The sequence below is a fragment of the Miniopterus schreibersii genome (genome assembly GCF_964146895.1).
Source record: "Miniopterus schreibersii genome assembly, contig: HAP1_SCAFFOLD_158, whole genome shotgun sequence".
Classification (NCBI taxonomy): Eukaryota; Metazoa; Chordata; class Mammalia; order Chiroptera; family Miniopteridae; genus Miniopterus; species Miniopterus schreibersii.
The window spans coordinates 23,992-96,080 of NW_027669748.1; the positions used below are offsets into that span (position 1 = coordinate 23,992).

Here is a 72,089-nt window from a genome sequence, read left to right on the forward strand (position 1 = left end):
TATTAGGGCTTCTGGGTTAAGAACGTAAAACGAAGTAGCATCATAGAAATGTCCCTCCTGTTGTCAACCTACAAAATGAAAAAAAATCAACAAAAAGGGAAAAGAGCCAACTTATGCCATAAATACTTAACAGTGGTGGCTAAAATAAAAAAAAATAAATAAAAAACAACAAAAAGACACACAGAGAAAATCCTGGTGGAGTAAGCAGCATGATTCAGCTCATGACCTTTATCCACCCTCAGCAGCAGTATGGAGAAAAGAAAACAAACCAACAACCTCTTGTAGGTTCTCATGGAGGCTCTGCAGTTTGCACAGAAGCATACTGGAGTAATTAGGTAAGTCCTGCAGAAATCATGGGGGAAACCATTAGGAGGAGAGCCACTCGACAACTCTCCAGGCCTCAAAGGGGTGGCCTGACTCGGTGTCAGTGGACTGAGTTGGGAAAATGAGCATAGTAAGCCCACAGGACTGAGACACCCCATGGATGGGTGCAGTGGAGGTTGGAAGCTCCCCAGAAGGAGCTCGGGCTCCAAGTGCCTCTGTAGGTACCACACTCTGCCCTGTCAAACACTCTGCTCAAGTGCAAAGATAGCCCCGAAGAACAAAAAATGTTGGGGGCAGGGGGTGGAATCAGGGGTTGGTCTAAGACTTCTCCCACATAAAATGGGGGTAGCAAGTATTGCCTGGTAGGTAAGCACAGGCTCAGAAGGCATACTGCCTGGGAGACTCTGTATTACCAGTATTATCTATGTCACTTTGGACAAGTTAACCTCTCTGTACCTCAGTTCCCTCATTGTAAAATGTGGATAATAATAGTTATACCTCATAAGATGTTTGTGAGAATTAAATTAACATGCTAAGTGTGTAAAACAATATTTGGCACATAAATGCTTAATAATTATGAGCTATTATCAATAAGACAATTTCTGAGAGAAAGAAAATTATAACCTGCCACACTGTCACTCAAGACATTAGCCATTCATAAACATTAGAGAATTCTGGGATTATAATATACTTTTCCCCGATGGAGGGGACCTCAATAAAAATTAAAAATACCAAGAGATATATTAAAAGAACCAAAGCAGGAATGGTGAAACCTCGGGAGGAAAAAACGTAATTGGTGTGTTTCAGTGAATGCATATAAATATACAAGTAACACCAAATAGCTGAAGGTATCATGCTTTCTGGACTGAATGTAAATGTTATAAAACCTGACAAAGTAAAAATAATATAAACAAACATAATCTGAAGGTAGAAGAGGACCGTAAAAGAATTCATCATTTCATCTTGCACAGCAGGAGTTAACTGACTGACTGAAATCTTGATGCAATAAAGAAATTAAAATTGGTAAAATGACCAAAATACCTTATCAATGTTTCATGATCTTTTTTCTTCTTAATTATAGTTATTTTTTAGAACTAGTACCTCTTGTACACTTGTAGTGAAGAAACATTTGTCTGAAATTCAGCAAAGTCTTCAGTTTCTCTTCAATTAGTTTTTTATCTGTTAAGTTTATATAAAATTAGTTATTTTCTAAAACTGCATGTAAAAGGCAATCCCTTTCTTATAAATTACCTCTGTATGTCTCCATTTCTCTCTCTCTCTTCTGTACATACAAGCATTGTTCAAACAGAGCAATGTTTGAAAAGCTACTTACCAAATGTTAACTTTTGGTAATTTCCAGGTAGTAGGATTTTGAGTGTTAATTATTATCTTGGACTTTAAATTTTTTATATGAGCAGATATCATTTTTATAAACATAAACTTTTACTTCTAAAAAGGCAATGAACTCTGTTAGTACCAATTTCACATATGTCATATATAGCTACAGAGTAATAAAAACTTCATTCTATTGAGTGTGTATGTCAGTCTGTAAAGAATAATTAAAATCCATTCAACATGCTCAACTCACCAGGAAGTGCCGCATTACTGATAAGACTCCGTGAGCAGAGCCAGTTCCTGGCAGACCCGGCGCTGACATCCTCGCAACACAGAATGGCTTGTGTGGCATCGGAATGTGAAATGATAACTGCATCACCTGAGCCAAGAACAAGGGAGGAGCAAAGACACAGAGGCAAGAGAGTAGAACATTATAAATTCTGAAGCAAGAAATTCAATGCAATGAAGACGAATATTAGACAAGCAATTGTCTTTTGTGCTCACATAGTTCATTTCTTCAAGTAGCAAACATTTACCTAAAATTCTTAAGGGGTTATTTCAGAGTCAAATAATTTAGCGTAGCTCAGTTGGTTAGAGTGTCGTCCCAATATGCCGAGGTTGTGGGTTTGATCCCGTTAGAGCACACATGGGATCAAATGAACACGTAAATAAGTGCAATCACAATCAATGTCTCACTCCCCCCATCTCTCTAAAAGTCAATCAATAAATTTTAAAAATTGATATAGAGGCTATTATATAAGAATATAACTTAGAACTAGTATATGAAAAATATCATTTGACCCTTATTTATTTTTGTCCAAATGGAACTAGAACATGAGTTTTAAATAAGCAGATACTAAAATGAGTTATTGAAGTTGCTCTATGATAGCCTGACTAGTGCGGCCTGTGGACAATCACATAAAAGCTTTTGTTTACTTCTCCTTTGGATAAAGGGACTGCAGTAAAAACTCTGACCTTCGAACTCTGCACTTCCACCTGGCGTTCACAGTGAACCACCATGGAGGATGTCAGTTGTTTTCACATACTAGTCTCAACTTTTTCATAAATGCTTCACAGAGATGATGACCAAACAAGCTGAACATCTGAATCACTCAGGAATTGTGGCCCCTTTATTTTTTAAATTCAGAGTCCTGGTCTTGGCCGATAATTACTGGACGTGGAACACATTAATCTGTATTTTTCAAAGACGCTCCTTAGGAGATTATGCTATAGTCAGTAAAAAACTGGTATTAGGGAACCAATGTCTTATACCGCAATGGCTAACTTCTACTAAAACATGTTAATCTTAGAATAGAAGGCAAGGGAAGTCTTTGAGTTTCAAAGAACTGGCTTGAAAGCCCGGTATGAAAGGGAAAGGCTGCCACCTAGACTGATGGAGTATAAAATAAAGTGCCATGTCAGACACAGCAGCGCTCCATCTTGGCGAGGTCAGCCTCACCTAATGGCAGGAGAAGCAGACAAAACTACCATAAATTACTCAGACACATTTGCTGAGAGTATCACAGTTATAGAGCAATAAAGTAAGACTGTAGGTTCATAATGATGAGCCTAATTAATCTGTGAAAGGCTAAAAGAGATATTGTATTATTAGTTTAAAGAAATAAAGAAATACAGGTATCCCCCAAAAATGTATACACACTGGAATAGCTGAGAGCTCAATTTTAAAAATGAAATGCATTTAAAAAAAACACCTCCCTTTATACTTATTCAAAGTGTGTGTATATAGATTTTGGAGGGATACCCTATATATGTATTTTTGAAGGTTTCACCAAAAAACAATGAAAATAAAACTAATATCTGGTGCTCAAAATTTTTTCATGAGTTCAAAAATTCACTTACTTAAATCCGTTCATTCTCTAAATAACAAAATGTGGTGTATCATCTATCTTTTGTATTTTCTGCAAGGCCTAAGGTAGTGTATAGCCTTCTATCAATAAATACTGGTTAAATTACATTTTAGAAGCCAGCTTATTCCTGTCACGACAACAGCTTCCTTTTACTGAAGAACAAATTCAGATCTCCTGCCTTCTATCTAACTGCTCTATTAATTAGCTGTGGTGTTCCATTCAAACGGAAGTATAAAAACAGGCCGATGAAGTGCAGAGTAAAGTACAGCAGCCTGCTTTCGACACCGGGGTGGGCCACAAACAGGTAACTATGGTAAATTCACTCCCGCTGCCTAGGCCTAGGCTTTCTGCATTTGCAACATGAGGATTTGGCACAAGCCGATTTCTATGCTCAGGTTCCCTTACCTGCTCGGCTGCCTGCAAGTGCTGGGCCATGCTAGACGTGAGGACGACCTGGCACAAGCGGAGAGATGGAAGAAGAACCTGATGGTACCGGTCAACCAGAGTTGAGTTGAACACTGGGGGGGTCCCTCATGCCAAACATGCTTCATTCCTTTCCAACAAACAAGAAGAGAGCAACAGTGCAAGGGTTAAGGCACACTCAAACGTCGCTGACCGTCATCTCCATGGTAAACCACCGCAGGTGGCTGGTTAAGGTACGGAGCTACTGATGAGTACTCTGCATCCCATAGAGACACAAAAAGCACAGAAGTTACTTACATTTTGAAAAATCTTAGGAAGAAAATCTGCTTAATTTGAAAAGACAATGCTTGAACTTTCCTAAACATATTCATCCTATTCTAAATGTTCCCTTGGGCCATACAGACTATAAGTAAGAAATGGATAAAAACAAGTCCTTCCAAATTCCCCTCTCCTGTACCCAAAGCCACAAAGGAATCTACATTTGTAGTCCATTTTATTTTATTTTAAAAAATTTTTAAGTTAAAATGTGGTTGTAAAAATCACTTAGCTTTTAAGATTAAGTCTCAGGTCATTCTCTTAGTAAAACTATTACTTACTGTAAATGTTTACATTTGGAGTTTTAGACTAAAGAAATTGGTTGCCTGCTGAAGAGAAGGGAATAATAGAAGCAGAATACGAAAATAAAGGGAAATAAAATAAGAGAAAGGCTTTGCACAGACAAGTGCCATGATCTCAGCAACAAAATGAACTCAATGCTCTTCACATAAGGTAAAAATAATAACTCTCATGTTTAAAACTTTTAAAAGCAATATTAAAAAAATTTTGGAGGTAAAATAGTTCTACAGTTAATCCTGAAACCTCAAATATTCAACTTGACACTGGATTTTTTGAAGAAAATTAGCGAAATTGACCTAAGCATTGTTTGCTATAAGGAGGGCAGGCTATTTGCCTAGCAATGTTGCAGCCACGTAGACAAAAAATAAAACCCATATTCAAACTGAACTGGGAAGTCTGCTAAGAAGCCTGAAACTTAAAATAATTTGATCGGAAGCTTTCAAATTAGCAAGCAGCTGGTAAAATGAGAAGATGAGAAAAATATAAACTGCTATTCCAGTCATCAGGAATACAAAATCCACAACAAATTATAATTTCATGATGGTACTTTAAAACTGAAAACATGTATTTCTACTGAGCAAAACAAAGTTGGGGGGCATTTACTAACAAAATTGTCTCCCATTTCCCTCTTACATCACTGCTCTGAAATGGAAAGCTTTTAGGTCCCGGACCACTTTTACCCTCATTAGCAACTTGCATTCATTAGTAAATGGCAGGGATGTATGACCCCCCAGCCCACCCAAAAGTCATCAAGATAAAAGAGCACTGCTCAGACAGAATTATAAACCAGTAGTAATTACAGATGCTGTAAATCGGTACAACCTACAATTTGGAAAATGATTTGGCACCACATGGCCAAGGTGAATATGCATGTACTCCAGAGGCTGGGGGACATACATAAGGATTTCTTTAAAGTGTCGTTTACTAGAAGAACATCAGAAACAACACAAACAACCTTAGTGACTGGTAAATAGTAAAGGTTTTGGTATCACTATACAATGTAATACCATGTAGCAGTGAGTGAGGAAACAAGAGCCTCACATCCACAAAGGTAAATCTACATGGTGTCCTTTACATCAAAATTCAAAACAAGGAAAAACCAAACAATTCGCTCTTCAGTGATACATACAAAATTGTAAAACAATGAGTAATAAAAATAAGAGACTGATTTACTGCAAAAACCTGGACCATGTCTATCTGGGAGAGGTGGGGATATGAAGATACAGTCAGGAAAGAACACCCAGGAGTGAAAGGGGACTAGCAGCACCTATTTTTTAACCTGGGTCCAGCTAACATGAATATTCTTATCATTATTCTTCACACTGTGTCTATGTGTTTAAATTTCATAATTTAAATTTACAACACTTACATTACTCATATATAAATTTCACAACTGATAAAAGAGCCAGCCAACACAGTACACATTTAAGATAATGAAACTTTATAAAAATTTGAGACTTAACTAAGCTACGACTATATAAAATTCAAAACGACATCATTTGTAAAACTTTAGCTTCACTCTTTTTTTAAATCTATCTACCTATACTCATTAAAGGTTCCCCATCTGTGCTGGGTTCCCAGTGGCAATCCACAGAATGGCAGTGAGTCCTAGACCTCCAACTTAGGGCCACCAACCTAAACTGGAGACTTCATTTTCAACTCTTAGAAAAAACCTTCTGCCAAAGCCTACAGACAAGAAGTAATAAATATTAAATATCAAACTAAAGCAACATTACAAAATCGTACCTAAGGAGGCAGCCCTACAAAAGCACCAAAGGCTGCTTCTTACTTACCCGAACCGCTCCTGTACACAGCACCAGGTTTCCACTGCCTTCCAGGACCAGCATGGTGTCTATCTTCTAAAACAGGGCACAGATTTTATTTTACAGTCTGTGCAATTTACAAAGTGTAACGATTTTCAATTTCTCAAAAAAAGTGATTGCATTTACCTCCACTGGTGCTGCATCCTTTGCCTGTATGTTGGTGAGGGAGCCAAAAATGAGCTGGGTCTTATCATTACTCTCTTCAAAGTTTACACAGCTAAAAATTAAATTGAAAAAAACACCAAATATCGACACATGCAACAACTTGTACTGATCTTAAGGGTATTGTGCTGACTGCAAAAAGCCCATCCTAAAAGGTTTCATACTGTAGCATTCCACTTATATAGCACCTTCAAATGACAAAATTATAGAAATGGAGAATAGATTAGTGGTTGTGAGGAATTAGTGATGGAGTGGGTGTGGTGTATGTGACTATAAAGAAGCGCAAGGGAGATCCTTGAGGAATAAAGTAGTTTTGTACCTTGATTGTGATGCATGCAGAAATCTATACACATGAGAAAACTTCCTGGAATCAATCAATCAATCAATCAATCAATCTCTCTCTGTCTCTCTCTCTCTCTCACACACACACACACACACACACACACGAGTACATGTAAAACTGATAAAACCTGAATAATGTGTGTAGATTGTAATGGTGTCTATTTCCTAGTTTTTCTTATGTACTAAATCATTTGCTAAAGTTATGTAAGATGTTACCTCTGGAGCAAAGAGTGCAGGGTACACAGGACTCTCAACTATGTTGCAATTTCCTCTGATTTATAATTATTTCAAAATAAAATGAAAAATAATTGGGAAAAAACATAAATACATATTTCACCTAAAAAGATGAATAAATGGACAGTAAGAACGTGAGAAGACGTTTAACATCGTAAGTCATTAATGCAATGCACATTAAAACCCCTTCACACCTAGGAGAATGGCTATAACCAGAGACTGACAATATCCAAACTTGTCAAGGAGAAAGAAACTGAAACCCTCAAACGTGGCTGGTGGGAATGTAAAATAGTTCAACCTATTTTGAAATCATCTGGCAATTCATTAAAAAGTTAAAAATGAATTTACCACTGACCCAACCATTCCACTCCTAAGTATCTACCCAAGGACAAAAAAATCATGTATGTCTATACAAAGATTTTAGACCCAAGGTTCATAGCACAGCAACTCACAATGGTCAAAAAGTGGAAACAGACCAAATATCCATCAACTGCTGAGGGATAAACCACACATGGTGCATCTGCACAATGGACGACACACAGAGAGGACTATAGCATTAACACATGTGATGACATGGTGGGTCCTAGCAAACATTATGCTAAGTGAAAGAAGCCAGCCACAAAATGCTACATTTTGTATGATTCTATAAAATGTCCAGGAAAGGCAAATCCACAAAGGCCAAAAGCCCACAAAGCAGATGCCTGAGTTTGGGAATGAGACTGACTGCACATCATGCACAAGGGTTCTTTTTAAGATGAGAGAAATTTTAAAAACTGGATTGTGGTGGCCCTGACCAGTGTGGCTCAGTTGGTTAGAGCATCGTCCCATGAACCAAAAGGTTGCTGGTTCAATTTCCAGTCAGGGCACATGCCCAAATTCCAAACTCGATCCCTAATAGGAGGCATCCAGGAGACAGCAGATCAATGTTCTGCTCTCACATTGATGTTTCTCTTTCTCTCTCACTCTCCCTTCCAGTCTCTCTAAAAAAATCAATAAAATATTTTTTTTAAAAACTTGGACTGTGATGATGGCTGCACTCTTCTGTAAATTTACTAAAAGTTGTTTAATTTTACACTTAAACATCTCAACTTTACAGTATGCATATTATTGCAATAAAGCTGGGAATGAATAAAGGGAGGGAGAGAGAGAGAGAGAGAGGGAGGGAGGGAGGGAGGGAGGGAGCGAGGGAGGATGAGTGAGCAGCCCTACATTTATGCAGAATCAATGGGAATATGCACTTACCTTTAACCGGAGATAGGTCTCTACTAAAAAGCAGAATTTTTGCTCAAAGAGGTCACATGTAATGAACACTTTTGAGGCCTGTGAATTTTTCTCCCTGCAATAGATACATAAATGCAGTAACTGTCAGCACTGGTTCAAAACTCTACCAAGGTAACTATTAGAAGTATTAAAGTATTCTGTAAAAAAACCCTAAAAACTACATGGGCCAAGCAATAACCTTGAAGACCCAAAAACACTTCTAGGATTTCAATTTCATGATGCTGAGATTCCTTTCAGCTATTTGCGTCTGAGTCCACTCCACAGCTTTTGGGGGATGAAAATCACAATAAATTTAATCAACATTAATCCACTTTCCACTTCCATAGTACGAAAGTCACCTGCTGCTCAAGTAACACAGATGTGAATTCCTATCCCTTCAAGGAATCAGACCTTCCCCAGCATGCCCTTCCTATCTCTCCTCTCTCTCAGATTGGGTTCTACTTCCTTACTCTTTGTCAAACCATACCTCTAACTGCCAAAGATGTCTTCCTAGAATGGTGCAGAAAACCAGAAATCTGTAAAATAGGGATCTGCAGTATATTCAACTTACCAATAGGTCTTAAAAGGTTGGAAATTTTTATTTTATATATGAGGACCGAAACAGAGAATCTACTTCAACAGTGTATTCTCACCTCTACTTTTTTCCAAAGCCCCTCTAAGAACATGCATTTGCCTCTGTCTCAGACAAGAGGCTCAGCCCCTGCCTGTCTGATAAATATTGCCTTTTCTCCCCAGGCCAACCTCTCCACCTGTGCTCCTTGCTGGTTCCTTACCCATCGGCCATTTCCTCTCCTCTGTATGTTCAATGCTTTCCCTGCTTTGGGTATGCTCCTTAAAAGCTACTCTCTCATATTCAGATAAAAGTCTTAAAATATGAAGATGGGCTATTAGATGACATGAAGGACTTACTGTTAATTCACTAGGTGTAACAATGGTATTGTGGTTGGGTAAGGAATTGTCCTTACATTTTAGACACACACACGGAGGTACCTAGTCATCAAGACAAACTTTCTGTAAGTTGGTCAGCATAAACAAAGCTCTCCCTTGACCCAAAGACTCTGGCTGGCTGGTTGTGTATCCCCATGGCCATTCAAAGGCAATCTCCTTAAAACAGTACCTATGTGTATGTTCACTTCCTCAGCCCCACTTATTTCCTCCACCCCATTCAACTCTACCACCTTGCTCCCCAAGTGTTCTAGCCAAAGTCACCAGTGAAATCACTGCCCTCCAGGTATGTCTTAAGCCACACTTCACCAGCAACAAGCAATATTGGCACTTTCTTTGTAAAGCCTCTTTTCTTGGGTTCCATGACATTTCTCTCCTGCTGCTTCTCCCACCTGACCTCTCTTGCTTTGCTCTCTGCAACAACTCTCTCTTCTTTTTTTCATCTCCAAAAGTTTAAGTCTCTAAGCCTTCAGTCCCTAGCTCTCTTCTGATTCCACATCACCAGGTTTTAACTATATGGAGGTCACAGACCCACTATGAGATTCTAATGAATGTGAAACTCTATCCTTAGGAAAAGGCCTACACACTACACATATACACAACTACTATGCACAGTTCTAGGGGTTTACCAGACCTTCTGCAACCCCAACCTCATCCACAGGCCCCCAGGAACCTGACCCCTACAAGCAGCCTCCATCCCCAGTAGGGGGCATGCAGGAGGCAGCCTGCCAATCAATGACTCTCACCATTGATGTTTTTCTCTCTCTCTCTCTGAAATCAATAAAAACTTTTTTTTTTTTTTTAAAAAAACACCTTCCTACAGCTCTTATCAAAGGGAACAGCCCTAAAGGGAATCTCTTTCTGAGTATCTCCTCTTTCTCTCGGCACTGGCACAAGCAGCGTGAACACATCTGTGGTTTCCTGAACATTCCAAACACTCCTCCTTCTGAACTTCTGTTCTGATGCCCTCTGACCACTGTGCCTTCTCCATCTTTCCAAAGCCCTACCTGCAGAATAGGGACTGTCTCCTGTGTCACCAACCTTCCATGTCTGAGGACATGGACAGTGACTAATCTGCCTGCTAACCCACAGCCACTAGCACACACACTGAGACTGGCAGAATTAAAAAATGCATAGTTAATGAGAACATAAAGAGAGAAAGGTCACACGGAACAGAGATCTGAACTGTGTTTCCTAAAAGGAACAGCCAACACTCAACTAACATATATTTTTTTTAATGCTTTTTAACTGCCAATAATAAAAAAAATGTTTAATGTATTGTTCAGTCATAGCCAATGTTTTCAAATGATGCTGTTTTGCTGTGCCCACCAAACATCAGAAAATGAGGAAGCATTTTCCAAAGGGAGACTTTTGGTTCTGAATTTCTATAAACCTTGCTGCCTTTTTTGCCCCTGTGTTTTCTCAAAGGTGCTTTCATATCCCTACATTCCTTGGTCTGTATCTGATTCTTGTGAACTCAGCAAAGATTCTTGAGCAGTGCTAGGATTTAAAAGGGGCCTTAAATAGCTGAATATAACATAGCCTCCTACTTGAAGGGGCTTAGGCTTCAGAAAGTATGGATAAAACAAGCACATTATATCTATGGCAGAAATATAAATTATGGAAGACATGAGCATGGCCCAGTGTGGTGTTGGGAATTTGGAACTAAAATGACAGCACACCTATCTGGGAAGATTGCAGAGAACTTTGTGGAGGAAAAAAAAACATTTGAGATGGGCTTTGAATGACAGTGTGTCGTGGCTTGTTAATAAATGCTTAGTGAATGTCTAAAAAAAAAAATGTTACCAAAACCCCAAGTTCCCTACTCTACAGAAATTAGTTGGTTCTCCCTATACCATCAAACACCTCCATCTGAGAGATTATCACTAAGTTAAAAAAATAACAAAAAAAATATATTTTTAAGATCACTTTAATATAATTTATGACCTCTACTGAAAAAGAGGTGACTTCAATACATGTCTATATGTTTTTAAAAGTATTAATAACTGAATATACTAAGAGAGAGTTTAAGCAAAATACCAAGTATGTTCTAAAACTTTTAGCAACATTTTTCTTTGAATATAAAAATATGTACTCCAAACCTTGTATTAGTAATCGCCTCTGTCCATAAATGGTCAATACAAAGTTCAGGGACAATTCGCTCAGTTTCTGGTGCAAGAAGAGAGCTATTTGAATTACCATCTAGAGAACGAGAAATACTGTGTCTCCATGGAGATTGATTGTCTTGAAAGGTTGAAGCTTTGCACCCTGTTGAAAGAGTGGACTCCTAAGGCAGGGGAATGATCACAACTACAAAACAAACAGAGAGAGAGCATCACAGCCAATATAAAAATATTTCTGCAACCAATATTCATCAAACTGCTGCCACTTAGTACAAATGAGATAACCAATTTTATGACAAACGCAGGCAGCCTCCAAATATGACTCCTTGAAAAAGATAACACTACAGACCTGGAAGTCTTACTAATACAACTGGAGTAACAGGTATCTTCCCCATAAGCTACCCAAGGGCAAGCTACAGAAATTTCAAATCCCTCAAATCTAAGAGAAAGTTTCAAAAAGGTTATCTTCTTCTTGGGCTATCTTGGTAAAACTAGGAAACACCCCACACTGGATTCCCACATTGGAGCCACCATGTTGTAGATAGAAGGAGAGCGAGAGTGCAGACGGGGAGAGGAGGTGGAGCGACTCTGACTGGATGTTGGAGTCATTCTGGAAAGGGGAGGTCATGGGGAATCTCCTTTGAAGAGGCTGCTGAGGTTCCCTGTAAGGGAGCTAGTCAGGGCCACATTCTGAGGAGTTCACCCAGGTTCAGAGAATTTTAAAACAGCATTCTCCTCAAGACAAAATGATAAGGGAGAAAAGATAATAATTAGATAAAAAGGGCAATTTCCTTGTGAAAGTTACAGGTAGATTCGAGTTGTTACAGACGCAATCTTTCTTTTTCCCTATTTCACAAAAATATGCCAAGGGTTTCAGTATTAACTACCATTTATCCTTACCTCTGCTTTGACTCTCCGGAGAACCCACACAGAATGCAGACTCTGAACAGTGTCATAGGTCATTACAATGGAGGGGTCAGTGCTGAGATAAACTATTTTCATCGCATGGTCTACAACATATCGCACCCGTGATGAACCAAAAAGACCTTAGAGATAAAATAGAAATGATCAGATTTTGAACAATGGACTTTACAAAACTTTCTTTATAAAAAGACTTCTTGCAATTCCTAAAGATCAAGAGAAACCAGGCCAATGAAGGCACAATATCCACTACTATATTAATTCATTAACCCTGTATTGTTAATATATGTACTTTGGACATCAACTTCTTCAGAATACACTAAAGATGAGAGTGCTACCAGTTTCAATTTCACATACACGCTATTAAAAGGTGAAGATGTGTGCTCATCCACCATCAAATTTATGAGCCATGGGTAAACGATCCACAATTCCAATAACCAACTTATTTACCCATTTCAATAAACTATTCTTCAAATTTTGACTTCCTTTACTGGTTCTCTTCTTCTGTATGAAGTCTGTCCTCTATAATCACCATTCGAACAGTGCTGAATAGTATACCTGTTCCTTCTTTTGTGACTATACACACAAAATAAGGCTTTCCTAGTGAGCTCAGTTTATCCCTCTATAGTACCATGAATTGACTTCTCTCTCCCTATCTGACAACCTCCTAAATGTTCCCCTTCTAGTTAAATTAGAAAATAAAAATATACAATTATTTTATAAAACTAAGTATTTCATTAAAAAGCTTAAAATCACTCATAATCCCACCATCTCAAAATAGCCACTTCTTAGGTCTTTACACAATCAAAATCGATTTGTATTGTTTTATATCCTACTTAACATTATGAATAAGCAATTCCTAAGGTTATTAAATGTTATTCAAAAACATGATCAATAATGGCTACATACAATTCAGTCACAGGTGCTAACATGTTTATTTAGTTTGTCTATAACAGTTAGCAATATAATATAGAATTATCAAACTATTTTCTGTAAAAGACCAAAGAGTGATAACTAGTTTAGGCTTTGTGGACCACATACTGACTCTGCTGCAGAATCTTTTCTGTTGTTTTCTACACCCTTTAAAAAGGCAAAAAACAATCTCAGCTCTTAAGCCTTACAGGCCACGGTTTGCAAGCCCTGACATAGAAGACAAACACCTCTGTGATATTCCAGAATATGTGCTTGGGATAAAGTCCTAAAAGTAAGAGTAAAAACATGAATTTTTTTTAGCTTTCTATCCTTGTTAGCCATGATTATCTATCATATTTGGCCACAATGAAAATTTTAAAATACACATCCAAAAATACCTGCAGCAAATATTGAAAGTTCTGAGCCCTAGGAAATCAGGGTATTATGAGCAGGGAAAATGAAATATTAACATTTACACACTATAGGCCTAAGAATCTATTTCTTCAAAAAAAGTAACAAAGAATTTTAATTTGTCTAAGTATCATTCATTCACTTATGAATCACTGAGGAACAGAGTCTAGCAATTAGAAACCTACCCTCTCAAAAAGAAAACCTCTATACTTTCTACATACTGTTTTTCACAGTCTCTTCTACTTCATTCCTAGAAATCCCTCTTATGCAAGAGATTCTACACATACACACACCCAGGGAATCAATGCAGCCCAGGGAACAGCAGAACCAATGGGGTAATGGGCATAAGGCCGTCTGTTTTTGTAACTTCTCTTAGGAGCACTGTGTCTTTGGAAGCTAAGAGACCAATTTTGTCTCCTATACCTATTTACACAGGAGTGCATTTAAAAAGAAAAAAAAAATTCAAGTCAATAAAGAGGCTGCATGTTTTTAAGGAGTGGTTGAAAAAGGGAAAGGGGCAGGCCTTCTACCTAAACACAGAAAGAAATTAAAATCTGTAAGCAATTTTCTAAAAATATAGCATGACACTGTTAATGAGGCACTGTATGTCCCGCCCCTTCAGTGACCTCATAACTGATTCCAGAGGCAGGAAAACATACCATCAATGAGCACCTACCATTTCTTGTGCTTATAATGCCTACTAAGCCCCGTATCAAAGGTTATACACATTAGCTCATTGAATCCTTCATAAATTCTAAGAGTTGAGTGATAGTATTTCTTCTTTTTTTTTAATCCTCACCCAAGGACCTTTGTCCATTTACTTTTTAGAGTGTGGAAGCAAGGAAGGGGGTAGGGGGAGAGACATCAATATGAGAGACACTGTACCAAACAGGCCAAGACAATGATAGTATTTCTGTAACAGATAATGAAACTAAAGCCAACAAAGCTCTAATGTTTTACTCAAAGCAGCACAAGATGGCAGAACAAGAACTGAGTATTGTTACCTTTAAGCCTTATGCTTGTTCAATTTTGCAACTTGTTGGGAAAAGCTGTAGATGGCTCAGTATCAAGTGAGGAGTAGAACTCAAGAGTGTGCATCACTGAGATGAGGGAAAATGGCATAGGTCTACTTTGGTACCATGGAAATTATCATCATCTCACACTCATAGGGAAGCATTTTCACCTCAAAACCAACACAAAAAAGCCCAAGTAATAATACTGGGAAATGAGTAAACTGGATACCTGGGTGGACCTGAGGTACCTCATGTGCAGAACTGATTCATTCGAACAACAATCCATATCTGGTGGGTCAAACATTTGCAACGTGCCAGGTAAAAGGGTGGGAAAAACAGAAGTAAAGAAAGTTACTCTTTGTAACATGTTTTCAGGAAACAATATAGAACATTAAATGTTCTTCCAATTTAATAAGAGCTTCACAAAATAACATGACCATTAACTATAGCATTTTTAAAAAGTAATTCTAATGAGCAAATGTAAGACAAACTCAAATCTAAGGAAAAATTCAATCTAAATTTCCTGCCAGAGTCAGCATGTATCAGAAACAAAGTGACAATGTGATAAAACTTCAACATTAGCCCTAGGTATGAAAAAGGTGATGAGAAAGAGGAAAAAGACGAATACTGTCATGTGCTTACTATAACCAAACTTATTTCCTATGAATCACTTCAGATGAAAAGAAACCTCAGAAAAGACTTCATAATTCACACCACTAAATTACTTTTTCTGCAAATGGAAAAATGGTAAGCACTAAATCTGCTAAATTTCGTTAGAGAAAAATTACATTCTTGATAAGACATAATACTAGCAAAACTTCTGAAATCAATTAATTCAAGAATATTCTCCAAGCAAACACAAAAACATGGAAACACTCAAGTTTACCTGAAAACGTAAAGAAGCTATGTAATCCTTTCCTTCTATGCTATGCATGTTGATACATGAGTTTATGCATGTTGATACATGAGCTTTGCAATACACATATACATTTTTCTACTTCAGCACTACCTGCAAGAAAGGATATAACAAGGTGTATGCTTTTTCCCCCCTCACAAAATCCCAGCAATCACAAAATACACTTCCCAATAACACAAATTCTTTAATAAGCAATAAAAAATGCTTTGGAAAAACCACTATTATTAGTGGCTACTTATTTTGAACAAACAAACAAAAAAAATGAGATACACATTGGGAATCAAAAACTACAATAAAATTTCAAAAATAAACTTACTGTAGGCTTTTTCAGACTTATCCTGTGATATAATGAAGTAACACCACAATGCCTAAAATTAAAACAAAATTCTTACCTAAGAAATTTGTATATAAATAATAACCTATTAATGAATGATATCTAAATAATAATGACAACTACATAAAATCTGTCTCCTCATCAGCTCAACACATGCACATGGGAACAAAAAAGAGCAAGATTAAATAAAGTTAGACTAATTAATAATAATATAAGGAAAGATAAACTATGTGTGCAATAAATTTTATGAAAAGGGAAGGCTTCTGTGTAGTAGATAAAAATCTACAAATGTGACCTCAAACAGTGGATCAACCTGTATTAGAATGTATGTCTTATATAAAACTAAAGATTATCAGAAGAGCTATTTTATAATCTCCAGACTTACTTAATGGTCTTATCATTCTTAGACATTCCTAGGCTCACTTTAGAAAAATATTTAGAGAAACTAACCTTTCCCTTTCACCTTACAAAATATAAACTGGGGGATGCCATTCACTTTCACTGGCATGCCTGACAAGCAATTACTAGTTATTTCATGGCATTTTATGGTGGGTTTTCAATTGTGGTTAAAGATACATAACATAAAATTTACCATTTTAACCATTTAGGTGTACAAATTCAGTAGCATTAAGTACATTCATGAAGTTGTGCAACCTGTTTGCTATCCATTTCCAGAACTTTTGACTGGCTGAAAATACTAATAAAATAATAAAAGCCTTTTAAACATTGATTCCTCTCTAGAAGAGTTCTGATCAATGATTTAATGGACCACTTTGTCTCATTCCCTGGAGACTCCTCCACCAGGAAGCAGTAACCTTCTCTAGAAGGACAAGCACAGTAAAAGGCAATGCAAATGAGCATCTCACTTTGTTTCTACCAAGTAACAGCAGTCTGACACTGGGTAGTTTACCTAACCCTTCTCAGGGTTACATCTGGTTCCCAGCCATATATAACCAACACCCTTACCTCCTGAGGACCAGATGGCTTATACCATGGAAAGGGATTTGCCCAAAGTAGTTTAGCTGGTTCCATAATCGCCTATGCTATGGTTTACAGACAGAATTAACCTAGTTATTGCTAGAAGTAGGACACTTTGGCCCTGTAGCTTCTTTGAGCATCCATCCTTCAGCATCCTCCAGCTTAGATCAAGGACCCTGAGCTGAAAACCACAGGGAGCAAGTGGTCACCTCCCTGTGAGGAAGGGGTCTGTAACTGGGCCAACTTAAAGTCCACGGGTGCTGGTTGATCCCGAGTTTACAAGAATGAACCCAAAACCTAAAGACCTTCTATGGGCTCTTACTGAAGGCTGTTGCTGTCAATCAGTTTCTAAGACATCCCGACATATTCATTCTTTGGATGAGATACTTGAGGTTCCTGTCCTTCCCCAACAAATCCCCTACTGTCTGGATTGCCCCCTTTCCAATAGTTGCGTAACAAATGACCACAACGAGTGGCTTAAAACATTTACTACCTCACAGTCACCCCGGGTGATACGTCCAGCTTGGTTTTACCTGGTTCTCTGCAGGGGTCTAATACAGCTGAAATACAGGGGTGTCCGGCGGGCTCGTACTGGAGGGTCTATGTCAGAAGCCACCTCCAAGATCCTGAGCTGTGGGCGGGGTTCAGCTCCCGGTCAGAACTGAGGTCGGCACTGCTGGACCTGACGACTGCCCACCTTTCTCGCCATCATGGCCCCTGCATCTAAAAGACAGCTTCAGGGCCCCCTGGCGTGTCACAGATCCTCATGGCATGGAACCCGCTCCCGGGGTGGCACCTCCCAGTGGGTCAGAGCTCTGACCTCCTCTGGAGCCCGCCAGGGAAACCCCGCTTCTGAAGGCCGCCCGGTGGTGGCTCAGGGCCACCCAGGGAACCCCTGTACCTCAAGCTGAACGCATTTGGGACTTTAAGCTTTCAAAACCTTCCGCAGCAGGTTTCTGTGCAGCGCCGCCTCCAGGACGCCCCACCTCAGCTCACGGGTGGGGCAGGCCGCTCCTTCCCGGGGCCGTGATTTCGGCCATGCCCTGTCCTGGCCTTTCCTCCTGGAGCTGCCCAGATGTAACTGTTCTCTCCCTGGGAAGTGCCTGCGTCTCCGGAAGACCCCTGTTCCCTCAGGCCCCACCCTCGGGCTCCCCTGACCCGCGTTCCCCACATTCTCTGAAAGGAGCCACTGAACCAGCAGGTAAGTACACGCGGGACACTTTAGGGACTGTACCTGGGTGGGGTCCTGTGGGTCCGGCTTCAGGACAGAAGCGCCGCTGGGGCCAGGCCGCCAGGGCAAGGCCAGGGCGAAAACGGAACCGCAGGGAGTGGGTCAGAGGTCGCGGGAAGTGGGCCTCCGGAAGTGAGCCTGGCCCCTGGCTCCAGTCAGGAGAGGGCGGGCGAAGGGTACCCCCGAACAGCCAGCCCCCCCAACCCCCGCAAGCCTCCCTCTAGGGTTAGCACTGGGCCTCCTCACAGAAAGCCTCAGGCCCTTTCACACTGCGCCTCCGCTCTGGCCCCTGAGGCGCAGGGAGAAGTGTCTCCGTCTCTGTTCCCCGCCAGCCGGGAAGATCCTGCTCCCTCAGGCTCAGCCCCCGGGCTCCCCTGACCCCGTTCCCCACACACTCAGAAGGGACCCACTGAAGCAGAAGGTACGTACATGCGGGACACCTCGCGGTGTGTACCTGGGTGGAGTCCTGTGGGTCTGGTTTCAAGGCGGAAGCTGCGCCGGCGCCGGAAAAGGGTCAACATGGCGCCACCGGAAGTGGGCCAGGGGTCGCGGGAAGTGGGCCTCCGGAAGGGAGCCTGTGGCGCCCGGGCTGCAGTCAGGCGAGGGAGGGCGTGGAGGCGCTTCCAAACCGCAGCCTCCGCTCTGGGCCAGGAGGGCGGCCAAGCGCTGCTCCTCGATCGTGAGGCCCTTGTAACAGTTGGTTTTTTACAGAAGGGGCCCTTTAAACACCCGGCCCTTTCAGCAGGTAGGCCATTTAAGCACGTGGGCCCCTTAAATGCGGGGCTCTGGAAGCACAGCCTCCCAGCTCCCTGCAGCCCAGCTCGGACTTTTCTCATTTCCTGTGGGCACAGCCGCAGGCTTTCCGAGCCAGGTGTTTGGTGAGTGCCTGTCTCAGGTGAAGGTCTCACAGGTCTGCTGTTCTACCCTTTGCTCTCCAGGCAGCGGCTCAGCAGCTTGGGACTTGGGTGGGTTCTGGGGAGATCTTGCCCCTGCCCCGCAGGCTCCCACGCGGTGTCCTCCCCTCACTCAGGGGCAGGATCCTGGGTGCTGCTGCTGGCCTTTCTCAGGGGACCTTGTTCCCGTTTTAGCAGTGGGTGCGGGGCGGCCTGGGAGCAGGTGAGCTCAGCCGGAGGGGAGCCCCTTGTTATTTGCAATGTGACTTCGGAGGACAACACCCGTGATGGAAACGGGGTTGACACCTTCTTACTGCACCTAACACTCGTTCTGCAGCAGGTCCACCTAGCGAGGCTTTTGAATGCACGTCAGATACGTTGGTTCGGGGCTAAGTTCGCACTAATCGACTCCTTGGCTTTTGCACACAAGTTGAGAAATCCTAGTTGCAGACCTTGCTCTGTGGACCTTTGTATTTCCAGGCACTTCCCCCGTGTCTTCTCCCCACTTTGAGTTCCACAGTTACAGTTGCACAGACCTGAGTGGCATCCTCCCCAAACTCAAGGACGCCCCGGAGCTCAGAGGGGGATCCTATTTGAAAGTACAGTGTTTGCAGATGGCATTAGTTAACACTAATTAGTACTGCATTAGGCACAGTCCTCTGTCACTGCCGTCCTTAAGAGAAGGCCTCCTGGGGACACTTAGACTTGGGGAAGTTTAGGTGCCGGACTTGGCTTTGCTGACAGGGCTGAGAGGCGGAGCCCAGGCTTCTCCGTGTGTTTGTGTGGAGGAGGTCGGTTATTGTCTAAAAGGTTTCTCCCTTGTTAGGCTATCCCCTTCCTGATCCTTTGCTCAGGGAGAGCAGTATTTCTTGGGCCTAGTTTTTTGGCTGTTCCTATGATGAGATTGTGCCTGAACTTACCTGAAACCCAGAGCCCAGTCTGAAACCCGAATGGTGTTAAAGAGCAGTGTTTAGTTCTCATATCTTTTACTGTGTCCTTGTTGTTAGTTTCACACAAGGAACTTGGGCCTGCCCAGGATTTCATGCATATATTTAGAAACTCCTTTTGTCCATTTCCTTCCCTCCATTTCCCCCTTATGCCCTTCAGCACGCAGGTTGATGCTCTTAACTACTGAGCTAAATTGCCAAGGCATGGTACAGAGGTTTTTGTTGTAGTAATTAGTGGGAAGAATAGCATGGAATGTTCTTACTCCATATTTTCATTAGTGGAGTTCTCTGATAGCTTGTTAAAAACATTATATGTATACACTGTGGGACAAAAGTAGACTTACAGTTGTTCATACAGAAAATGATACAATAATAAATAAAAATACAAAAATAAACTTTATGTAATCACAAGTGTAAATGTACTTTTACAGCATCCTGTATGCATGAGTTTTCATCATCATTTTGTTTTTTAATTCTATGGATTTTCTTTGGGCACTTTTGGAATTTTATTAGCTTTGGGGAAGCATATTGACATAGATATGTATATTGATAAAATTTCTCTTTAGTTTTGAGTATTTTCCCCTAATTCAAAAACATATGTGAGCATAGCTGGTTTAAGTCAGTGGTTAGACCCTTGGCCCCAAAACTCAAGGGTTCCGGGTTCGATTCCAGCCAAGGGCACATCCTTCAGTTGCAGGCTTCACTCAGTGCGAGGTGTGTGAGGGAAGCAACCAATTGGTGTGCATCTCTCACATCAATGGTTCACTCTCTCTTTCTGTCTCCTTCCCTCTCTTCCACTCTTTCTAAAAAGAAAGGAAAAGAAATCCTTAGTTGAGCATTTAAAAATACAAAATAGATATATTTATCCCTGTGTTTACTGCAACATTATTTACAATAACAAATATATAGAAGCAACCTAAGTGTCCATTGATAGACAATTGGATAAATAAGATGTGGTACATACACAATAGAATATTATCCATCCACGAAAAAGAATGACATTTTGCTATTTGGAACAAAATAGGTGGTCTTTGAGGGCATGATGCTGAGTGAAATAAGTCAGATAGAGAAAGGCAAATACCGTACGATCTTGCTCATATGGGGAGCCTCAAAAATAAACAACCTCATAGATACAGAGAAGAGATTAGTGGCTGCCAGGGGTGAGGGGTGGTAAAAATGGGGAAGAGGGGGGAAAAGGGAAAAAAGTACAGGGCATTACTGAGCAAGAGCAGAAAAACTTACTATTGGCTAGTGATTTGTGACAAAACCCAAAAACTCTGTCAAAGAAGAAAGACAAACTCAAATGGGGTGTCAGTTACTTATATTCTGAAACTAAGCAGTGGCACCAGAGCCAGACCTCAAGTTCTAAAGGTACCTGCCAGGAAATACATAAGTTATCCCCAGCAGTTTCCCTCCGTCCTAGAGGCAGAGGGCACGTAACCGCCTGAATGAGGGTTCTAAGGAAGGGCCCTGGCAGGGTGATGATTTTTTAAAGGGAACACAGGAAACTTGGATTAACTTCACATCATATAAACTATTGAACCAGTGGGTGTGGGTCTCTGATAGTAATTATCTCTCTCCATAGTCCAATAGCTTGAAAGCTGTAGCATACACACTGGGCCTCATGGAAACCCAGAGAGCCGCCTGTTCCTGCACTGATGGCAGTGTGCCATCCTTTCATTTCTCTAAGGCAGATTCATCCATCTGTGTAGTGTGGGAAGGGCAGGAGAGGAGCAGGGCCCCCAGGTGGGCCCCAGTGGCCACTGACAGTTGACAGTTGGACAAAGTTCTGAGCAGGAAAAACCATGGAACAATTGAACTTGTTCATTTATCTGCTTATCTATCAGGGAGACAAGGCTTCCTGAGCTGTGCTGTGGACGTGACATGGCTCTTTCCATCACACGTATCACTCAGGGGACTCAGCACCAGCTGCCACATCCTCAGCCCGGTGAAGGGAATTTCAGGAGCAATTTAACTGGATGGGGTTGCACGTCACTAGGAGCTCTGTGAGTACAAAGGAACCCCTGTGCTTCACTTTATTTTCTGTGAGAAGTGTTTAGTCTAAAGTGAACACTAACTTTGTTCCTGTAAAAGGACCTGGTATGTGCTTATAAAGGTGACTGTTTCTGAGGCTGTTCTATCTAAGTTTTCATTTCCCAGTCAGCAGGTGAAAAGGAGAATGAAGCTGTGGGTGTTCCTTAAACAATTTGATGCCAGAGGGATTCCTGATCCTGTAAAGTAAGTTGGCTATATGTTCCTTCCAAGTGGGTAACTTGGTAGAAATTCAGTCTTTAGGATCTAGATACCTCATCTTTGCCAAACATGCTCTGATAGCATTTCAGTAATTTGTGGGGAGAGGGCTTTCAATGCTGATTTTATGGCCCCTTAGGCAGTGTGTGAAAACAGCATGTACAGTCTCATGCTAGGGCAGAGAAGTGCCACATGAAAAAGGGATGTAGAGAGATGTTTGCACCACTGTCTGCTGAGAATATTCTCAGCGGGATTAGCAATTTTCATGGCACTGAAACAGCCCAGTTCCCTCCAAAGAGAGGGAAAGCTAAGTTGGAGTCCCGAGGGCCTCTGTGACTCTGCCTTTCTTCTGTAGGTGGGATGGTGACATTGTCATGGCAGCCACTGTAAGCAGATTTAAAAGTTAGGCCTGAAATTCAAACTTGTAGCAAAAATTTTGCAATTTGCACATTACAGAAGATTTCAATCCCTGATATAAAAAGAGCCCTCAAATATTGAAGAGACAATCTAAATTCTAAAATGAGCACACACAGAGACATCTATCTGTAAAGTGGGCACACACACAGACATCTAAGTCTAGGATATAAACAGGAAACTCAAAGGGATATAGGTGGGCACATGGGAAGAGAGTGATGAAGATCCAGATTTGCATAAAATTCAGGGCTCTAGTTCCCCTGGGTGTTTTTATCTCAATCCCCAAGCCCCAGTTTTCCCAATTACAGAATGGGGATTATCATAGTCTCTAACCCAAAGGTTTAATTCAGGTCATTCCCTCCCTTCACCACTGCTGAGGTCACAGGGTGGATGGGACCTCATTCATAAATGATCCTGTTTAGTCATCTCTTGCTGTGGAGCAATATCACCACTAACCTAGTGACAATACACACTCCTGCCTATCTGACAGCCTCTACAGCCAGGAGGAGGGCATGGCATCAGTGGTTCCACTGATTCGTGTCGCACAAGACCATGATTTGGCTGAGAATGTGCTCCCTTCTGAGGTCTACGAGGCAAGGAGAGGCTTCCAATGTCCCTACGGGTGTGGACACAATCCAGTTTCCTGCAGGTGGAGAACTGAGAGTTTGGATTTTTTGCTGGATGGGGCTGCAGGCCACCCTCAGCTCCCAGAGTCCACAGGAAGCTTCATGACTCGTGGGGCTCCCCAATATGGCCACTTGCTACTCCACAGTCCACAAAGGATGGGGCCAGCAACCCAGCAAAATGGGCTCTGCAGGGTTTGTGAGTGAACCTCGTCACTGTGTCAGTGCCATCATGGGGCACATGTGCTTTCCTGCTGGCTTCAGATGTGTTCCTGGGCAGGGTGAATGGGTTCAGGTAACTGGGGTGGGTTCTAAGGTATCTTACCAGGAGCCACCATTGGGGTTGAGTGACAGTGTTTGAGGAGGGTGCGGGCATGAGGTGCCCGTGGACTTTGAAGCTTGAGGAGTAGCTGCCCAGTTGTCATTTGGATGATCTCACTGGGTCTGTCTCTGTCCTGCAGCTGACCCAATGCTCTGAAAGTTGGCAAGTAGAGCAGGGTCCCAGGACAGGAAACACTTACTGAGCTTTCTCCCCAAAGGCCTTGGATGCGATCCCAGTGTCACAGTCCATGGAAGCACTAGGGAGAAGGTGTGTTCTCCTGAGATCTGGGGCTGCATCTTGAATTGTTGGGGGCAGGAGTCCTGTAGCTGGTCAGTACATGGTTTGGGCTTCCTCCAGGTCACACTCTAACGCCCAGAAGAACTGTCCCTGACCCAGGCCTTCATGGACTTCAGCCCTCTGCTTTGTCCACAGATGCATACCCAGGCCCAGTGCAGCCCACTCCAGGTCCCTGGAGCCACCCCAGGGAAGTTCCTGTGCCTTGGAGAGCAATGGGTGAAATATTTCTGCCTCAGCTCCAGGGGCCAGGGATGTCTAGGACATGTCCTCCCAGATGGGTATCCATGTGGCTACAGCTTCTGAGAGGTCCAGATCATTAGTTTTAATAAAAAATAATTGTGGGGCGACAACAAGATGGCAGCTAGGTAACTGCAAAACCCACCGCCTCTCGCAACCACATCAAGATTACAAGTAAAATACAGAACCACCCTCACTCAGAATCTCCTGCTATCTAGCTGAACAGAAGTCCTACAACCAGGGAACTGAAGAAGCATTGAGAACAGTCAGAGGGGGGAGACGCGGGCAGATTGGGGCTGAATCCGGGAGAGGTGCCACAGGCCCACGCAGGATGCCTTGGTTTAAAACCAGGAGGGACAACTCAGTTGTGGAAGTTTCCTGGATGAGTGGGGATCACAGCCCCATGCCAGGTTTCCAGCCTAGGGTTCCAGGGCTGAAAAGAGGAGTCCCACAACTTCGGTCTGTGAAAACCAGGGGGGATTGTGGCTGAGGGAGCAGAGGCTGCGGGAGTCCCAGACAGTTCTTCTTAAGGGGCCTAAACGCTAACTCGGACATGCTCCCTCTGAGCTCCAGTGTCATGCAGAAGCTGGAAAGAAATCTGGGACATTCAGGGAGGAACTAACTTGCCTGGAGCCAGGGGGAGAGGTGGAGGGGCAGCTTGCCCCCAGGCAGAACAGCTGGCAGAGGCCATTGCTCCTTTGGCAAGCCCTCCCCCCACAGAGCCAGCAGGCAGTCAGGCAGGCAAGCACTTCTCTGAATCTCCAGCACCTGACTCACAACTTTGGCCCCACTCTGGTGATTCCCAGAGACCCCACCCCTCCCTACTTGCAAGCTCATCCAAGCCATTTCCAGTGGCTTTTCTATGCAAGTGACCTCTCTAGCCTCATTTTTATGACTTTCTTAAAATCTCTCAAACAAGCAACAGTGGGCCTTTGTGTACCCCATACCTCTCAATAAGTGACCCCAGGCCTGGCACTAGTGGAAGCCTGCACTGGTTCATAGCTTGGACTCTCTTGGACACCTCCAAGCCCAGCACAATAGCAGCCATCTACAGCTTGCTGTGTAGCTCAAGTTGAGTGGCCCTGGTCAAGACACAGGCAGAGGCTAACTTTGCATCTCTCAGGAGGCCCCAGAGACAATATACCTGGTGGTCAGCTTTGACCATGCTACAGTACAACCCTACCACATTTATGAGTGACACATTCAAGGGGTGGACTCGGTGAACACCAAAGCTCCACTGAAGTAAATCCTGCTCTATAGGTGTGTGTTCAGCACACCAGCTCTTCAGCTGTAGCTGCAGATTGTTCTCAAGGCCGATTGGCCTGAGGGTGAATTCCTCCCAGGGACGCCAGTAGCAACCAAGGATCAACTACAGCAGGAAATTGCACAGAGCCCACACAAGAAAGCACCTAGAAGGGCCAGCTTAGGTAGCTGGGGAGGCTAAGCCACTGGACCCTACAGAACACCTACTACACAAAGCCATTCTACCAATTTCGGGGGATATAGCAGCTCTTCCTAAGACATAGAAACAAACACCAGGAAGTAGCTCAAATGGGGAGGAAAGAAAGATGTCGCAAAGGAAAGAAGCGAAGAAATCTCCAGAAAAAGAACTAAATGGAGCCAAGCAAGCTACTAGATACAGGGTTCAAAATAATAGTTAGAAGGATGTTCAAGGATCTTAGTAAGACTATTAAGAAAACCACTGAGATCATCAATGACATAATAAAGAATCAGTCAGAAAGGAAGGCTACACAAAATGAAATGAAGAATAATTTATAGGGAATCAACAGTAGGGTAGAGGACACTGAATATCAAATCAGCAATTTGGAATATGAGAAAGAAAAAACCACCCAACCGGAAGGGCAAAAATGAAGACCATTGACCCTTTCTGCCTGCCTCCCACACCCACCCAAGGCCTTCACCACATATGAAGATAGTCTAAGGAATCTGGGAGAACTTTAAGTAGCCCAACATTCACATTATGGGGAAGTTAGAAGGAGAAGAAAGAGAGCAAGAAATCATATAGCTATTTGTAAAGATAATAACAGAAAACTTCCCTTAACTGGCAAGAATGAAATAGACTTACAAGTCCAGGAAGCACAGAGAGTCCCAAAACGAGGAAACCAAAGAAGCCCATACCAAGACACATGAGGAAAATACTAAAGTTTAAAGACAAAGAGAATGTTAAAAGCAACAAGAAAAAAGTAGTTAGTTACCTACATGGGAGCTCCCATAAGACTGTCACCTGATTTCTTAACAGAAACGTTGCAGGCCAGAAGGGAGTAGCAAGAAATATTCAAAGTGATGAAAAGCAAGAACATACAACCAAAATTACTCTACCCAGCAAAGCTATCATTTAGAGCTGAAGGTCAGATAAAGAGCTTCCAAGATAAGAAAAAGCTAAAGGAGCTCATTACCACCAAAGCAGTATTACATGAAAAGTTAAAGTGTCTTCTTTAAGAAGAAGGCAAGGAACAAAAGAATCTGACAAACAAAATAGACCCAGAGATATTGAAGCATGCAACAGATGTTTATATCTCAGAGGGAAGAGGGAACGTGCTTGGGAGGTGGTAACACATTAATCAAAGAAATTATATGCATATATGCATAACTCATGGACACACAGACAATAATGGGATGAAGGCCTGGGGTGGGGGTGGGAGTGAGGTGTTGGGGTAAATGGGGGGGGATGGGACACATAATACTTTTAACAATGAAGTTAAATTAAGAAATAATAATAATTGTAGCCCAGATGGCACTGCTTAGTGGTAAGCACCGACCTTTGATCCAGGAGATCATGATTCGATCCCCGGTCAGGGCACATGCCCAAGTTGTGGGCTAGATCCTCAGCAGAGGGAGTACAGGAGGCAGCTGATCAATGACTTGCTCTTATCATTGATGTTTCTTGCTCTCTCTCCCTCTCCCTTCCTCTCTCTGTGACCAATAGAAGCATATTTTAAACATAATACTTGGGGTTAAATACATGTAATACAAAACTGATCATCTTAGTCATTTTTAAGTCTACAATTCACTGGTATGCAGTGTATTCAATCTGCTGTGCAGCCATCATGACCCCCACCTGCACAAATCTTTTCATCTTGCAAAATGAAACACTAACTACCCATTCCTTCTCCTCCCATCTTCTGGCAGCCTCCCTTCCACTTTTCATGCCTGGGACTGTGATGCAAATAGGATGCCATGAAAGTAGGATCATCTGTATTTGTCCTTTTGTGGTAAGTTCACTTCCCTTAGCATAGTGTCCTCCAGATGCATGCATTTGGTCCTGGCATCTATCCGAATTCCACTCCTTTTAGGGCTTAGTAATACTGTGGGAGAAAGTAGTTTTAAGGTGGAGAGGGTGAAGGGGCTGCCAGCTGCCTCCCCACTGAACCTGTTTTGGGCTCCTTCCTTGGGGGCTTCGGTTTGCTCCTGCAGGGATTCAGATTCCCATCCAGCAGATAAAGATCCTGGTCTGGGTATTAGGAACAGAGCTCCCGCTCCCCTGGGAGAGGAGGTCCTTGTTCTGGGCCCCCTCACAGCCCTGCAGCTTTCACTCAGCTAGTTTAAATATTAGGAACATGTGTAATTTTAAACAAAAGTTGAATTTCTAGCATCAAAGGGGGTCATTTAAATATCTCTGCCCAGGTCCTTCCATGTGGCAGGAGTAGCTGGTGAAATGGAACCCAAAAGTCTCCTCCTAGCCACTACCTGTTCCATCTGAGCATCCTGGGCAGTGTCTGCTCCCTTTCTTGGTTTCCAGGCCCAGGGCTGGGGCGGGTTCTGTCTTCAGCTCAGTGCTCCTGCCCTCCCCCAAGAAGGCTTGGTTGACCCTGATGACCACCCCCACCCCCACCCAGGGGGTCCCATCTTTCTCCAGAGGTCCTTGGGACCCTGAGAAGTTCTGGCCTCAAACCATGAACAGACACACACAGATCTGTGGTCTGACCCAGCTGTTCACATGGGCGATGTGAAGCCAGGGCAGGAGGGAACGTTTGCAAGGCTTCCAAAGTGTCTCCCATTCATGTATTCATTGTATGTTGAGGAGTGCTTCCTACCTTGGGCCAGGTGCTAGTCCCCACCCTAGGGTGCTTCCAGACACTGGAAGAGGAATGTTCAAACTGATTTATAACATGTAACCACCACCCTTGTGATTTGCCAGGTGTTCCCACCATTAATTCTTAACACTTTCCATAACCTCAGAGAGTGTAAAGATTTTATTATTGCTGAGTTCAGATGGGAAACCGAGGCACAAATAAGACTGCTCTCAAATTTGCATCTGTAAAGTACAAGTATTGACACCTCATAACTGCTATGGACCAGGCTTCTGGGCACGGTTTGGTGGGGTACCTCTGCCTCAAGGTCTCTGTGATTCAGGAGATGGGTTTCAACTGCAGTTCGACTGGGGAGAGATCTCCCAGGATCACTCACCTGGTGTTCATCAGGGTGCAGTTTGGACTGAGAGCCCGGGTTCCTGCCTGTTGGCCTGGACCCTCCGTTGATTCTCTCCTAAGGGGCCTCTACATAGGGCAGCTCAAACCATGGGTGCTTTCTCTCCCTGTTCCAGAGATATGACAGACAGAGACAGAGAGACAGAGAGACACATCCAGAGAGGAAGTGAAATAGAGGCTGAGAGAAAGGAAGGTAACTCAAGGATGAGAGTACAAGAGAAGTGACAGGACCTCACATCCCATCGCCTGGGTTGTGCTGTATGTTGTTCAGAAGCCAGTTACTGAGCCCTCAGCTGATACACAAGGGTGTTCCTACCAAGAGGCTGGAATCACTAGAAGCCACTGTGAAGGCTCCACCACATGAGAGCCTCCGAGTAAGTCATGAGGCACTTGGTCTGATTCTGGGCCTAACAAGAGGCCACTGGAAGGTTTTAAGACAGTGAATGACAATGTCTGAATTTCCTGTCATTTCAGCCTCTTAAAGGAGCAGACTTGAAAGTGAGGCCAAAGTGGGCAGTGACTCCCCCAAAACCACTAGCTAGACCCAAGGCTGTTTGGCGAGGAGTTCCGTTCCATGTCCCCTCATTCATGTCCCTCTTCCACCTCTCCACTTTGCAGCAGATTCATGGGAGACCAGCCCACAGGTATTAAGGACATTATGTCATCCACACCTGATGGTGTCCTTGGGACATGGTGTTTAGCGACATCCTCACTGTGTGGGTTGGGAGACTGGGGAGGCCCTGAGAGGCAAAGAGGCTTCCCCAGGACACGGAACTGGGGGGGAAAGGAGCTGCGAGCTAAGATTTCTCCTCCCAGCCAGGCCCTGGCCCATCCCCAGGGAGCTGTGGGAGGGCTGGGTAGGTGCTGGTGTGCAGGTGTGGACATGACATGTGCGAGGAAGGTGAGTGGTCAGAAGCCCAGAGGGGCTTTGGATGGCTCTGATTGGAGGAAGGGGCCCACGTCACGGAACATTGAGAGGTGACCTCACTTCCTTGGTGACAGGTCCCCAATAGTATGTAGGGCTCTGGTAACCAGGTACCCACATTCTAGAGACAACTGCCTTTCCTACTCACTTGACTGGAGCAGTCAGGAGACTAGGATGTCTCTCTGTTGTTTCCCGTGCTTCCGAGGCTCTGGGCACAAAAATGCCCAGAGTAAGAGATGTTTCTGTTGCTGTAGAAATTGGTGCAAGTGCCACTGCGGACACTCCTCGCCCTCTGGCCTGAGGCACCCTCAGGTAGCCAGGGACAGCCCAGGGCAGGCCCATCCAGGCCAGTCCCCAAGTGGGTTCCCACCTTGGGCCCCACAAATCTTACCCCTCATCCTGGGTATGTGTGTGTTTCGGGGGTGGTGACGGGTGCTCATCCTAAGCAGGAGCAGGTTGTTGGGTGTTAGAAGCCTGGAGGGTCTGTCATGTTCATGGCCCAGGTCATGCCTGACAGGAAGGGAAGCTGAGAGCTGTGGACCAAGCTCCTCTACCCACTTGTTACTTAGGAGTCCTCCAGGGGTAATCATGTTCCCTCCCATCCTGGAGGTCTTTGCAGATGGCACGCTGTGCCTGATCTGGGGAGCAGCTTTTGTGGTAGGCATGTCCCCCACTGGCAGTGCCCTGGGAGGCCCCTCATGCCCCTGGTCTGGGACCGGCCTCTGTCTCTGCAGAGCTTCACGGAGGGTGTCATAGAAGAGCTGGCTGATGGGTTCACTTATGCCATCAACTGGTACCAGGTTCAGGAGCACCAGGCTAGGAAAACCATCCAGTGCCAGTGCTGGTCTGAGGTGAGAGCTGGCCCACACCCAGGGCCTCCAGGTGGCTGGGGTGGGACCAGAACCCAGGCTCAAATCTGGGGCCTCAGTGTTTCCACAGGCCCACTCCCAAAGACATCTCTACCTCCAGCCCTCCCGATCACGTCTCTGGTAGGGTAGAAATTCAGGCTTCACGTATTCCCTGGAGTAGTGGAGAAAATATTCTTCTGTCCTTGCTTTTTGCTCCTTTCATTGTTTAACTGCCTGCCTCAGGGATCCTGGGGAGCAGTCAGCACGACTGTCCTTGGAGACTGTCTCTGAGCCTCACACATCATCACACTGACAGATGCTGTGTATTTAAACAAATGGAAAGGGATGCAGGCACTGCATAGACTTTTCTGCCACTTGTCATCTCAGAGAGCACGGCCAACCAGTGTAGGAGGCCAGGTCAGGAGCTGTGGCCTCACTCACTGCCCTCACATCCCATTAGGAGGGAGTTTTCCTCAGTGACCCAGCCTTTCACTGCTGTTAGACCTTGACGGGATTCAGTTCTTGCTAGTGCAGCAGGGCTGCCAGGAACATCCTCACTGTGTCCACTGTGTTAGTTTGCCAGGGCTGCTGTTACACAGGACCACAGATGGGGCTGGAGGTTCCTGATGCCTCCTGGCTCAGTTCCCGCTCTGTCTTTGCAGAGCTCCGAGGATGACACCATCGAAGTGCTGGACCACGGGCCCCACTACACCACCAACTGGGTCAGGGTGCAGGTGCACCAGGCTGACAACCATGTCCAGTGCTGGTCTGAGGTGAGAGTTGGCCCAGGTTGGTCTCCACATTCAGGACCCCAAGATGACCAGGGAGGGCCTAGAACCCAGACTTACATCTGGGGGTCTCCAGGGCTTTTCCTCCAGAGTGTCCTTAGTCCCATGACAAAAGAATCCGGACCTACACTCCTCCCTCCAGCAACATGGGAGAGTGAAAAATCTCTCCTCACATACTTGTAGGAATATTAGAGAGGGAAAATCTGTAGTTTCATTTGCCAGTAGGCCACAAGCACATTTACATTTGCTGTTTTCTTGTTTGAACTCTCTGCCCGAGTACCCTAGGGAGCAGTCAGCTCCAATGTCCAAGGAGACCTCTGAGCCTCACACATCATGACGGGAGGAACAAAGTATTGGATACCTTTCTCTGCAACTTGTCTTCTCCCAGAGCTCAGCAAAGTTCTGTAGGCCGGCTGGTCAGGAGCCGTCACCTCACTCATCTCCCTATCACCCCATAAAGGTCGTAGTTTTCCTCAGTGACCCAGCCTTTCACTGCTGTAGACCTTGATGTGATTCAGTTCTTCCAAGTGCAGCAGGGCTGAGGGGAGCATCCTCACTGTGTCCTAATGGACTGTATCAGGTTGCCAGGGCTGCTGTGAGATAGAACCACAGAGGGGCTGGAGGGTTCCTGATGCCTCCTGGCTCGGTACCGGGCTCTGTCTCTGTAGGTCTCCAACAAGGACATTGTCAAAAAGATGCTCCATGGGTTCAACTACTCCACCTCCCTAGACCAGGGGAAGGTGCATCAGGCCACAGACACCATCCAGTGCTTGACTCAGGTGAGAACTCACCTCAAAGGTCTCTGCACCCACAACCCCGAAATGACCTGGCAGTGCCCAGAACCCAGACCCAAATGTTGGGACTCCCAGGAGCCCAACCAGTGCTCTCCCTAGAGTGTCCACAGTCCTATGACAAAGGAATCCGGACCTCCACTCCTCCCTCCAGCTACGTGGGAGGCTAGAAAGACACTCCTCACATATTTGTAGGAATATTAAAAAAGAAAAAAACACTGTTTCACTTCATAGTAGACCATGAGCCCATTTGTGTTTTGCTGATTGTGTTGTATAAACTACCTGCCCCAATATCCCATGGAGCAGTCAGCTCCACTGTCCTTGTCCAGTGACGGAGGTCGTTTGTCACAGGGATGCGGCCTTTCAGTGCTGTGGACATCGCCCTAATTCAGGTCAGCTGCCAGGTTGGCAGTGCTGCCGGGAACACTTAAGTGTGTCCCTGTGGACTGTGCTAGGTGCTCGGGCTGCCAGGACACAGGACCACACTGGGTGGTGTGAAGAGCAGACATTCATTTTCTCACAGTTCAAGAGGCTAGAAGTTAGGGCTGAGGACATCAGCAGGGCTGTTTCCCTGAGGGGTCTCTCCTGGGCTTGTCATCAGCCACCTTCTCTCTCTGTCACATGGGCTCCCCTCTGTGCTCCACGTGTCCCCCCTCCTCTTCCAAAGACACTGGTCCTATTGGATTAAGACCCACCCCACTGAACCCACTTAACCTTAACTACGTGCTTAAATTCAGGCATGTTCTGAAGTTCCAAGGGTTCCAAAGTCATGGAATTTGGGGGACATAAGTCAGAGCACCATGTCTACTTTGCCCCACTGGAGATAGATGCCCCCTGCTGGTGGAAGAACATGCACATGTAAAACCTGCCCAGCTGCAGGCCGATTCCAAATCCAAAGGGCTGTGGCAGTGAGGTTGTCAACAGCACTCTGTGATGATGGCTGCTGCCTTGCTCCCAGCTGGCCCAGGGGTTTCTCACTCACTGAAATTTTTATCTATCCCATAACAAGTTGTCCAAGGCCATTGCAGTGCTCCTTTATTGGCAATGGCCTCCCGGGGACTTTGGCTCACCTGGCAGCTTTGCACTGGCCACCTGGATTTGCACCTTCCTGAGTCACCTGCTCAGACTCCTACCTGGTGATCGCCTTTCTCCAGTCTGGGGTCTCCATAATGAGGGTCCCAAAATGCCCCTGAATGTAAAATGAGGAGAAATAAGTGTCTTTTTGGAAGTCAGTGCTTTTCATAGGCCATGTCTAGCGTGTACACTTTCCCCAAACTGGGGGGGACAATATTCCCAGGTGCTTTTTATCCATGTGAGGAGTAGGTAAGTCTCAGCTAGCTGAGTGGGGATGTCACCCAGGGCATTTCTCAGTTCTGACCTGCATGATCTTGGGACAGTTGACATCCCTAAGCCTCTGTGATCTCATCTCTATAATGGGGATGTTTCTTGAGGACTCACAGGGACAATGCTCTTCATACAGCTATTAATGCGCGGAGGTCTGATGTTCCTCAGCTAAAAAAATGAAAACACGCCTAGAAGGTAACAGTTGTATGAAAATCCCCCCACACACCAAACTTAAGTGGTGCTTTGAAAACCTAGAATCTCGTTCAGCCTGGGCACTGCTGTCCCTCCTCTTGCTCACATACCTGATGGGCTGGGACTTCCTGGGGAGCCCCAGAACTCCATCCTACTGGGATTCATGGTGATGTCACTGACTGAATCTCCCTCCTTGTCCCACTCAGTGTGTGGCTGAGTTAACTCTTAACCTACATGAGGCCTGCAGGATGTGGGCCTTCCAGGAAAACATCCTGGAGAAGTTGACGACATCCACGGCACAAGTTTTCCCAGGTGGAAACATCCCCCACTTCTTCAGCTTCATGCCCGTGCACCCGGCCTTCTCCAGAGCCCAGCAGTTCCTGGATGATCTGTTTGCTAGGTAAGCATGTGCCCCGTCTTTGGCAGAGCGGTGATTCTGCCCACTGCTAGCTGTGTGTCTTGAAAATATCACCACATCTGTCTGAGCCTCAGTTTGTTCCTCTGACAAGTGGGGTCATAGAGGATGAACCTCGTAAGGTGCTTGTAGGGACTACTGTGGGAGAAGCCATGGCTGGTCTTACCTGCTGTCAGCTCTGCAGAAAGGGCTGCTGGACATGCTGCAGTTGTTCATGGCAATTTCTTTCCTGTCCCATGAATAGTCCCCTGACTCACCCATCGGCAGCCTGTGGCATCTGAGTTTGGAAAAGCACATAGAAAAGAGCCTGCCAAGCAGTTTGAGATTTTGCCTAGCTGGTCCTTGTCCTGGTCCTTGGTGAAGTCAGATTAGGGACCTCTAGGGGCAGATAGTAGGGGGCCCCGGGCCCACTCAGACATTTGGGATGGTTCTGGTTAGAGTTCATTTACTGGACAATGTGTATTAGGCTCTTACTATCAGCAGGCACTTTTGGAGACACTTAGCCTAACTCAGTGAATGAAGCAGACACAATCCCTGGGCCTTAGTCCAAGTCAGCGAGTCAGACAGTCACACTGCACATCATTCACAGGTCCCGTCCACCATCCGTCAGATCGGATGTCATCAAGGTGTTCACCAGATGTGGAGATAAAGAACCATATTACAAGCAGAGTGACACACCAGAGGAACAAATCAAAAAGTGAGTGGCCCTTGGGTCCAGAAGAAGGAGGCCTCCTGTGTCTATGGGATTGGGGCTTAGGGTGAACAGTCCTGGCAGAGCCCTGATCTTCCACATCAGCTGATTCCCAAGGGAGGGCTGAGGTCTGGAGGCTTCTACTCCAGGAGGACAGGGGTCAAAGAGAACTGTGAATTGGGTCTCAGCTTCCCAAGAACCATAGGCGAGGCTGGAATGAGTTGTCCCGTGGACTCCGATCCCAAACACAGGCCCATCCAGCTCTGCCTGTCCCTCTCCACATGCATCTCTCCTGAGGGCCATGGCCAGGACAGAAGAACACTCTGGTGTGCGTGAGTCGTCAGCCAGATGCCCAGGGGCATGGAGGCCTGAGCTGGCAGTGTACAGGAACTTCAACCCAGCTGTCACTGGGAGGAAGGGACTCACACAGACTCGGTGTTAAACTTGCTTGGTCACCAGGCTGCTACTCTTAGGACAGTCACACAGGGGTTGGAGTAGCAAGGGGCTGGCCCATGAATGGGTGGGAGCAGCCTTAGAGGCTCAGTCCCAAACAACAGTGCCATGGGAGGGCAGTGTGGAAGGAAAAACCAGGACTCTGTCTCTTCTGCCCACCTGACTCTCTGCAGGGCCATAGCTTCTGTGATGGGAACCTGGCCAGACCAGGAGCAATGTTTCGGGCAGCCCCTACATTTTCCTTGGTTGATCCTGAAGCAGGCCTTTGTGCAGGAGAAACACGCTGTATCACACCTGGTGCACAGCACCCAAAGTGACTGTGTAGAGTTGGAGCATCTTGAGCCCACTGAGGCAGAGTTGGAAGGTGAGGGAGCTGCAGTCTGGGAAGATGAACTGGGGGTTGTGGGGTCAGGGTTTCATGGGCTGGAGGACCCTCAAAGGCAGTGGCATCTATCCTGTCTCTGGGAAGACACTGGAAAGTGAGGCATGTGCATGAACCAGTCTCTCTAACCTGCTTCAGAACCACCTCCAGAGCTCCAGAGTACTCAGGAGCCAGAAAAAGGGCCTTCTCCAGGGCTAGAGCCTGGTCCAGCTGTGCCAGTGCTGGAGCCAGTGACACCTCCATCAGCCCCTCCAGACATGGAGCAAGAACCAACCTCAACTTCAGCCCCAGGGCCAGCTGTGGAGGTGGAGCCACCTAGGCCACCAGCTCTAATCTTTGCTCCAACAAGCACTGAGCTAGCTTCAGCCCCAGCACCCAACTTCCCCCGGTCTGTGACCACAGAACACCTGGGAAGGGAGGGGAAGTGTACCATCCTGACCTTCCCTCCAAGGCTGGTGGCAGAACAACTAACAGCTATGGATTTGGTGAGCAGAGGGATCTCAGGCCGGGGTAGGGGGGACCCTGACTTTCCCTGACCTGAACTCCTGTGATCTGGATGCAAATCACGGCTCCATCTATTACCACCCATGGGTCCTGGACAACCTTCTAAACCCCAAGCCTTTGCTGTCCACCTGCGGACGGTGAAGGTAGACACTCAGGGGACCAGCTGCACAGAGGGGCTGTGCAGAGTAGATGAGGGGGATCACAGAGAGAGCTGGGTGTGGCCTGGCCAGGTGGGAGGGGAGCTCACTGTGTGTAGCCAGGTGCGTGGTCGCCCATCCCTATGCCCATGAGACTCAGCGACCTCAGCACTTATTAGGCACCTGATATGTGCTTTACTACAAGGGAGACAAACAGCCTGTGGTTGTAGCTGCTACAGGGGAATATGCACAGAATGGGGATTTGGATGAGACTGGTGATCAGGTCATGTTTGATGTCCCTTGGGGTGAGCAGACTTAAGCAGCATCCTGCAGCTAGTCATTAGTGAGGATGGGCTGGAGGCAGGGGCTCGCGTCCCTTCCCTTCCAGTCTTGGGTCCTGTGCAGGGGGCCCTTGGTGGATAGAGAATGAATCCCAGGGACCCCAAGGCTCAGGGCACATCCTCAGCCTCCTAGCCTTCAGTCCTGACCAGTGTCTCCTGAAAGAGGTTAGGGACCCTGACCTGGGGTGTGGAAGGGCTGGGTGACACTCCCTTTTCCCCCAGGAGCTGTTCAAAAAGGTGCTGCCATACCAGTGCCTGGGCTCCATCTGGTCCCAGAGGGACAAGCCTGGCAACGAACACACGGCATCTACTGTGCGTGCCACCATCACGCAGTTCAATTCTGTGGCCGCCTGTGTGATCACCACCTGCCTTGGGGACCCAAGCATGAGGGCCCAGGACAGGGCCAAAGTCCTGAACCACTGGATTAAGGTGGCCAGGGTATGTTATGGGAGGCCCAGCGGAGTCCCTACCCTGAGCCTTGCAAAAGGCCTCTACTGCTTTGTCAGCTCTCAAGACTGAGGCCTGAGGCCTGAGCCCCAGCACAGTCTCTAGGTCCTCTGCGCCAGGGGCATGCTGACCTTGACTCTCAGGTCCCAGTGGTGGGAGGCTCACTTCCTACCTGGCTCCTTCCTTGGATTGAGCTAAGACCCTCCTTTCTGTGAGTGTTGGTCTTTGGGTGCTAAATGTGCCCACCCTGAGCATCTGCCTCACCCAAGAGGGGGGTGCCAATTGAGGGGGACTGAAACTAGAGCTCCAGTTCCCCACCTCACAGTGCATCTCCCCCCTTCCCAGGAGTGCCGATCCCTGAGGAATTTTTCCTCCCTACATGGGATCCTGTCAGCCCTTCAGAGTGTGTCCATCTATCGTCTGAAGAAGACATGGGAGAAAGTTTCCAGGTGTGTAGGCTTCTCCCATCATAGGCCCAGAGTGGGGGGTGTGTCTCCCATATGTCTCCAAATGTCCCCTCATATCCTGGAATGCAGGCAACCCTCAGGGCAGGGATTTGGTTGGTGGGCAGAGTCTCTAGGCCTCCCTGGGACCTCAGGCCACCAGCTCTACTTCAGGAGTCAGTTTCCTTCAATGTCAGAGACAGCACTGAGCTAAATAGCAGATTGGCAAGTGTTTCCAGAAACAGAACCCTATGCCCAGCTGAAACCAGAAGTGGTCAAAACTGCTCAGTAGCAATGGGAATGGGGGCCCTGGTGACCAGCATGAGTGTTTCCCAAGTTCCATGGAGACTTTTCTGCTCAGAGGAACCCATCAAGACCCTCACCTTAGGAGTTTGAAACTTTAGATTGTCAAAAGGAATTTGCCCTCAGTGCCCCTCTCCTATCATTCCTAGACATGTCTTTCTTCTGTCCCTCCCCTCAGGAAGAACAGAGTCACACTAAAAAAACTATGCAAGGAGGACAATCCAGCGAGCAGGGAGCAGCTTATGAAGGTAGAGCAGGGCTGGAGGTCTGGAAAGAGAGGAAGGGGTGAGGGAAGCGGGGATGGTGCAGGATGTGGCTTTGGTATTTGTTCCCTAAAGATTCTCTGAAAATTTTCACCCTCTGTCATGATGAACAGGAAGATCTGTTTGGTCCCTGGTCAGGTGGGGGGCAGTTTCAGGGGCAAGAGGCCCAGTCACTGCACAGAGTGGTGGTGGCTGGGCTGCTCCAGGACAGGGTGCAGGGCTGGCAGACTGAGTGCATCTCTGGCTTTCATGCGGGTCCATTTCACTGGGACTTAGTTTCTTCCAGGCTGTGGGGTGAATGGGGTGGGTGGGTACTTTTTCTCGCCAAACCAGCCCAGCCTGCCCTCAGGAAGCCAGGGCCTGCTGCTCCTTCTGCCTTCATCACACCTCCAAGGAGAGTGAGCCTGCCTGCCCCAGGGAGGGGCCCTGCTGGGGATTCCCAAGGGGCAGGTGAACAAAAGGTCTGGCTGGCCTCGGGTCCCAATTGCTGGACTAGAGACAGAGAGGTGTGCATTCTGTGACTTCCCACTGCCCCCTGGAGCACTCACTGCCTGTCAGGATTTTCACCTGGTGCCTGGTGGGCACTAACACGGGCCAGGGTGCTTCTGAGAAGTGTCTGGGGAACTGGGGCATTGTTAGTGGACCCTTCCTGCACAGACCTCAGATCCTACATGTCAACTAGGAGGCAAAGTGCCCTGACACCCACTACCCTGCCAGTCAGATGGGGCACCTTGAGGGTTCCTATTTGAGGATGGAGAAAGACTGCTGCCCAGGGGAAGGTTCTGGGCATTTGGGGAGGTGAAGGCTAGGCATGGTCTTGGTTCTGGTCTGGTGGACAGAGACTCCAGTGGGGTGGGGCAGGCAGGGCAACTCCGCCAGGTTCCCGAGACACATATTCGTTGACGGCTTGGTCCAGTGGGGACCTGCATACAACCTGAGAGCCAGAGGACTGAGTCTGGACAGTGATGGGGCTGGGGGTGAGATGAGGGCAGAAGGGACAAAGCCTCTGGCTGGGAGAGACAGGTGGTGTCTCCTGTGTGGGCCCCTGAGCCAGTCACTGTTCCTCTCTGGGCCCCTTGCCTGCTAGTGAGAGAAAAGGAGGAATGACCATCCTGTGTTGCAGGCATCACGGGGTGCTCACGAGGTTCAGGAAAGAAAGGCCTTTGCAGAGCCCCCGGCACTGCTCCATCTGGAAGGGTAGGGTGAGATCAGTGATGACAGTAATGACACTGAGTCCCTACGAGGACCTGTGAGTTAGGTGGAGGTCTCACACTTTGAGAGGAGGAAGCATGTCAGAAAGGCCAGGCCCCTGCCCAAGGTCACACACTGAGTGCGTGTTGTAGCTGGGAGCCGTCTAGAATCAGACATGCTGGAGGCACAGTAGCCCTGGTACCAGCTGGGGTGGGTCACATGTCCAGGGTCTGAGGTTGGGGTGGAGGGGGAAGTGGGGTGAAGGGAGTATGACCTCAGTGACCGTGTCCTGGACCCTGGCAGAAGCGGCCTTCCAGGCTTGTCACTCTGATGCTGACCCTCTGTGGAGCTCAGAAGAGGCTGCAGCAGAAGGTGAGTGAGCCTTTAGGTGAGTGCTCCAGGGGCAGAGGACAGGGGGCGCTGTCCTCCCAGCTGAAGGCCACCAAGTGAAGAGAGGGAGGTCTTCCTCCTGCATCTGCCCCATTCCCACAGAACCCAAGACCAGTCATTAGAGGTGACCAAGAGGAGGGACTGGGAGAGCTGGGTGCAGCTAGGAGATGGGGGTGGGGCTGGCCTCTAACCACAGACCTTAGATTTGCTAAACGCAGGCCCTGGCAGGTGATTAGGAGGAGTTCTTGGAGAGTGAGGGAAGGGGCCATTGAGGGGAGGCTCCAACGGTCCTTGTGGGATCCCTGGGGTGGGCCAGGAGACTGAGGGTGCCAGGCTCCGAGGGGAGGGTCTGTGAGGACACCCGAGAGCAGGGGCTCATCCCACTTTTACTCTGTTTGCCCAGTGTGTCCCCTTCCTTGGGAAGTTTCTGACTGACCTGCAGATGCTGGACACGGTGATGGAGCATTATATGGAGGTAGGTGATTGGGAGCCAGGCTGGGATCGCCGGGATTGACCTTTGGGGAGAGAGCCCCAGTACTGAGCCCTGAGTTCTCAGCAGAGCCGCCCTTTGAAGCTGGGGTGTCTTCCCCATCATACCGATCCATGTGCCCCTCCTCTGCAGCTCAGAGACTGGGCTGGGTCGAAGTCCAGACTTTCCATGGTTTCCACCCCCTCCTGGGACCTGGCAGTAGTTCAACATAAGAAGGGGTGGGCACAGGGGTAGCCATGGATGGGGAGCTCTTTCTGATGGACTTGGGATCTCTGCCTTACAGGGGAGTCAGATCCACAAAGAAAACCAGAGGAAGGTGAGCAGCTGTGGCACTTCCTGGGGACAGGGGAGGGGTGAAGATCAGGGACGCCCAGGCCAGCACACTCCTGGGCTCCATCCCCTGCATCTTACATCTATTGGGAGGCTTTTATAACAGAGGTGGGAGACCCCTCCAGTTGGTGGCTCAGGTAGGGGGATGGCATCAAGGACAGCTTTCTGGAGGAAGGGCTGTCCATGCTCATCTCTGAGCCCAGGTAGGGCCTGGATGGAATTAGGGGAAGGACAGTGCCCATGTCAGCAAAGACCCAGGACTCTTCCCTTGCCCCATTCCCCGCCCCCAAACGGCACTGTGTCTGCACCCTCTCTCCCTCTGGCCCCAGGAACTGGAGGTAATGCAGGAGATCGTGGAGCTGCAGGAGGCTGCTGAGAATTATGAAATAGAGCCCGAGGAGCAATTCAGGACCTGGTTCCGGACGCTGGAGCAGCTCAGCGAGAAGGAGAGGTGAGGTCTGGCAGGAGTTGGAGAGGGCAGGGGTGGGCTTTCCCTGTGGCCAGTCCAGGGAACCTGTGTCCATGGCTCCCTGGTCAGCCCCAGACCTTGTTGTGTAGCACCTCCTAGGTCACCTGACACTGGGAGGGACACCTGAGGTGTGGCTCCAGGGAGCTCACAGGTGGCACTCTGTCCTGCAGTTACCTCCTGTCCTGCCAGCTGGAGCCCCAGTCCTAGTTGGCCAGCTGAACACTCAGAACTTATTCTGAGACCAAAGGAAGCCAGTGAATGACAGACAGCAAAAGAGGAAAAGAGTCTTAACAGGATCCCATTTTCATGGACTTTGCCCTCTCTGAAAGCACAGAAGGATGGAACAGACGCCATGATCACAGAGGGAAGGGGGTGGAGGTGGGGGGTGAGAGATTAAGCAAATAATTTATTTGGAGACGTGTAACCTAAGGATCCAGACAACACTGTGGGGAAGGCCTGGGGGGGGGGGGACTGGGAGCGGGGGGGAGGCATCATGGGTGATATAAGGGGACCTCTGTTATAGTGTCAGTAATAAATTGTTTTAAAAAGTAAGAAAACATGTTTGAATACAAAATCTCTCTTCACGGAAACTCTTAGGTCTTAGGTGGAAGTTTATTAAAGTCAGACAACACAAAAATTCCTCTTACGAGCAGCACAACACGTAGCAGACATTTTGCCTCATATGTGTCCATTCCTAGCAGTGAAATTGTACAAAGGAAACGTAAGAACTAAAATACGTGGGAAGTTGTGACTTTTTATAGGACATAAAATGAATTTTTTTCTCAACTATGTTCCAATGAGATTTAAAGACAAGAAAAACATGAAGAAAGAATAGCAAGCAGCTTAAAAATGGACAGACAAGGTTGGATACAGTGGAGATAGAAATAAATATAAAATAGTAAGTGGAGAGCAAGGCACAGAGGATCCTAAAACTATGCTGAGAACCAAACAAAAGCAGACAAACCTGCAGAGAAATGAGAAAGCCTGCGAGGGGGTGAAGGAGGGACCAGAACCCAGGGGTCTGTGTGTCTGTACTTTGCTGCACTCATGTTCCATGCTACAGTTAGTCGAGTGTATCTACTTCCGAATCGGGTTTCTTGCCACAATGCAGTTTGCTTGCTAGGCATGTGATTTATTTCAAGTACAATTTGGTTCAGATAAAATTAAAACAATCCCCAACTTTCAGGCAAAACCGAAGCTGCTTGTCTTTCCAGGTGAGTTGTACTGGACAAAATTTTCTGTCCCCACCTTCGATACACAAATGCACACAATTCATAACCTTTACAATAAAGCAATTGGAACTGATTTTACTTTTCAAAAATAGATTTTTTTATTATAAAAATAACTCAGGGTTATAGGCAGAAAAGGTAAAGGTTTAAAATAAGTAATTATGCACACACTAAATTGGAAATAATAGTACAGATCTTTATATATTCTTTCATATGTGCTAGTCATGTAGGTGAATATACACCTATCCATATTTGTAATATATCCGTTATATTTTTATGTGACAATATATTCTAATATTAAAAATATTTCTAAAAAGAATACCTCCTAGTGTCTTTTCTCCTGCTGCGTCATGAATTACGTTATTTGGTTCTAGTTAATGGACTTAATGTTATTTAGCTTTCTGCTTTAGGAATAATTCTCTGATGATCATCACTGTATAGGTGTCGCTGAACAGGTATTCAATCATTTTTTAATAATTTCTTGCAAATAAAATTTGTTTAAAAAATACACACATTCTAAATTTTAGTATGTATGAACTTTGAATCACTTGAACGAGTTCCCTTGGAATTCCAATTGGGATCTCCTTAAATTTGTAGATTGTGTTAAGAGGACGTGGTGCACTCCCTCCCCTAACAGGTGTGTGCAGAGCGCCTCCTATGGGCAGGCTCTAGAAGCTCAGTGCTCAACCCAAAGGGCTTGTGAGGATGGCGAGTTTGCAGGAAAGAGTCACAGCAGCCAACACATACATAACGTGAAATAAGGACATGCCGGGGGCTCTGAACAAAAGGTACAGAAAGAGACGAGTGGGATGAGTCCATGCTGGATATAAGATGATGTGAAGGTTTGTGTGGTCGAGGTGATCGTTGGGGCCAACCTGGGGATGCGCACAGATGACCAGCAAGATATAAACATCCCCAGCTGAGCCCCCTTTTGGGTTCCGGGTCTGAAGCGTTCTAGGCAAGTCCCGACTGAGAGGGAAAGTGTCCCCAGTGTCCTTACAGAAGGGAAGTCAAAGACCCAGCCCCGGGCCTCTCTGGATCCCTTACCATGAAACATCTTTCACTGTGCTGCACATTCTCACCTTACTGCTGGCGCCATTGTGTCCCCCTCCTGTAACTAACTGGGCAGCATGTGTCCCTGTATAACTGGCCTTAGTTAATCAAGTGCAGCGCACCGTGTTCATTCCATGCTCTAAAGGGGCCGCCTGCCTGCAACAGGGCCACGCACCTGTCCGCCCAGGACCCGGGCCAGCACTGCGAATGGGGGCTCTTCCAGACACCGCCTGTGCTGCCCAGGAAACTACAATTGTTGTGCTTCCCTTGAGATCGGGGCATTTGAGTGGACTCTCCCACGGGCACCATCCCAGTCCCCCAGCTGGCAGGAGCTGGGCACTGGCATTTCCATCATGTTGCCCTTCACTGAATGGAGGCCACGAGGCTCAGGGGCTTAGAATCTGTAAGTGCTGGAGGGTCATGACAGGCACTGAACCAAGGGTTATGACGAAGACGGGGTAAAGGGGGTGCCAGCGATGCAAGTACTGAAATCGTCAAAGACGAGAGAGACCTCGGGTTCTGTGGGTGCCCGCAGCAGGCAGGGCTGGTACAGTCTGGGAACATAAGATTTAAAGATGGAGACATTGGGGTGGATGGACACGGAATGGACTTAGGCAGCAAGGAGAACCCGAACTCCAGGCTCTGGGGCAGGAGGGCATGTGCATGCAGGAGTCACGGTTCAGCTGAAGGACACCAGAGTGCTTGACTGCAGAGCCCTGCTGTGGCTCCTGGGTGGCTGAGAGCCAAAGTGGTCAGACCCTTGACTGGCACTAGGGTCCTTGACGGAGGTGCCATGCATTGGCTCAGCGACATGTCCCGGGTCCTGGTCTCATGTGTGGATTCCAGCACATGCTGTCAGTCTCTGCGGAATGGGAAATGAACGCATGGCCCTCTGGCCCTGAAACTGGGATGAGGTCACTTCACGGCACACTGTCCGTCACAGGGTATCCTGGGGCCAACCAGGTGTCTGAATACTGGGCAGTCTGTGTGAAGTCAGAGTGGATGGGAGGGGGCCAGCTCTGAAGTGGGTCTGTGTGGTGGACTGGGGGCAGGAGGGGGAAGCATATTATAAGCCACTGCTGGGGACAAGGCTGAAAGGGGCAAAAGGGGCGGGGAGGTAGGAGAAGAAAGCGTGATGGATGTGGGTTAAAATGGGGTCACTGAGGACACTCTACACATTTCACGTGTGCTCATAGGGCCTGCAATGGGAAGTCTTAAATCCTGTCACTGGTATGTTGAACCGGATGGACTGTAAAAACAATGCCATTTGGTTTGGGCATAAGCCCTTCTGCACTTGAATCAGTGGGCATCGTGTTCCTGAGCCACTGCAGGCCCTGGACAGTCCCTCTTTTTGTTAAAAGTGAACAGTATCTAACAGTGTCTTGGCAGGTCCTGGAGAGGAAGTGTGGTGGTCCTCTCAGCATGGGCTCTAGGTCAGTGTTGCGCTGCTGAAGTTGAATAAATGTAGCCTTTTGGGGTGGAGGTCTTACCAGCATGGAAAGAGATGTAGAACAAGGGATCTGAGGAGGGCGTGTTTTTGCTCACATTTTTCTTCCCATATTTTGATCACATAAATAATTAAGATATTAAGTTTCAATGTTGCCAACCGATACGGTTCAGTGGTTGCGCATCAACCTATGAACCAAGAGGTCGCTGTTCAACTCCCAGGCAGGGGGAACATGCCCAGGTTGTGGGCTCCATCCTCAGCAGGGGGAGTGCGGGAGGCAGCGAATAGATGACTCTCGTCCTTGATGTGTCTCTCTCTCTCTGTCTCTCTGAAATCAATAAAAACATATTTTTAAAATAATTACAATGTTATTTTGACACAGGTCAAATATGAAATTAATACAGTGGAGCTGATACCCTTAATTTTAGCTAAGTTTTATTGTTTGTGGAAGTTATAAAACATAACTACAAATTCTTTGACACATCCATCAACAAGAAACAAAGATGAAATAAGAAATACCTTGAGACAAAAGGAAATTCAAATGTAAAGCTCGAAAATCTATGAAATACAGCAAAAGCAGCTCTAAAGAGGAATTTTATAACCCATACAGCCGACCTGAAGAAGCAAAAAGAAATCTCAAGTAAACAATGTAACTTTAAACCAAAAGAAACTTGAAAAAGAAGAACAAAGTAGAAGAAAGGAAATAAAGATCAGCATGAAAAAAGACAATTAAAAATTCAATGAAACTAAGAGCTGCTGCTTTCCAAAAAGTTTACAAACCTTTTTCTAGACTAACTAAAAGAAAGACACAAATAAATAAAATCATAAAAGTTACAACTGATATCAAAGAAATACAAAGAATCATACAATGCCACCATGACCAATTATACACCAACAAACTGAACAACTATAAAGAAAAATGCTAAATACCTAAAAACATATTTTCCTAGACTGAATCATGAAAAACACAGAAAATCTGATCAGACTAATTACTAGTAAGGAGATTGAATCAGTAATAAAAAAATTCGTTACCAAAAATATATCCAGGAAGAGATCCAAAATGGTGTTAGAGTAGGTGGAAGCTACACTCATCTTAAATAATGAACTGAAGACTAGATGAGGAGAACTCTTATAACCAAGGGTTTACAGAAAAACCATATCGAGACTGTTAGAAGCGTGGAGACAAAAATGGGCTGGCCCCATTCCCATGGGTGGTGGCTGAGGTTCTGGAGGGATATCTCAGTAGCAGGAGTGCCCCTGAGAAGCATGCAGTCTCAACCCCATGCCGGGTACCCCGGCTATAATACCTGAGCTAGGAAAAGGCACCGGCATAACCTCTGGCTGTGAAAAGCATGGGGTTTCTGTCCTTCAGGGAGAGAAAGGAGCCCACCAGAGACACAAATACCCTCTAAAAGGGCAAACGCACAAAATCTCATTCACAGGCACTCACCCTAGGCTCTGGAAGAGGAAGAGGCAAAGCAGACTTGAATCCCATGAGGCAAGACTGGAATTTGTAGCTCTGCGGAGAGAGCTGGAGGAACAGCCACCAGAAGAGTTCCCTGAGAAGAGTTCCTCTCCCACACTGCAGACTCCATCTTCTTGGGAGGAACACTCTCCACCATATGACATCAGCCACATGGAATGCAACAGCCCTACTCTCTGGACTCCACATTGGCCCACTCTGAGGAGCTTGTGGCCTGCTGAGTAGTCAACCCCATGTGCTGGGGTGTAGATGTCTGGGCAGACTCAGGGTGTGTCAGTGATTGAGTTCTGTGGGTTTGAGGCAGGGGCCATTCAATCCACTTTCCCGTGAACCTGACTGGTACTTACCTTCATGGGAGATCCACAAGCCTCACTCTATGGGCTCCTAGTGGCCTCACTTTCTAGATTCCTGCTGGCTCTGCCCTGCCTAGATCTGGACAGGATCTTTGCAGAGTGACTTCTGTGGCTCTGGCAAGCAGGCCATTCCCCTCACCTTCCCCATCCTGATCAGCACTTCTCAGACATAAGAAATCCAGTGGCCCCATCCTCCCAACCCACAACAGCTGCTTCTAGCTCAGTATCTACCCAGCACAAGTTGTGACGTGCTGAGTGTATGGCTCTAGCATATGGGCCATTTTTCCCTTGCAATGCAACTGGAGCAGAGCCTTCCATTCGCATGGCCAAATCGTGGTCTCTTTGGGCCTGAAAAACTCTGTTGGCCTCACCCTGATCACTCTGAGACCTTTCCCCAACACAAAGGCGTGTAAGCACCCAGCAGGTGGCAGCTGGGTATAGTATACTCTAGGACATTTGCTGAGTGGCCTGAGACCCAGCACTGGAACCAAGTTTGATCCTGAATCAATCTGGTGAACACCATTCACCCCTACCTGGTAACTCACTGAGAACCTAACTCATGCAACTCAAGTAGTACCAGAGGCTCTTTCAATGTCTAAAGCTTAATAGGCAGCCGAAGGCAGAGGCAGGTGGAGGTGAATCTCAGGGTGCCTTAAGTCTTTTGATAACCTGCCCTCAGGCCTAGTTCTGATAAAAGCTTGCCTTGGTGCAAAATTTGGTCCTTTCTGCACACATTTAGGCCAATCAGAGGCCAGAACAAACTACATCATTTGTTGTTCCAAAACGTTGTCCATGGCTCGTCATAGGTGGCATCTAACATTGGCATGCAATACAGTCCATCCCAAGAGGCCCCGGAACCAACACAACCAGTGGCCAGATTCAGATGACATCAGAACAGCATCCAATTAGTTTCGCAAGTGACAAATCCAAAGGGAGATCTCTGCAGGCAATAGTCCCTGCTGAGGTGAATTCTGCTACATGTAATCAGTACCTGCACAGCATGTCCTAACTGTGGTCAAGGCTGATCCTCAGTCATCCAGACTCAGGGCTGACACCACACATGAATGAGCCAATAGCAATCAAGACTCAATTACAACAGGAGGGCTCACATAACCTACACAAGGGACATTCCTGGAGCAGCTAAGGTGATCAAGAAAACTGCACCACTAGACCCACAGGATACCTACTAAGTAAGACCACCCTCCCAAGACTAAAATATAGAAACAAACACAAAGATCCAGCCAAAATGGGAGACAAAGAAGCATGCCACAAATGAAAGAATAGGAAAAATCGCCCCAAAAAGAGCTAAATAAAATGTAGGTAAACAATTTATCAGGTATAGAGTAATAAAAAATAGTTATGAGGATATTTAAGAAACTTAGTGGAACTGCAACAACATGAAAAAGGACATAAAAACCATAAAAAAAGAACCAGTCAGATATTAGGAACACAATATATAAAATGAATAATTAATTTCACATCCATTCTAATACTAGAAGAAATTCAGATTAATTCGTAACACTGGAGGGAATAAACAGTAAGTTGATGAAGCAGACAATCAAGTCACTGATTTGAAAGAGAAGAAAAACCAGCCAATCAGAGGAACAACAACAACAACAAAATTTTTTAAATAAAACTAGTTTAGCCTGGTCGGGTGTGGCTCAGCAGTTGAACATCAGCATAGGTTCCAGGAGATCAAGGTTCGATTCCTGGTCAGGGCACAGGCCTGGGTGTGGGCTTGACCCCCAGTTGGGGGCGTGAAGGAGGCAGCCAATCAACAACTTTCTCATCATTGATTTTTCTCTCACTCCCCCACTCCCTTCCTCTCTCTGAAATTAATAAAGATATATTTAAAAAAAAAAAAGTTTAATGATTCTTAGAGACAACATGAAGTGTAACAACATTCACATAATGCTGGTGGCAGAAGGAAAATACAGAGAGCACAGAAGGGAGAAACTATTAGAATAAATGACTGAAAATCATCTTTCCTGGTGAAAGAAAAAGACACACAAGTCTAGGAAGCACAGACAATCCCAACAAGATGAACCTAATGAGGCTAACAACACCACCACATCATAATTAAAATGGCAAGCTTAAAGACAAAGACAGAATCTTAAAAGTAGCAAGAGAATAAAAGTTACTTACCTACCAAGGAGCTCCCATAATACTGTTAGCTCATTTCTAAACTGAAACAAGTCAGGCCAGAAGGGAGTGGAGTGGTATATTCAAAGTGATGAAAGGGAAGGACCTACAGAACCTACAAAAAGACTACTTTACCCAGCAAAACTAGCATATAAAATAGAAGAAACATAGAGCTTCCAAAACAAATGAAACCTAAATATTGCTGTGTTATGACCAAATCCGTATTACAAGAAAGGTTAAAAGTCAAAGAAAGAGAATGAGAAAAAAGCAAAACGCAAAGACTCATAGTTTAAAAAAGAAATTGGCAATAAATACATACCTACCAATAATTATTTTAAATGTAAATAGTGTAAGTTCTTCAATGAAAAGACATAGGGTAGCTGAATGAATAAGAAAACAAGACCCATATATATGCTGTCTACAAGAGATGCACCTGAGAACGAAAGATACACATAGACTAAAGGCAAAGGAACAGAAAAAGATATGTCATGCAAATGGAAAGAGAAAAAAAAGCTGGGATACCGATATATCTGACAAACTGGAGTTCATTTTTACTTTTATTTGTTTTGGTTGATTTCAGAGAGAGGAAGGCAGAGGGAGAGAGAGAGACAGAAACATTGATGAGAAGAAACATCAACTGGCTGCCTCAAGCATGCCCCATACTGACGATCAAACGCACAACCAGAATGTGCCCAGAATGGGAATGAACCGGCAACCGCCAGGTGCATTGGACAGCACTCAACCAACCGAGCCAAACCAGCATGGCTGACTTTAAAACAAAGGCTATAATAAGAGACGAAGAAGGACATTACATAATGATAAAGGCAGCAATCCAACAGGAGGATACAGTCCTTGTAAACACGTATGAAGGCAACATAGGAGACCTTAAGTATTTAAAGCAAATACTGATGGACATAAAAGGACAGCATTATACTAGGGAATTTTAACACCCCACTTATTTCAATGGCTAACTCTGCCCAGACAGGAAATCCACAGGGAAATGGAGGCTTTAAATGACACCACAGATCAGATGGATTTTACTGATATCTCTTGAGCACTTCACCCTAAAGTAGAACATACAGTCTTTCCAAGAGCTCATGGGATGTTTTCTAGTATAGATCACATGTTATGACACAAAATAAGCATCAATAAGTTTAAGAACACTGAAATCATACCAAGCATCTTCACCGACTGTAACAGTATAACGTAGAAATCAGCCTGGCCAGCATGTCTCAGCGGTTGAGCAGCAACCTAGGAACTAGGAGAACGCGGTTCAATTGTCGGTCAGGGCACATGCCCAGGCTGTGGGATCCATTCCCAGTACGGAGTGTGCCGGAGGCAGCCGATCAATGACTCTCTCATCAGTGATGTTTCTATCTCCCTCCTTCTCTCTGAAATCAATAAAAATATATATTGTTTAAAAACATAGAAATCAATGAAAAAAAATGTTGAAAAATACAAAGACATGGAGACTAAATAACATGTTACTAAACAATGAATGGGTTAACAAAGAGATCAAAAAAGGAATCTAAGGATATGCTGAAACAATAAAAGTTAGAATAAAACAACACAAAATCTATGAGACTCAGTGAAAGCAGTCCTCAGCAGTGGGCAATTCATAGCATTACAGGCCTACCTCAAGAAACAAGAAAAATCACAAACAAACAATCTAACTTTTCATGTTAAGGAACTAGAAAAACGACAACTGGCAAAGTGAGTAGAAGAAAAGAAATAACAAAGATCAGAGCAGAAAAAAAGAAAATAGAGTTTAACAATACAAAAGATCAATGAAACCAAGGGCTGGTTCTTTGAAAAGATAAACAAGATTGCCCTAGCTAGTGTGGGCGTCGTCTTGTGCACCAAAGGGTTGCAGATTTGATTACCAGTCAGAGTACATGTCTGGGTTGCAGACTCAATCACCATGTTAGCGGGAGTGTAGAAGGCAGCTCATCAACATCCAACACTATTCAGCTCTCACATTAATGTTTCTCTTTCTCTTCCCCTCTCCATTTTTCTCTCTCTCTAAAAATCAATAAAAATATTTTTTCAAAAAAGATAAGACCGACACACCTATAACCAGACTCATCAAGAAAAAAAGAGGACCCAAATAAATAAAATTAGATATAAAAGAGGAGAAGTAACAACTAACTCCAAAGAAATACAAAGGATTTCATAAAAACACATTATGAAAAACTATATGCCAACAAACTGGACAAACTGGAAGAAATGGATAAATTCCTAGGAGGATACAATCTTACAAGACTGAATCAAGAAGAAACAGAAAATCTGGACATAGCGATTACTGCTAACAAAACAGAATCAGTAATCAAAAACCTCCCAACAAACAAGAGTCCTGGACCAAATAGCTTCACAGGAAAATCTTACGGAACCGCAAAAGAACTAACACCTACCCTTCTGAAACTAGTTGAAATATTCAAGAAGAAAAAAGGCTCCTAAGCTCTTTTTACAAGACCAGCATTGTCCTGATTCCAAAATCATATAAGATACTACAAAAAAGAAAATTACAGGCCAATATCCTTGATGAACACAGATACTAAGATCCTCAACAAAATATTAGCAAATTGGATCCAGCAATACATTAGGAACATGCAACATGACCAAGTGGGATTTATTCCAGGGACACAAAGCTGGTACAATATTCACAAATCAATAAACACGATAAATCATTTAAAAAATAAAGGATAAAAATCATATCATATCATTAGATAGCAGAAAAAGCATTCAACAAAATCTAGCACCCATTTATGATAAACACTCTCAACAAAGTGGGAACAGAGAGATCACACCTCAACATAATAAAGGTCATATATGACATACCTATAACCTACATCATACTCAATTGGCAAAACCAGATAGTGTCTCCCTTAAGATCAAGAACAAGACAGGAATGTCCACTTTCATGACTCTTATTCAACATATTACTGGAAGTCCTAGTCATGGCATTCAGAAAACAAAAAGAAAAGTCATCCAAATTGGAAAGGAGGAAGAAAATCAGTCATTATTCGCAGATGACATGATACTCTATACAAAAAACCCTAAAGACTGCACCAAAAGACTGCTAGATTTAATAAATAAATTCGGCAAAATAGCTGAATACAAAATTAACATCCAGAAATCAATGGCATATTTATACACCAATAATGAACTCTCAGAAAGAGAAACTAAAAAATAATCCCATTTACCACTGCAACAACAACAACAAAAGATACCTGGGAATCAATCAAGGATTTAAGAGAACTGTACTTGGAAAAGCATAGGACTTTGAAAAGGGAAACAGAGAAAGATACAAACGAGTGGATGCATATACAATGTTCATGGGTTGGAAGAACTAACATCATTACAATGTCGATACTACACAAAGCAATCTACAGACTTAATGCTATTCTTATTAAAATACCAACAGCATATATCACAGACCTAGAACTATTATTTCAAAAATTTATATGGAAATTAAAAAGGCCCCAAAGAACTACAGCAATCTTGGGAAAGAAGAAGTTGGAAGGAATCATAGTACTGGATATCAAGTTATACCACAAAGCCACTGTCATCAAAATAGCCTGGTAACTGGCACAAAATAGGCATATAGACCAATGGAACAGAACAGAGAGCCCAGAAATCAACCCATGCCAATATGGTCAATTAATATTTGACAAAGAAGGCAAGAGCACACAATGGAGTAAAAACAGTCTCTTTAATAAATGGTGCTAGGAAAACTGAACAGGCACATGCAAAAAAATAAAACTAGACCACCAACTTACCCCATACAGAAGAATAAAATCAAAATGGATAAAAGACTTAAATGTAAGTGATGAAACCATAAAAATCCTAGAAGAAAATGTAGACGGTCAAATCTTAGACATCACTTAGAGTAGAATTTTCACTGATAGATCACCAAGGGCAAGAGAAACAAAGGGAAAAACAAACAGATGGGGCTACATCCAACTAAAAATCTTCTACACAGCAAAAGAGACTACCAACAAAATGAAAAAGGAACCCACTGTACGGAAGAATATATTTTACAATGATACATCTGGTTACGGGTTAATTTCCAAAATATACAAAGAACGCATACAACACAACGTCAGGAAACAATCCAGTTAAAAAATGGGCAAGGGAACTGAATAGATACTTCTCCAAAGAGGATAAACAGATGCCAGGAGACATGAAAAAATGCTCAATGTCACTAACCATCAGAAAGACTCAAATTAAAACTACAATGAGGTATCACCATACACCTGTCAGAATGGCTACCGTCAATAAATCAACAAACAACAAGTGCTGTCAAGGATGTGGAGAAAAGGGAGCCCTACTACTCTGCTGGTTGGAATGCAGACTGGTGCAGCCACTGTAAACACAGTGTGGAGTTTCCTCAAAAAATTAAACATGAACTGCCATTTGACCAGTGATCCCACTTCTGAAAATATATACAAAGAAACCTGAAACACCAAGAACTTATGCACCCCTAAGGTCAAAGAAGCGCTATTTACACTAGCTGAGATCTGGAAGCAGCCCAAATGCCCATCAGTAGATGAGTGAATAAGAAAGCTGTGGTACATTTACAAATGGAATACGACTTGGCCATAAAAAAGACAGAAATCTTACCCTTTGCAGCAGCATGGATGGAGGTGGAGAGCATTATGCTAAGTGAAATAACACAGTTAGAGAAAGACAACTACCATATGATTCCACTCACACGTGGAATCTAATGAACAAAATAAACTAACAAACAAAATAGAAACAGACTCATAGATAGAGAATGGACTGTAAGCTGTCAGGGTTGAGGAGAGGGATGAAATGTGTACAGATATTAAGGGGGAAAAATACAACTTATAGCCCCAGCCAGTGTCGCTCTGTTGGTTGAGTGTTTTCCTGTGCACAACAAGGTCACCAGTTCGACTCCCAGTCAGGGTACATAGCCCATTTATGGGTTTGATTCCTGATTGAGGTGCATATGGAAAGCAACTGATCAATGTTTCTCTCTCACATTGATGTTTCTCTCTCTCCTTTCCTCTATCTTTAAGAAAAATATCAATGAGAAGAAAAACATAAATTTTAAAAACACACACAACGGAGCTTATACTCAAAGAAGACATTACTGTGAATATCAGGGGGAAAGTGTAGTAGGGGGAAGTAGAATAGGGTGCAGGGGGGTAAATGGTGTTGGAAGGAGACACTCTCTAGGATGGTGAACACACAATACAATATACAGATAATGTATTATATAATCATACACCTGAAACATGTATTTTTAATAACCAATGTCACCCCAATATATCCCAAAAACATTTTAATAACTTTTTTAAAAGTCCAGAAACAGCTGTGGCTGGTGGCTCAGTGGTTACAGCGTGGGCCACACAATGAAGGGCCTCGGGTTCAAGTCCCAGTCTAAGGCACTTAACCTGGGTTGCAGGTTCCACCCCTGGCCCCAGTGGGGGCTCATGCGGGAGGCAACCAATCAATGTGTCTCCCTCATATTGATGTTTCTCTCTCTCTCCCATCCCCATCCTTTCCTCCCTTCCACTCTCTAATAATCAATGGAAAAATATCCCCAGGTGAGGATTAACAAAAAATAAAAATAAAATAAAAAATAAGAAGTCTAGGAAGAGATGGCTTCACTGATGAACTCTCTCAAACATTCAAAAAAGATTTAACACCAATGTTCCTAAAGCTCTTCTAAAAAATTGGAGAATAGAAAGTTTACAAAGTCATTTTAGGAGGCCTAAATTACTCCGATTATAAAACCTGAAAAGGACACCACAAAAAAGAAAAGTACAGGCCAATATACCTGATGAATACATTTGTAAAAATCCTCAGCAAAATATTAGCAAAATTAGTTTAACAATACATTAAAATGATCACTCACCATGATGAAGTGGAAATTCCAGGGAATCCAGGATGGGTCCACACACACAAATTAATCAACATGATCCACCACATTAACAAAATAAAAGACAAAAATCACATGATGATATCAAGCATTTGATAAAATTCAACATCCATTTACAAAGAAAATGTCTTAATAAAGTGGGCACAGTTGAAACTCACCTCTACATAATAAAGGCCTCAAATGGCAAGCCCACACCTACATCAGAGTCAATGCTGGAAGGGTGAAAGCTGTTTCTGTAATACAAGGAACAGGATAAGGATGCCCACTCTTCCCAGTTTCATTCAACATAGTGTTGGATGTTCTAGACAGAGCAATTGGGTACAAAAAAGAAATAAAATGCACATAGACAGGGAAGGAAGATGTAAACTGTCACTATTTATAGGTGACATGTTTTATAAATACAAACCCTAAACACCACTATAAACTGTTAGAATAAATAAATTTGGTAAAGTTGCAGGGAACAAATTCAAAATGCAAAAATCTCTTCCTTTTTTATACATTAACAATGAATAGTAGCCAGAAAGAGAAACTCAGAAAACAAGCCCATTTACAACGCCAATAAAAGAATAAAATAACAAGGAATAAATTTAATCAAGGAGGTGAAAGACATGTACTCTGAAAACTGTAACACAATGATGAAAGAAACTGAAGACACGAATAAATGGAAAGATATTCCATGTGCATGGACTGGAAGACTTCATAGTGTTAAAATAGCCATATTACCCCAAAACAAGCTACAGTCAATGTAATCTCTATCAAAATTTCAATGACATTTATCACAGAAATAAAACAATCCAAAATTTTATGGATCCACAAAAGGTCACAAGTAGCCAAAGCAATCTTGAAAAAGAACAAAGGTGGAGGCATCATGCTCCCTAATAATTAAACTATACTACAACGCTATAATAATCAAAACAGTATGGCACTGGCATAAAAACAGACACAAATAAATGGAACACAATAGAGGCAAGAAATAAACACAAGAATATATGGTCAATCAATTTAGGACAAGGAGGAAAGAATATACAATGAAAAACAGACAATCTTTTCAATAAATGGTATTGGGAAAACTGAAGTGCAACATGTAAAAACGAAAAAAAAAAAAGGAAAAAGGACCACTATCTAACACCACAGACAAAAATCAACTCAAAATGGACTGAAGACTTGAACGAAAACCTGGACCCTTAAAACTCCTAGAAGAAAATATAGGCAGTAAGCTCTCTAATATTGGTCTTGGCAATTATTTCTGGGATCTGACTCCAAAATCAATGGCAACTAAAGCAAAAATAAATAAAATAGGGTTTCAAACTAAAAAGCTTCTGTACAGCAAATGAATCGAACAATAAAATGAAAAGGATACCAACAAAAGGGGAGCTATTTGCAAATCATATCTCTGATAGGGGATTAAATACAAAATATAAAAAGAATTCATACAACTCAGTAAAAAAACACACCAACCAATTAAAAAATCTGCAGAGTATATAAAAATGAATAGTTATTTTTCAAGAGAAGACCTACAGATGGCCAGCAGGGACATGAAAATATGCTCAATGTCACTAGTCATCAGAGGAATGAAACTCAAAGGCACAATGAGGTTTCACCCATACCTGTCAGAATGGCTATTCTCAAAAAGACTGATAAGTGTTGGGGAGGGTATGGAGAATGGTTGTGCACTGTTGATGGAAAAGTAAACTGGAGCGGCCACTGTGGAAAATAGTATGGAGCTGCTCCCAAAATTAAAAGTAGAAACACTATGTGATTAAGCAATTCCACTTCTAGGTATTTATCCTAAAACAATGAAAAACACGAATTAAAAGATATACGCACCCCTATGTTCACTGCAGCATTATTTCCCATAGCCATGATATGAAAACAATAGATGAATATAAAAAGAAGTTGTGGTGCATATATACAATGCAATACTACTCAGCCATAAGAGTGAAATCTCACCATCTGTGACAACAGGAATGGGCCCTGAGGGTATTATGCTAAGTGAAATAAGTCAAGCAGAGAAAGGTAAATACTGTGTGTGATTTCACTCATATGTGGAAACTAAAAAAACAGAACGAAAATCATACATAGAACGCACTGATGTGTGTCAGACGGGAAGGGGGTTTGGGCTTGGGTGTAATGGGGGCAGGGGTTCAATTGCACATGGGATAGATGTTAACTACATTCACTGTGGTGATCACTCTGTAGTGTACATAAATACTGAATTATTAAGTTGTGCACCTAAACTGATAAAATATTATGTGCCAAGTTTATCACAATTTTTTTAAATTACAAAGAATATCAAGAAAGTATCAAAGAGAATTCTATAATTCTCAAACTTAAAGATATCATGTGTGTAAGCCATTGCCTTATAGGGAAATAATCTAATTGATTCACTTTTCACAGATAAATAAATATTATTCTCTAAATAAAATGATTGCTTGTGGACAGATTATTTTTTTAGGGGGGACAAACATAAAGCCTGTAGTGGGTTATTTCTATTTTTTTAAGCTTCAATTAAAATCTCAAATTATGCCAGTCATTGAAGGCAGAAATTCTGGCTCTCATCCCATGGAATTATACAAGCAGCATAATTTCAGCACCAAATCATGGCAAAAGTGATTTAAAGCACAAATAAGAGTATTTTGTAACTAACTGAATCTGTTAAAAATACAATTTTTATTCCAGTAAAAGCTGACATTAATAGTTTTTCTGACTACATATAAGCTACCAATTAAAGACAAGAAGGAAATGAATAAACACATTTTGATTATAAAAAAAAAATACAGAAACTTTAATGAATGTTATCAATTTTCTTTTGTAAACCTCTAAGACCCAACTGTTACTCCAGAAACATAGTTCTCCAAATACAGTCAAGGAAAAAGTCGTAGTGCCTGAAGCTCAACTGTTTAAGACAGAGAGGAAAATTGCAACAGAACCACCAACGCAAAGGGTGAGGAGAAATCTTCTTTGCAATCTGATTTAAATCAAGTTCCCACCATAGGACACAATTCTTCACTGCCTCACTCATTACCTGGACTGAATTCTGAAAACTTCCTGATGTATTTTGGTGATAAAAGCAAATAAATGGCTCAACATGATATCACAGACCATAACTTCTTATAGAACTTAACATATGGTACTTGGTTTTATACCCTCTAAAATATTTTCTTGTTTTGGAAATAATTCTCTTAGAATAATTAATATAGGCTAGAAACCATCTGACCGCCTTGCAAAAGTTAAGACACAGGCTCAACCTCACTTAAATGTAATTAAATTGCAGGAATTTAGGAATGCACAGGGTTTAGAAAAGAAGGATTTCAACAGACCCAGACCGTCTCTTCTACCAATGTTCTGACTACTTGGGTATTACTCAAATGGGGAAAAACAAAAACATTTATATAGACATTGGCTTAGATCATCATAGTTTGTAAGAATCAAACTCACAGAGTCTTTAGAGGAAGAACTTTTTAGATAGGATCTTTGGTTGGGCTTCACAAAGACCCCTGAAAAAATAAATTTAAATAAATCCACACATGCATCTACACATACATACATACATACATACACCCATGATCTTCCGCGATGGAGAGAATCCATAGCTTTCATCATAAATCGTTCTTGACAGCCCTGGCCAGGTGGCTCAGTTGGTGGGAGCATCGTCCTGATGCAAGAGCATTGTGGGTTGGCTGCCCCGTCAGGGCACATCCAAGAATCAACCAGTGAATGTACACAGAAGTGGAATAACACATCAATGTTTCTCTCTCCCTCTCTTTCTTCTTTCCTCTCTCTGTCTCTAAAATAATCAATTAAAACAACTTCTAAAAGAAAAACAGTTCTTGACAAGTAAACTATAGAAAAACTGTCATTCACAACAGACTAAAATCTGACTGACTGGAAATCCTACAATTAAGGAATTAAAAAAGCAGCCACATCAAGACTGGTAGGAGGGGCGAAGATGTAGAAAAGGCTGGTTAGACACCCACCTGCAGTGAATAAAAATTGGGAGAGATATAGCAGTTCCACAGGTCCCCCCCTAAAGAATAAAGGGTCCCAGGCCCACACCAGGCCCCCCAGCCCAGGGTTCCAATTCCAGGAGAAGTCCCCAGAACTTCTGGCTGTAAAAAACAGTGGGAAGTGTGGTGAGTGAGCCAGATGCTTCAGGAGTCCTAGGCAGTTACTTCTAAAGGGACTAATTCAGACTCACAGCTCTTGAGCTACAGCACTGAGAGACAGCAGCTTGAAAGGAACCAGGGACATATGGGTATGAACTGAGTTGTCTGGCATCAGGGTGAGAGTTGAGGGGGCAGCTTTCTCCCAGATTGAAGTGCTGGGAGAGGCCACTATTCCTTTTTTGAGAACACCCCCATAGAGCTGGCAGGCAGGTTCTATATCAGGTTCTATAGCCGTCAACATGGCTAACACTGTTTGCACCTCTTTGGAGATTCCCCGAGGTCCCAACCTGCCCAACTTTCAGGCCCACCCAAGCTGTTTTCAGTGGCTTTTCCATATGAATGGCCTTTCTTGGCTCATGCTTCAGATCATCCTAAAATATCTCAAACAAGCAGTATCAGCCTCCTATCTCTTGGTAAGAGACAGGCCCAGCAGTAGCAGCAGCCAGTCTTGGCTCACTGGTTTGACTCACCAGGGCACCTCCAAGGCCAGCACAAGTCACAGCCATCTGCAGATCATTTTGTAGCTCATGCTAGATGGCCCCAGGCAGAACACAGGTGACGGCTGACCTTGGCCTGCACCTACAGAGAGGCCACAGAGCAGGTGTACCCAGTGGACAGTTTTATACCATGTTAAAGGACCCCCTCAACCACCTCTGTAAGTGACATGCTCAGGGGGCAGACTAAGTGGGCACCAGAGCCTGGCTGAAGTAAGTACTGCTCTGTGGGTGGGCCCCTGTACTGCTGATCCTCCACCACGGTCTGAGGACAGAGGTAGGTGGTTGCAGCCAGTCCTTGCAGCTGATCAGTTCACACGTAAAGGCCTCCCACTGACATGCAAAGAGCAATCCAGGCTCAACAAGAGGAGAGTGTACACAGCCCACACAGAAGGCACACCTTATGAGCTCAGCTTGGATGATCAGTTAGTCTCTGTCATTGGACCTTACAGAACATCTATAAGCCTCTCTACCAAGATAGAGACATAGAAGCTCAAGCTAATACATAGAAACAAACAGAGGGACACTGCCAAAATGAGGAGGCAAACATGTTCCAAAAGAAACAACAGAACAAAACTCCAGAAAAATAACTAAAAAAATGGTGACAAGTAATTTACTAGATGCAGAGTTCAAAACGCTGGTTATAAGGATGCTCAATGAACTCAGTGACAACCTCAACAGCACAAAAAAGGACCAGTCAGAAATGAAGGATAAACTAACTGAAATGAAGGATAATTTACAGGAAATCAACAGTACAGTAAATGAAGCCATGAAGCAAATCAGTGACTTGCAATATAAGGAAAAAGCACCCAATCAGAACAGTAAAAGGAGAAAGGAATCCAAAAAAAATGAGGATACTTTAAGAGCCTTGGGACAGCTTCAAGCAAACCAACGTTCACATCATGGGAATGCCAGAAGCAGAAAAGAGAAAGCAAAAAAATCAAAACCTATTTGTAAAAACAATGACAGAAAACTTTCTTAACAAAGTGAAGGCAATAGACATCCAAGTCCAGGAAGTGCAGAGTGTCTCAAACAAGATGAACCCAAAGAGCCCCACACCAAAACACATCATAATTAAAATGCCAAAGTTTAAAGACAGAGAATCTTAAAAGCAGCAGGAGAAAAGCAGTTACCCTGTAGTTACCTAAAAGGGAGCTCCCATAATTATGTCAGCTGATTTCTCAACAGAAATTTTGCAGGTCAAAAGGGAATGGCAAGAAATATTCAAAGTGATGAAAAGCAAGGACCTATAACCAAGGTTATTCTACCCAGCAAAGCTATTACTTACAATCAAAGGACATATAATGAGCTTCCTAGACAAAAAAAATCTAAAGGAGGTCATCACCACCAAACCAGATTATATGAAGTGTTAAAGGGTATTCTTTAAGAAGAAATAAGATTACGAAAATGAACAATAAAATAGCAATGAATACATGCCTATCAACAGTTGAATCTAAAAAACAAAATAAGCAAACAAGCAGAACAGAAACAGACTCAGAGATATAGAATATTTTGATGATTGCCAGATGGGAGGAGGTTCGGAGATGGGTGCAAAAGGTGAAGAGATTAAGAAATACAAATTGGCTGTTACAGAATAGTCATGGGGATGTAAAATACAGCATATATAGTCAATAATATATATATATATTTTTAATCCTCACCTAAGGCTGTTTTATCCATTGCTTTTCAGAGAGAGTAGAAGGGGGGAGGGAGAGAGAGAGACAGAGAGAGAGAGAAACATTAATGTGAGAGAGACACATCGATTGGTTCCCTCCCGTGCCCTGGGGATCAAGCCTGCAACCAACTGGCTAGGGCTAGTCAATAATATTCTAATAACTACATACAGTGTCAGATGGGTGCTATATTTATCAGGATGATCACTTGGTAAGCTATGCGATGTCTTATTGCTGGGGTGTACATCTGAAACTAATATAATAATGTATATGAGCTGTAATAAAAAATAAAAAATAATAATTTAAAATAAAATAGTTCTTAATTGCAAAAGAAAAAAAGGTTTAAAAAACACTGCATCCAAAGTTTAGAGTAAAAATTTACCTTGTGGTAAAAAGGTTCTTGTCTTGACAGTGCCGTATATTTATCATACTAAGGAATTACTCAGCTGAGATAAACATATAAGACATAAACCTTTTCCTAAAGCAAAACAAAAAGTATACATACCTTTTTTCCAAACCTCTTATTTTCAAAGTGGTTCAACAATCTAAAACAAAAATAACCGGTATCAGTTCTGAAGCAAAAACACAGTGCTCCACCACTTTCCCCTCACTCTGATGTTCCAGATAGGCATGGGAGATTTCAATTCCTCCTATAATTTGCTTCTTGTCTGAAATTAAGTTATAACACTTCAATCACAACTCTAAAATCAAGAGAGTTAAATGCACTTTGGAATTATTCTCCATAGATGCATAAGTCTCTGAGAAAAATAACCTTTTTACTTTCCCAACTTACTATGAACAATATTAAAGGTGGTTCAGGCTCAAAAAATAGGCAGCTCACCACCACTGGTGTCTTTTCAGAAATGAAAAAACCCCTAATGGCTGCCCACAAAAGCTTAACATCTTGCTTCTGCATATTATCTCCAAGGGATCAGCTCCAGCAGAGAAATCACAGGCTATGAGGCAATCCCCATCTATGTGTGTTAACACCATGAGCTTGGACAGAACAAGGGCTTCCCCAGGAATCCAGCACCTGGCTTCAAATGAAAATGAGGAACTCCTCATCCCCTCCCAGGTGCACAGTACAATGGCCTATCCATATCTACACTTACTTGACTAAAACATAAGAAATTACTTTAAAATAGAAGGTGTATTGCCAACCAGAGGAGCTAGCTATCAGTGAGGGAGGTGTGTGACTTTCCCATCTGTGCCTATGGACACCCTGAGTCTGAGCATCTGAGATGGGCATTTTTCCTTATAGCATCTGCTCACGTGAGTGAATGCTGGCACTGGCCTCCATCCCTTGAACAGGTAATCACTTCCCTTGCTCTAAGAAATTCTGGAAAGGTTCACCCAAAAAAATCACATAAAAGTTTAAACTCCTTTTCCCTTTAAGACTTATAAAATGGACAAAGACTGACACAAAGATGTATCTGTAGCATAACAAGAATTATTAACCCTCCTATTAAATAAGGGAGCAGCCCGGCCGACATGGCTCAGTGGTTGAGCAGAGACCTATGAACCAGGAGGTGACAGTTTGATTCCTGGTCAGAACACATTCCTGGGTTGTGGGCTAGATCCCCAATAGGGGGACTGTAGGAGGCAGCCGATCAATGATTCTCTCTCATCAGTGATGTTTGTAGCTCTCTCTCCCTCTCCCTTCCTCTGAGAGGAAAAAAAATCCATAAATAAGGGATCTTTTTTTTTAACCCTTACCTGAGGACATGTTAGAGAGTGGAAGGGGAGAGACAGAAACATCGCTATGAAAGAGAATCACTGATCAGTTGCCTTCTGTGTGTGCCCCAACTGGGGATCGAACCAGTAACCCACGTATGTGCCCTGACTAGGAATAGAACTGGCAACCTTTTAGTGCACAGGATGACACTCCACCAACTGAGCCACTGTGGCTGGGCAGGGATCATTTTTGAGAGATTGTCTCAAAATCGTGGATAAGCATCAAGCTGCTACAATAAACACATCAGTACAAGGAAAGCAACAAAAGTAGATAAATATATAGAAAAAATAGAATCAAAATATGGACGAGACTAACCTCTTCAATCTTCCTTTCAATTTTTATTTCACCATTTTCCTGGATGGACCTGTTGAATAGAAAGCTACAAAGCTGAGATTAATTGAAAGGCTTTATGACTTTAATAGTTATTTCTGAACAAATTTCCACAACACAAATCAAAGGCTGCAGACCACCTCCCTATCCTTCCCAAATATCAGTCATATGTGCCAGTTCCCTCAGGAAGGGGGTGCACTAGTGGAAAATAGGTCAACCAGGGAAAGGAAATATCCTAAATCCATCTCGCATGCTCACTACTGCCTTAGTGTTGTTTCTATTAAATAAAATAATCTTGCTTTCACATAATACCCTACAAGGGATTTCAAAGCAGGGGTGTGTCTACAGGAGTACAATTCTGACTGCTGGGCTTTCCTGGGATTTAATACAAAATGGAGTTTTTCCAATTAAATAAACAGAGAGCCTTTAAATGGGGTGGGAACAACCCACCTAGCCACACACAGATGCCTTAGGAGACAAACACAAGCCCTGGTACATGGATCAGCTCAACAAGGCCCTGCCTGCAAAACCAACCCAGTATGAAAGGCGTGGCCTTGTTGAGCTGATCCATGCACCAGGGCTCACCAACTTGCCATAGTGATGTTAGTGTTTACTGAATGGGGGAACCCATGGGGGACTCGCCTTCTTTTTTCTGTGTTTCCTAAAATCCGTCCTCACTCATCTACCAGCCATCCACCTAATAAAGTTGGTGCCTACGGATGCACGCAGGGTAAGACCCTGAGCAAAAAACATCATGCTTGTGGTAAGCAACGTGCATGTAAGGTACAGGGAGGACCCCAAGAGCAGTTGCCAGAAAAGACTGATCCCAAAGGAGGTAAGGCGTGGGTGACTAGAAACAGTAGGGGTCCACCTGGGACTACAGGGAAGAAACAGCTTAACCCCCCCCACTACCCCCCAGCAGGAAAAGGTGGGGCACTGGACACCAATGAGACACTAGGGAACTTGACCAGATCACAAAGATACAGTCCTTCCGGATGGGGAGCAACGGCAGGCTGCACAGTGGTGACAGAGACAGTCACCCCCACAAACACAGGTCTCTTTTTCAAAATGGGAACACTTATTATTGAGTCACTGCCAGGGGCCACATAGCCTGTGGTGTTACAGCAAAGGCTCCTAACCCACGGTGCCCTTTAGCTTGAAAAGGCTCTCAGGACGTAACAATGCCAAGAATGGGGTGAAGGTGGAGCAGTGGGGAGGTGTCTGCATTCTCCAGTCCCAACTGATAAAACCCAGGCAGGCCTCCTCATTCAGAATCCCAGGACAGGGGCCAGGGCTGTCAGTATTCTTTAAGTGTCCCAGGTGACTCTGACACCTGGGGAAGATGAGACCCTTCCACTCTGAGGGATGTAGTAACCAGTCACAGCCACACTTGACTCTCCAGAGCTTATCATCTGTGTAACCATCCATAAATTTTCCCAATTTGTCTCCACTTTAATTTTCTCACTTCTAAATAGGGAATAATCACAGTACCTACTTCCTAGTAGTGTTGAGAGAATTAAATGACACAATGAAAGAGACTCATGCCTGCACATACACGGGAAGCACTAAGCAAATTTTGGTATTATTATTATTGTCATAACAATAATTAGGCAGCTTTAAGTGGTCTTTCCCCTCAGGTGCCAGCTCTCTTAAAATTGAACACACACTTCCTCCCTTGCAAACTACCCACAGCTAACACCCACCCCAGCCTGAAACCTTGCCTAGCAACCAGAAGCCCTGCTAGAGTCCTCAGCTCCATCTCCCAAGCAGCTGGGCTCCATTAGACAGACAGGGTCTAATCACACAAGTCTTCCTAGTGCTTTCCCAGGTCCCCTCTCACCTCTGGAATCAGATCTTGGTAACTCAACCCGTTAGCAGGTGGTTTTATTTCAGTGTGTGTCCCGTGACCAGGATTCAAAGAGCTCACATTGGGAGCTACCTCTGGTTCCATTTTTGTACTTGGTAAGGTATTAATAACAACAATTAAAATATCCTCCAATCAAATACATGTTTAAAATAAACTCCCATCAAACAGCTCCTAAATTTTAAAAAAACACAACGGTTTCTGCCTCTAAGACACAGGGTCCAACAGCTGCCCTAGCTCGGGTGCCACTCTGAGTGACGACAGCGATGAGAACCGCACATGGGGAAGCGCCTGCGCGCTGGGCAAGGAGAGCCCACAGCGGAGCCCCTGAACCGGCGCCCACACACCTGGGAGCTGCTGCTGGCTGGTGAGGGTCGCAATACTTGGCTCCCCAACAGTTAAATGCTGAGTAATTTTCCTGCGGAACAAAGTCTAGCAGGGTCTATGCCAGAGGCAACAGTATTTTTATCCTACTTAACCAGCAGGGCAGGGCGGCGCATTCCCCAGGGTGTCCCCGCGCAGCAGGCTCCCCTAGGGCTGGCAGACTCCCGGGCGATGGGGACAGCAGTCCCACGCGTGGGGGAGCGGGTATTTGGGGCAGTGGACTGGGGCTTCGGTTCACGAGGTTGCCCAAGGACAGCCGCGCCTCGGCCAAGTGGGACCGCAGTCACTGAGCTCAGGACAGGGGCCCGCAGCCGGCAGCCAGGAGTCCGCACTGGGCCTAACCCGTCGAAGGTCTTGACCCAAGTTGGACAGCTGCTTTGCTGGGAAAGTGGAAAGGACGAGAACCCGAAGCCCCCGGAAAAGGGTGGGAGCATAAAGAGCACCTCCCGGCGGGGAGGCCTCCGGGGCAGCAGGGCCACCCTTGGGGCCGCACACAGCGCTCCCACCCCCGCACCGCATCCCGGGGCCCAGCAATGAAAGAGCCCCCTCTCCCCTGCTGCAGGGGCTCACTCACAGGCTACAGAGGCGAGCAGCGCGATGCCCAGCAGCAGCTTCCTCCTCCTGCGGTGCAGGGCGCACTCCAGGCTCAGCAGCGCCTCGCTCACCCTCCTGCACAGGCGCCACCACTGCGGCTGCTGAGAGGCCCCGCCTCCGAGCCCGGGGTTTCCTGCAGAGGGAACCACTGCGCGGGCGCGGCTCCGCCCCCGACACGCCTCATTCACTCTTCAAATGTCCACCCTGCGCTTCCACCCCCGCAGGCGCACTGAGGGGCTCTCGCTTCCTTTTTCTAAGAATGTAGCTGGAGGGGTGGGGCCGGCGCAGGGCATGGGCCTGAGGCGTGTTTCCCCAGGGCAGCTGTTGGTGCCCGAGCCCCGAAGGTGCATCTCCAGTCTGAGGGCAGCACCTGGTCACCAGGTTTCCGAACCCAACTCACCTTATGGTGGGCAGTCAAATGATGCCTGAAAAGAAGCATTTGTGCTAAATTAAGCCCTGCCTCTGATGGTATTTGCAGGCCTCCCCTCAGAGAGTTGAGCAAGGGATACAAAACCTTAAAAGTAATAATGACTGAAAACTTCCCAAGTATGGTGAAGAAAAAAGACACACAAGTCCAAAAAGTGCAGAGTCCCAAACAAGATGAACCCAAAGAGGCCCGCACCAAGGCACATCAAAATGAAAATGGCAAAGGCGAAAGACACAAAGAATCTTAAAAGCAGCAAGAGAAAGGCTGTCAGTTACCAAGTGACTCATGGAAGGGCCAGTTCCCCACCAGAAGCCAGGTCAGCCCAGCACCCACGTGTGTCTGTGGGGGACGGGTTCCCAGGGGCTGTGTGGACAATGCTGGAAAACGCCATCACCTCAGCTCCGGCCAGCGAGTGACGAGGCTGCTATACAGGGGCCATCGCCCACTCTGGTCCCAGCCATCAGGACACCCCCACTGCAGGCCTGCACCCTCTACTTGGGTGACTCAGAGCCCCAGAGGTCACCTGCCTCCAGTTCACAGCCCCAGGCTGCAGGCGCACCTCTCCAACGCTGCAGGGAACCCCATGACCTCCCTGACAGGACAGGGTCCCTGCCCAGGGCCTTCCCGTGAGCGAGAATCCCCCACCCCCTGAAAAGGGCCTTAATTTAGCAGAGACACACAATCCCAGCTGGGAAGCTGGGTGCAGGACAGCAGCCACTGCAGGAAGCCCAGACACAGGCTGGGGAGCCCTGAAAGCACCTGAGTAGGGCCATGTGACCCTGCTGAACAGCCTGTGGACTATACCTGCCACTGCAGACTTTGGAGACCGAGTGATGGCCCTGATGGCCTGGCTCCAGGTGACACAGCCAGAAGATCGGGAGCCTGGACGGAGCTGCCCTAGGGTCAGCCTGGACAGGGTGTAGGCGATGCCTTCCTTGGGCTTCTTGCCAGTCTAACATCTCCAGTCCCTCCCCCAACATCTGATTGGGCACAGGGGAGGGTTAGGAGGAGTGCGGGATGCTCGGGGATGGGCCTGGAAGCAGGAACCCCATTTTCCGGCTCCACAAACATTCAGCTATCCTGAGGGTTCAGAGAGTCGGCCCACCTCACCCCCAGTACAGCCTGTCCCAGGCACATTTCCAGGCCGTACTGGCAATAACCAGACTTCCTTCTAAGGACACCCAGTACCCAGCCCGGTCAACACAGTAGTGGGACTCTATGAGGACCAGGAGGCAGGGCCCACGGCATCCTCCAGAGCCAGTGCACATGTGCCAAGCAGAGCCACCCTGGGGCACCTGGGAAGGGGCAGCCTCTCAGGCACCCTCTCCTGGTCTGAGTCAGGGCAGAGCAGAACTGGCCCCTCTGGCTGTGGGGGCATGGCCATCGGGGAGACACTAGGTGACCTTGTGTCAGACACGGAGGTGAGAAGGAAGGTTCGACAGAACCAGGGACAGCAGGCAGTCGGAGGGGGAGCAGACAAGGCTGGCAGGGAAAGGGGGCTGCCACGCATCTCTATGACATCTACATGTGGTCTACAGGGGCCTCAGCCCAGCTCACAAGGCTGCAGGCCCACTGTACGCTGGGCTCTGGGGGTCACAGGCTCTACACAGGTGAGAAACCACAATGCTGCCCGCAAGTGCTGTGCCACCTCCAAGCAGCTGGCCCACCATTCTCACTTATACTAGCCCTAAGCTCTGCCACTACCACCCCCTGGCCACTCTGCACCTGAGATGCTGGACACAGCCAGCCCAGGTCCAGGGACATTAGGCCCCTCTCCTCCACTTGAGGGGCCACCCTCACACCCCTGCCTCCCCGGCTCCACATTTGCTATGCTGAAAAACAAGTGATGGGGGACAGTAGGTACTTGCTCCCACCTGTAAACACATGGCATTCGTCCTGGCCTGCACCCAAACAGCAGAAGCCCCACACAGCACACAAACCCTGATACCAGCCACATCCAGCCACCCAGCTCCCAACCTCTCCCAGACAGCCACCCCCCTCTGGGCCCCTCCTCTCCGATTTTCCTGTGGCCACAGACCACCAAGCTCCACATGCATCACTGATAACACCCCTCGGTGTTCTCAAAATTGGGATCCAGTCACCACACACTTCACCAGCAGCTGGTCTTTCCTCTAGAAGCCTGGATGGGGCTCCTGGCTGTCAGCCGTCTCACCCTTCAACCACATGTGCTGTGGAGCTCAGGGATGAGGGGGCCTCTCTTGTAAGCCACTCCAGGGCCCTCAGGCCACCCCAACAAGGTGGTCCTGTGTGCCTGGGCTTCACTGGTGAGGGACAGGGTCCCACCAAGTTGGTGTTAGAGCTCACTTCCACCACCTGCATGGGCACAGCGGTCCCCTTTCGGGACCCCTGGCTTTCCCACCCTGAAATCAGAATCCTGCCTGGTGCTGTCCATGGGTGTTGAGTGGCTGAGCAACTGATCTGGGATCCTGCCTCAGCCCATCCTCTCTTGAGGGGACGTCTGTGTGGCTGGAGCCTCCTCTCCCCATGCTGAGTGGCAGTGCAGACAAGTGGGGGGGGCACTCACTTCCCTCTGAACCCACCCAGGTCCCAGGGGTAATAGTTTGACTACAGAGGTTCTTGCCCATTTGGGCTATGAACCCACCCTGGAATGCAGGCTCACCTCCAAAGAGGGGTACACCAGGCCCCATCTGTCACCAGAGCTACAGGTCTGGGAAGGCCCATTCAGGAGTGTGTTCCGCTGTGCCCCAAACAGAGGGGCTATCTGGATCTCAAATAGCCACTACACGAGCCCTGGGAATGGGTGCTGGCCTGAGGGAGCAGAGGCCTTGCCACATGCCTACCACCAGAGGCCCCCCAAGGATATTCAGGCCCCTGGTGTGTGGAACTGCAGAGGCAGGGCCAGGCGGAGCACCCCAGACTTGCCTAGAGCTCCTGAGGGCCTGTGTTACCCCCTCGACCACGTACCAGTCGAGTCCTGTGGATGGTGCTGGCTGGAGGGAGCAGCAGGCAGAGGAGAGCAAGCTGGGCCTGGTTCTGGGGGCTTCTGTCCAGGCAGGGAAAGCGACAGTCGCTAGGAAGCAAATCTTGAATAACAAAGTAAGTACCACGCCTGGCACAGGACATGCAAGAGGCCAGGAGAAGGTCTGGATGGGCAGTTTGGGCAGGGGATCACCCCAGGACCCCTGCAAACCCCAGCCTCCTGCTGCCCCCACTCTGAGAGGCTGGAGGAGAGACTGCCCAGGGGTGGGACCTAGAGACTGAGGCAAGAAGAAAACAACACTTGGTGCCTCATCCAGTGTGAAGGTGATGGCAGGTCCTGAGTGAAGTCACTTCCACAGCTAAAGCATCTGCGATGCTCAATACTGGGTCCCTGTGACACCCGAGGCCCTCTGGTCATCAACATGCAGAACAGGGAACCCCTCAGGAAGCTCAGCGGAACTGAGAGTGCGGGAGGAAGTCCAGATGGACCCTTCCAAGGGCCTGGGCAACCACACTTTCTCATTCCTAAGGAAAGTGGCTATGGGACCTCCCACCTACGCTGCTGCACCTGCCCACACTCAGGATTCTGCACTGTGCCTGCCGCCACCACAGGGCCCACGTCTCCACTGAGAGGCAGCCCTGGCACAGGACAGGCAGACGACTCAGCTTTTGGGTGACCATGAGCCCAGTGCAGTGTCCTAGATGCATTGTAGGGTCGTGGCAGCTGTCCAGCCCCCGTGGGCCCCTGAGGTGGTGGCAGAGGGATGGAATGTCAGTCAGTCCAGGGCCAAAGTGCTGAGTGTGCCCTGAGGCTCTGGAAGGGGAGGGATGTCTGTGAGCAGCCAGCCTCTGCCTTTTCCAGGGAGCCTTCTCCAGGAAAGAGGGAAACCAGGAGTGAATGTCTCTCCCTTGGGCCCAGGACAGGTACTCAGCCCCCCAGAGTCACTCCTTGTCTGTGCCAGGTGTCTGAGGACGACCTTTACAGTCACCCGGAGCCACCCCAGCATGTCCCATTCAGTCTCCCTATCAAGAGCAGGGAAGTAGGAGGGGGCAGACACAAAAGATGGCCCCAAGCCCAGGCCTCAACTCAGATACCCCAGCTGATGGGCAGCCTCCTGTCCCTTGCGGGGACCTGCAGCAAGGCACCTCCCTCCACTGGATCGCGGCTGCCACCCCACAGGGCCCAGGTGACTATCAAGTGCCCATCACCTGGGAGCGCCAGGTTCAGAAAGAGGGCCGGCTCCTGGCATCTCCCACCACCCACTCTGCCCTCATTTACCAGGCCCCGCCCAGGGGACTCACCCTGCAGATGACCCTCAATGGCAGATTTGGACTCCAGGTGATGACCACCAGGCAAGGAGGCACTGCTTTTACACCCTGGGCAATGCTCCCTCAAGTGAACAAGGGCTGATGTTCACTGGAGATGCTCAGAAACACAAAGTAGACTTCCAGACACTCAATTGTCAAGACAGAGGTGTTCTCACTGTGCGCTATGTCGTTTCCAAGTCGCCTGGACCAAGGCCATACCCATGGTGCCACCTCTGGGGCAGGAGGAACCTGACTCTGAATTCGAGCAAGTGCTACTTTCAGGGCTGCTCTGCGGAGTCACTGTCCAGCGATGTGCCGGAGCCCACCAGGCATACACACTCCACTCCTGCACCGGGCGTTCAGGAAATGAGGACAGTGAACTGGTCCCCAAAGATGAGATGCTGTAGCAGCACGAGTCCCACAGAGACCAATGCCCAGTTCTAGCACCAGGGAGGTGCAGACTGGCCCAGGAGTGTGCACAGCAATGGACAAGAGGGTAGCAGTACAGCCAGGCCTCCAGTCACACTCAGCCCACAGGCGGTGCACCCCAAATCAATGTCTTCAGTCTCTCCCTTGGGGCAGCGCCCATCCCCCAAAGGCTACCAACACCATACCCAGCTTGAACCCCGCACTCTGCACCGATTCACTTGCCCCTGCATGCAGCCAGCCCAACCTCAGCTCCAGCACCCTTTTCCCAAACACACACCCTCAAAATAGATCAGCACCTTCCGCAAACTAAAACAAACCCACATCCTGAACCCAACATCTTTGTTCAACTACAGGTTCCTCTGCAGTAACTCTGGGCAGATGGAGGGGTACTGGACTCCGCCCCTCAACCAAGCCCCTGCCTGCCACAGCGCCTTGCATACTGGCGGGGCAATGGGATGCAGATAGTTGGGGAGAAAGGGCTGAGAACTGCCCACTGCTCCAGGAACATGCAGAGCCTGCCCAGTGAGAAGGCTCCACATGTCTGGTCGTTGTTCTTGAGGTGGGGAGACAGAGAACAGAGTAGACACACAACTGAAGGAAGTGGCCGAGAACTTCTCAGAACTAATGAAAATGACCCATCCACAATCCAGAGCCTATGACATGGACACAGGCAGTAACAAGAGAAGCCACACACAGACCAGACAGAAAGGGCTTCCCAGAGCCGCAAAGGTCAAAGGATAGGCTTTCGAATGAGTCACACCTGTCTGATGCTTATTCTCAACAGCAAAAACCGAGAGCAAAGTCAAGGAGGAGCATCCTCCAGGTGCAGACAGTGAACCTGCACCTGGAACTCCATAGCCAGCAGAGCACTTGCTCATGCAGAGGGGACCTGCACCTGGAACTCCACACCAGGACACACTCCCAGGAGTGAGGTTGATCGTTTTCTGCTGAAAGAGCAGGTTCTCACTGAAAGAAACTCTGAAGATGCACTTTCATGCATAAGGAAGAGGGATATGCCCCCAGTTTGGAGATGACAACAAACACATTAAACAAAAGCCTATAAACATGAAGGGGCTGGTCAGAATGGCAAGCACCATGGTCCCTGTGTCATCCAGGAAGAAAGTAAAGACACAATTCACTTTACAACTTAACAACCAGGACGCAAATTACCATTTACAGAGTAGCCACTGAAGACAGAGATAGTGACACCTGTAGCTAATGGAGGGAAATGGAGTAAGAAAATCAATGCAAAATCAGGAGAGACAAAGAAAAACACACAGGATGGCAATGTAGATGTGGAGCCTTCTGTCACCAATTAGGTAAATGACAGAGGACTGAAGGTTCTGGGTA

The 72,089-nt window shown here is 45.6% G+C and overlaps 2 protein-coding genes and 1 long non-coding RNA gene across 5 annotated transcripts; 2 read left to right on the forward strand and 1 right to left on the reverse strand.

Moving 5' to 3' along the window:
* Positions 1–30,135: 30,135 nt before the first annotated feature.
* Positions 30,136–32,662, forward strand: LOC308552080 (uncharacterized protein; the record flags this gene model as incomplete). The annotated part of the gene is made up of 5 exons (XM_081163042.1): positions 30,136–30,204; positions 30,282–30,398; positions 31,058–31,168; positions 31,852–31,962; positions 32,642–32,662. The coding sequence occupies 5 exons, from the start codon at positions 30,136–30,138 to the stop codon at positions 32,660–32,662; spliced, it is 429 nt and encodes a 142-aa protein (XP_081019168.1).
* A 2,664-nt stretch (positions 32,663–35,326) lies between these two features.
* LOC308552081 (ral guanine nucleotide dissociation stimulator-like) lies at positions 35,327–41,104 on the forward strand. Its single transcript, XM_081163043.1, has 9 exons — positions 35,327–35,433; positions 35,590–35,936; positions 36,656–36,871; positions 37,226–37,329; positions 37,805–37,874; positions 39,384–39,452; positions 39,874–39,945; positions 40,620–40,741; positions 40,930–41,104. Exons 2-9 carry the CDS (start codon positions 35,709–35,711, stop codon positions 40,964–40,966), a joined length of 918 nt encoding a protein of 305 aa, XP_081019169.1. The 5' UTR covers positions 35,327–35,433; positions 35,590–35,708; the 3' UTR covers positions 40,967–41,104.
* Positions 41,105–44,580: 3,476 nt separating this feature from the next.
* Positions 44,581–62,820, reverse strand: LOC308552082. Of its 3 annotated transcripts, none has more exons than XR_013998100.1 (6): positions 62,758–62,820; positions 61,213–61,252; positions 60,696–60,716; positions 54,533–54,607; positions 49,642–49,850; positions 44,581–44,816 (listed from the first exon to the last, which is right to left on the reverse strand). It is a non-coding gene; the product is annotated as an uncharacterized lncRNA (long non-coding RNA). The 3 variants fall into 3 exon arrangements; XR_013998102.1 differs by having other exon boundaries at positions 44,650–44,812; XR_013998101.1 differs by lacking the exon at positions 60,696–60,716 and having other exon boundaries at positions 44,650–44,812.
* Positions 62,821–72,089: the final 9,269 nt, after the last annotated feature.

Bases quoted from the DNA above. Each gene is read 5' to 3' on its own strand.
- LOC308552081 (XM_081163043.1), top strand. From the start codon at position 35,709: ATGGAGCAAGAACCAACCTCAACTTCAGCCCCAGGGCCAGCTGTGGAG. The intron at 35,937-36,655 runs GTGAGCAGAGGG...CTTTTCCCCCAG, and splicing joins AACTAACAGCTATGGATTTG to GAGCTGTTCAAAAAGGTGCT. The intron at 40,742-40,929 runs GTGAGGTCTGGC...TCTGTCCTGCAG, and splicing joins CAGCTCAGCGAGAAGGAGAG to TTACCTCCTGTCCTGCCAGC.